Source organism: Anoplopoma fimbria, chromosome 21 (genome assembly GCF_027596085.1).
Source record: "Anoplopoma fimbria isolate UVic2021 breed Golden Eagle Sablefish chromosome 21, Afim_UVic_2022, whole genome shotgun sequence".
Taxonomy (NCBI): domain Eukaryota; kingdom Metazoa; phylum Chordata; class Actinopteri; order Perciformes; family Anoplopomatidae; genus Anoplopoma; species Anoplopoma fimbria.
The window spans coordinates 17,489,961-17,561,409 of NC_072469.1; the positions used below are offsets into that span (position 1 = coordinate 17,489,961).

The 71,449-nt window shown below is 41.7% G+C and overlaps 2 protein-coding genes across 2 annotated transcripts; one reads left to right on the plus strand and one right to left on the minus strand.

Moving 5' to 3' along the window:
• Nucleotides 1-3,060: 3,060 nt before the first annotated feature.
• bmp6 (bone morphogenetic protein 6) lies at nucleotides 3,061-44,736 on the plus strand. The gene is made up of 7 exons (XM_054622565.1): nucleotides 3,061-3,940; nucleotides 28,498-28,690; nucleotides 32,568-32,716; nucleotides 32,944-33,141; nucleotides 42,250-42,326; nucleotides 43,620-43,730; nucleotides 44,584-44,736. The coding sequence occupies exons 1-7, from the start codon at nucleotides 3,532-3,534 to the stop codon at nucleotides 44,731-44,733; spliced, it is 1,287 nt and encodes a 428-aa protein (XP_054478540.1). The 5' UTR covers nucleotides 3,061-3,531; the 3' UTR covers nucleotides 44,734-44,736.
• Nucleotides 44,737-48,245: 3,509 nt separating this feature from the next.
• On the minus strand, nucleotides 48,246-55,294 carry txndc5 (thioredoxin domain containing 5). The gene is made up of 10 exons (XM_054622566.1): nucleotides 55,061-55,294; nucleotides 53,585-53,737; nucleotides 52,978-53,083; nucleotides 52,777-52,873; nucleotides 51,807-51,922; nucleotides 50,583-50,669; nucleotides 50,136-50,294; nucleotides 49,319-49,401; nucleotides 49,056-49,185; nucleotides 48,246-48,375 (listed from the first exon to the last, which is right to left on the minus strand). The coding sequence occupies exons 1-10, from the start codon at nucleotides 55,243-55,245 to the stop codon at nucleotides 48,253-48,255; spliced, it is 1,239 nt and encodes a 412-aa protein (XP_054478541.1). The 5' UTR covers nucleotides 55,246-55,294; the 3' UTR covers nucleotides 48,246-48,252.
• Between the last annotated feature and the right edge of the window lie 16,155 nt (nucleotides 55,295-71,449).

Genomic DNA, 71,449 nt, shown 5'->3' on the forward strand with positions numbered 1-71,449 from the left:
AGCTGTTTAAAAAACTGAGTGCTGTTTTGGACCCTGATGGTTGGGAGGGAATGGAGCTCCACATCACGCAGACTGAGACTTCAACTTTAATTTTCTTGATGCGAAACACACACACAGCTATCAGTCTACACCAAAACTAGGTTTAACCCAAGCTGATTAAACCAAACTAATTTATTTTATTTGTGAATTATAAATAAACATGTTGTTTAAAGAAATGGTCTTGTACCATTATTTCGTTTCAAAGCACATCATCAAGGAGAACCACTAGATATCTTTATGTGCTGGTAGATGCAGAACTATAGGAAGGCTGCGACCACAAAACAAATCCGTCACAAAGGATTAAAAAGGCATCAAAGGCACAAAACCTGCAGCGGCTCGCCATTGTTCCTTTTGAAAAACACTTGATTACTGGGATAAGACCTATGTTCGTGTGCGTGTGACCTAGTAACTATAGCAATATGCCGTAATTGTTGCAGAAGATTCAGCACTTCTTCTCAGATCTGTGCCAGGTGTAAGCATTCCTATGGTCTTGGAGCACGCTTCCCCTTAATTTTGCGTGTCGGACAGACGTGTGTGCATTGTATGTGAGCACGCAACACGGGTACAAGATTCTCTCTGTGTTCGAGTTTGTGTGAACTCCTTCCTGAACTTTTTAACACTCTTTAATAAAAAAATGTCTCACAGGAGGACTGGAAAAGAACAAAAAACCAAGGCGTATGGAGATGTTTGTGTGTGCTAAAAGACATAGATACAGGCAGACAAAGACCTCATTAGGGCTAGGAGGTGTCCTGTCTAGACAGTGTGATGACAGGACACAGAACCTCTGTTTAATGTTTCCTCCTCCTCCCTCTACTTCCAAATCACCCAGCACACACACACACATCACCTGCTCTGTCTCCAGGGATGCACACACACACACACACACACCGACACATTTGCTTATTGTCAAGTAAAATGTTAAGGACATTTAGAAGTATTTAAGAGCCGTTTTCAATCATTTTCCAGCTTAAATTATACAGCTTGTTTATCACAGGAATGTTATGCTAGCACTGGAGAGCACCGAGGAGGAGGAGGAAGAAGAAATAGCTGCGGATGCTTTTGTGCTGGGTTTAATATGACACATCCCCAAAGTTAATGGGCCACAAAGTGTTTAAAAAACGTGGATTCCGTGCTGTTTGTCACCATGAGCTGACTCATATGACGTGGTAAAAATCTCCTATTTCCTTTCATAGTTTTACCCACAAAATGACTATTTCCCCGTCTCTGCATTCAGTGCCAGAGCCAAAAGATATCTTAAGGAAAACTCACCATTCTCTGTATCATTGCCAATGAAATACGTCTTTTTCTTTGCTCAAACTCAGCTCTACCACTAAATCTGGGTTGTAAATCAGGAATAAGCTCTCATTTAAGTAAATGGGAATTTTGAGTCCAAGAAAAACTTGAGATTCTGATAAATTGCGTCCTTGAGAGCACTATTTCTCTGTAGGAGCCCAGTAGGACGTCTTTAGCCCTGGTTCTGTTATTTTAGAGTTTGATTTCTCAGTTGCATCACTTACCCACACACACACACACACACACACACACACACACACACACACACACACACACACACACACACACACACACACACACACACACACACACACACACACAAGTACATGCACAATGCTGTCTCTAACAAGATTGAAGTCTGGCACATTTCTTTCATACTGTAGACTACTGACTTCTGCTGCTGGAAAAACATTACAATATCTAAATATCTCCTCTGTTATGTTATGTACTACAAGATTGCGAGTAATATTAAATCAATGTCTACATAAGTTTTAGTGAATGGGCTCAAACACCAGCATCGTTTGTTCACACGCTGTAGAAGGAGCTATGTTGAGTAGTAATATGAAATCAAGTTTATTAGATGTATTAAGTCTGAAAGCTATGAATGTTTATGTGTGTGTGTGTGTGTGTGTGTGTGTGTGTGTGTGTGTGTGTGTGTGTGTGTGTGTGTGTGTTTGGCTGTGGTACGTGTAGCTTTGATGCTGGTTCTCACTCTTCACATGCAGATAAGATAGAGGCTCTGGCAGCAGTAGCAGAGACACAGAGAGATATGGACACCTCTGGACCTTATCACCAGGACCATCGCAGTCTGAAGGGGCCATGAAGACATAACACAGGTTAGGGGGAAAGGAATGATGGGAGGAAGAGGAAGGAGAGAGGGGAAATAAGGATTTAAATGTATTCCTTTTCGTTTCACATGTTTTTTTGTTTTTTTATGGGTCATGTTCAGCTATTTATTCTGGTAGCACTAGATTTAATTGTAATTTTGAAATATCTTTAGACCTGTAGTATAGCAGTTTACTATTTGGTGCAGTTTGTGCACCGTTAACAAAGGCGGTGACTTGAAGGTGCGCAGCTGGTTTGGATTGTTTTAAATGCTAAGATATACAGTTAATTAAAAATCAAAGCCCGTTTATTTGTGTAGTGTCTGAAGGAGATCAGATCGCTTCTGGTCTGCTGGCTGCCGTGCGTCACTGCTTGCTGTTTCCAACTCCATCGTCAGGGGTCGTGCCTCAACTGGGCAACACTGATCCTGAATACACCTTGACTCTGGATGTGTTCACATGTAATCCACGCTTCATTACAGCAGATTTGACTGATTTCGTGAAAGTGATGATTTTTAGTAAAAAATCCCAGCTGCCCGAGCATATGAAAGTGTAACCTTTTTTTCGATCATACTCTGTTAGAAAACTATAAACTTAACAGGAACATTATGAAAAATACCAAGAGACTAACTTGGCATTTTTTTATTAGAATAGACTAGGGCTGTTATTCTGCAGCGAACAGATTATGGAAATATGATGTTGGAGTTGTCCTTGTAGCCTGAAGAGCTCCACCTCTGGCTAAGTGCGCACGGAGTGGGCGGTTTCAGCACACACACACACACACACACACACACACACACACACACACACACACACACACACACACACACACACACACACGCACGCACGCATGCATATTATGGACTGCAACCTGCTGATTCCTGTTAGACTCCCGTACTCAGCCCGGAGGAGTAGGTGAGCGTCGCCGAGACCACTTCCACTATTAAAGGGCAACGTTGGAGCATCTTATTCTTTGGAGAGCAAAACACATCCGCTTTGAGTAAAATGGCTTCTGTCACTGGACCTTTTTTTCTACTATTGCTGAATTTCGTATCAAACTGTGTCTTTTGACCGACTTTCCCCCCTGGGAGCGCTCAGAATAAAGTTTTCTCATGGTGCACTACTTTATCCTGAAGCAGCACAGCGCGCTACGGGGAATCAGAAATGAAAGCAAGACCGACACTATATTTTTGCACATTTCTCTTTAGGAAGTATGTCAAATGGCTTGATTCTCGCTTTTGATCTGCGGCTGTGACAGAAAAAACTGCGCGCTATACGACGGACTTTGGTCACCATTACGCCTGTTTTGGACATTTGGATAGGCGACTGAAGCTCCGAGCCAGACACACTTGGGACTCCGGAGAGCACCAACACCATGACCAGCTGCTGGCTTGCCTTGGTCGGATTGTGGTGGAGCGCTTGTTACTGCATGTTCCTGGTCTCGGGGAGTAATTATTCACTGGATGGAAACAACGAAGTCCAACCGGGTTTCATCCACCGGCGGCTGCGGACGCACGAGAAGAGAGAGATGCAGAAGGAGATCCTGTCCATCCTCGGGCTGCCGCACAGACCGAGACCGCATCTGTCACACGGGAAATACAACTCTGCGCCACTTTTCATGTTGGACTTATACAACACCATCTCCAGCGAGGAGAAAAGCCAAGTGGAAGGCATCCTGGACCGGTATGAGTCCATGAGGACGACCCAGAGTCCTCACATGGCCACATATCAAGAAACTGCCTTTCTAAATGACGCAGATATGGTGATGAGCTTCGTTAACCTGGGTAAGTCAGTTGGAAATTATTTGATTTTTATTATTCTTTTTGTGCGTAAATCCAATGGGAAAATCTCATTTTTTGCGAGATTGAATTTAGGGTGAACAGGTGTTTGGCATGAGCCGTGTTGAAAGTTATGAGTTTTAAAATCATGAATTAGGATCATGCTTATTTTAGAATAATATATATATATTTTTTTCACATTGGACTTTGAAGACACCTGTAGTTCATAGTTGAAGCTCATTTAAATATGAACACAGGGCCACATATTCCACAACGGAGTGCACACAGCCTGCTCCCTCATCTCACTCCCTCATCTCACTCCCTCATCTCACTCCGCCGGTCAGAAAGACCTGATGAGGTTTGTATTGTTTCGGGGTCATTTATTGGTACACTCTCTCTCTCTCTCTCTCTCTCTGGGTAGATTGGCCCTCCTCGGCTCATTTATAGGACCGAAATTCTGTGGTCGGTCCTGCTGTGCAATCTACCCCATGATTTATGTCTCCGCGGGGGAAAATAGACCTTGTATCCTCAGCAAAGCCATCAACCACCACCGCTGGTATTTGTATATCAAGGGGCTATTCCTGCCGTTGACCTCCAGCGCAGCCAGTTGCGGCTTTCTGTGCGTAAATTGCGTCGCATTGTTTGTGTTACTCAAGCAAGATTTGTCTTTAATTAGCTCCAGTGACGATAAAGAGGGACACTTTAATCACAACGAGTTTGGAACATAAAAGCCCCCAAAAAGGCCTTCCTTTCCATTAGCAGCTCCAGTGTTTACTGGGAGACTCTAAACAAAGCGCCTGAAGATAAACAGAGGAGCTGCTGGTGGACAAGCAGGCTTACATTCAGATTGATTGTCATTCTTTTCTTGGGAACTAGGGGCATTGTCATGATGCAAGCAATGAGAAGCAGTGAGAAAGTATCACTGCTGAAGAGTGTGGGCCTCATTTTTCTTTTTTCAGACTTTTAACTGAAACAGGAAGTCCTTGAAATATGTTATCCCTCACCTTTATAAGCCATTTAATAGTGACTCAGTGCCGCACTTGAAGAAGATAAATAGTTTTGGAGTTAGAAAAAAAAACAAACCCAAATGTTTCTCTACTCATTGGTCCTCTGAGTATTGGTGTTGCAACATGTGGTGATGAAAACCAGATATTCAGGAGGCCGTCGCTTTGGTCTCAAATATCGGAGCCACTCTGTTGGCTTCTGTGTGGGAGTGTGATGGTGGCGGCGTGGTGTTTGTGTGTCTGTGGTTTTGGTATTCCTATGCTGTGTCAGTACGGGTTTATACTGTGTTGTTGCACATCTGGCTCTTGACTTTGATTAATCGCGTCCTGTGCATCTTTTGACGATTCCCTCAGATTTCTGCGGTGACCGGGGGATTAGGTTGCCATCTCTTCCAGCCGTACACAGAGTCCTAACCGCCCTGGAGGAGGGACGGCTTCCTCCCTGAATGTGATTGTAATTAATGTCGGACAGGCCAAGGCTTTCCATCTGCTTTGCAAATAAGGCCTTGCACGACTACCGTGTGTCATCGCCATCCGATTAGTTTTTAATGTGTCTCTAGTTCAATTGGAGCGATTTAGGAAGTTATAGTAGAATGAGGAGCGAAACACTCCTGGGTGGTCCTTCTTTGTTTCTAAACCAGCCTAAAAATCTGGATATCATGTGTGGCCAAAGTAAAACTACAAATTAGAATCAAGATAAATGAGAAGAAGAAAAGAAGAAGACAAACAATCTGTCTGAAACGATGAAAAACATGTGGCAGGTTTAACATACCGAGCAGAAAGCAAATGTATTCTCTGAGAGGCACCTACGTCGCCTGATCTGTGTTTGTGAAGCCAAATCAAAGCAAAGAAAAATGTAGGGGCTCCGTTTACGCTGATTATCTGATTGAAAACTTGAGTTGCCTTTCTTACATTAGCAAATCCTCCCTGGGTGAAGATGTAAGAATCTCAGACTTTACACTGACCCATGGCAAATAAATCGCTGACAGTGATTTAAGCTTCGGCGTGAACTGATGTCTTTCACAGCCAGCTGCGGCAGTAGCACAGATAGAGAGCTCATTTTGTGAGGGGATTCTCTCGGGGATCTGGATAGATTTAAGAGCCCCTGTGTTACATCCAGTCTCAAGTGCTCTCTGAGAACCATATGCCCCCCCTCCCTCTGTATGATTTATGTAGACCTCTTGTTCAGTCATCCATTCTCCCTAACTTTCATCACTTGTTCAGAATGACCCATTGAGAAAAGAAGGAAAAAAAAAAAGAGCTGAGCAAGTGGTGGAAAACTTCAAATTGTGGGACGGGAAGCATATTTTCCAACTCCCCTTTTCATCTTCATTCCTAGAAAAGCACGTGCATCACTGTTTGCCTTGCGAACGTCCTGCTTTTCCACTGAGGTCCAGTGAAGTGACACTCTGTGCTGAATGACTCACACTGTGTGACACGCTGCAGCTCCTAACACGTCCTGATGCACAGCGGGGTCCTCTGGTAACGGCAGCGGACACTGTTAGAGGTTCCCTGTGGAGTTTCGGAGTAGTAGCGCTGTGGAGCTGTTTTTCTACCAATGAGTCCCTGTTTTATTTACCTCCATGCCATATGCAATACACATTCCGGTCATTGATTCATACAATAGTACTGATCTACAGGTAATTTGCCAAGATACCAGCAAAGGCAGCCAACAAGACGGCAAGCTATTAACATGGATGTAAACAACACAGGATGCAGTTCCAGAAACAACAATAATTAAAAATCAGCTCTGCAAATGTTTAATGATAGAAGGAAGTTTTGGGGAGTAACACTGAATCTAAACATAACCTTTGTTTGTTTACAAGACAACTTCACGGGACAAATTCAGACAGCCGGGTTCTCTCTCGTGGCTAAAGTGTGATGTGATTTCACCTTAAAGATACACATACCTGTACTTTAGTATAAAGTATCCGTGCAGGAAATGCTGAGAAGACTGTGCAGTTTTCAGTACAAATGCGTCACTTTCATAATAATATTTTATGAGAACTCCAGTTAAGACATATTTAGTGGAAAAAGGATGACCTACCCTTTTCAGATGCTGGTCTCTGGTCATAGACCTTCTATAAATATCCTCACAAGGTAACGTATTGTTGAACGAATGGGGAGACACTGACCAATATCTGAAAGGAGCATCTCAGTGGAAAACAAATACAAGAGGTCGATGCTCATTCAATTAACGAGTGGTGACGCATTGCTGAGCAAATATCTGCAGCCACTGTGAGTGCTATAATAGCCTTCAGGGGAAAATTAACTATTCATATCAGGTTTGGTTTTTGTGGTTGAGGTGTTACCTTGTGGTTACGGTGAGTCAAGGATGCACAGAAATTGCTTCGGTTTCACGGGTCACAGAACAGGAACTCCAAATGTTGTTCCCTTGTCATCTGCATTTAACTGTGATGAGTTTGCCTTGCCGTTGCTCCCCCGTGCCAGCCAGCCAGACAGCCAGACAGGTGCGGAGGCCTCCCTGAGCTTGGCTTGGCTCAGAGCGCAGCCAAAAGCTCCCATAGCATGTTTGCTCTCCCATCCTTTTTTCTGTTTGTCTGCTGGGACTCACCAGAGGGAATGTCCCATAATAATCCAAGAAAATCCATGCATGGTTTTAAAGTCAATCTTGTTTTACTTTTCCTACAGTTTTAAATACCCTTTCATGGTTAACAGGTGAGCTTGACCACGCCTTTCTGTTTTCTGTTCTAATGCCCCATTTACACTTTCATTTCATGTGTCTCATTGTTTGGATAAAATCCAGATGAGTTTTATTAAAACACATAAAAGTCTCTCCGTTGGCCACATTTCAACCATAGATCTGATTGAATTTCTCTCGGTTTTCCCTGGCTAAATGCTAAAATCATGGTCTGCTACTCTAATCCAGAAGATGGTTTTAATGCACCCGAAGCAGTTTGGTACCGGCTGAAAGACTCAAAAGTATATATACAATTACCAACAACTATGATTTGGCTGGATTGACTTTGAGCAAGATCCAATGTTTACTCGTCTAAACAGCCCCTCAGGTTGTTATAATTCCCGTACAGATCAATCAGTGGTTCATTTTAGTGTAATTTCAGGGTTGCTGTAGTTCTTATCATCACAGGGGACATACATTATCCCCACGGACATTATCAGATATGAATCTGTCTAGCATATTGTTTTGATATCAGACGGCTATCCAATCTGCCCAAGAGGCATAACGTGGCTATATACGTGTAAAGTTATTGCATTAAGGCCGTTAAGTCACACATGCCTCCTGTAGCTCAATTATTATACGATTGTTTTATGCTTCTGTGCACTCGTCTGTCATCATGACTGCTCTCCTTTTCTTCTTCTTCTTCTCCTCTCTGTCTCTGCACACCCCACTGCATGGCTATAGCTGAGCTGTCACTATACCTCTTACCTAAGTCAACAGCCGAGCTTTCTACCAGCCTACCTCCCGCACTTTAAAGGCAAACAAGTCAGAAAGCTTTAAGAAGTGGGTTTTCAGGAGATTAGCTGGGTCCAGACGGCCCTGGGCTTATTCTGAAATGAAATGCCCTTATTAAGCGGCTGTTTGCCTTGTCTTATGATGCCTGGCTGCATTTCTCAGTGTCTTAGCCCAGGTAAGCCACTTCCTTTTGCTGTGAAACGTGTCCCAAATCCCCAGCATGATCAAATAATTAGTTGGCTTCGATCAAAGAGTCAGTTGTTTGATGCAGAAAGGAGCTTTGGAAAATGTTCACTAAACCGTCTCGAAACACTTCCTGCAAAGTCTCAGAGACCAGAACAGAACAGAACAAGAGGACCAACCGTCACTTCACCTCAACTCCCAGCTTACCGTAAACAATATTAGCCAGAAGTTGAGCGAGGAATTCAAGATATGCTACAGCGGACTAAAGGATCTTTTCTGAGACATAAACTTGGCAGTTGAAACCTTCCTGCAATGGTGAGAAAAGTTACATTAACAAACTACAAACCTCCGTGTTTGTTTTCATCTGTTTACAGTATCAGATATTTTACTGCCGCTACAAGTTTCACTTGAACTTGCAGTGATGTTCAAGAACGGCCCAAGATATACAAATAATTCTGCTCATTGAGTTTCAGTGTTTTAAAGTGCTTCCCTTTTCTCATGTTTGGATTGTATTGGTTGTCAAGCTCTTTGGCAAAACACACAGCGGCCTCAAGAAACAAATAGGGTTGATGGAGGAAACGTCTCTGGTTAACTCGATCATGTGTTTTTCCAGTCCAGCTCCATCTCTGTCATAAAAGACGAGGTGCTACAGGACAACTCTGTTGTCCTCACAGTGTGTATAAGTGTGTGCGTGACTCTCAGTATTTTCCTCAGTAGGTGGAGGAACTGACAAAGCTCACCTTTTGCTGCGATTGTATGCATAGATGGAGATGTACACACACAGGGTTGGTCGACCTTAAGGTCAACAGATAGCCATTTATAAGAGAGCATTCCATTTACACTTGAAGTCATCTCTGTCACACATCCCGGCTCTTAACACCCAGCTACGCACACATCCCTCCTCCACCCCCCCCACCGTCCCCCCGCGCGCCCACCCACCCCGATGATATCTCTCCCTCTCACGCCATAACTCTCCCAACTCGACGAGATGGCAGCAGAGATTGGGTCTAAGTATGGGAGATTACACTTCTTGCCTTGTTTGTTCTCTCTGTCCTCATTCCTTCTCCCGTCCAGTCTCTCAGCTCCATCGGACATTCCAGTCCGGAGCGATAGTGGCGCGGGATGGAGGAGTGTGACGAGATAAGGAGGTGAAGTGCGGCACACTCGCGGCTGCTAACGATCTATCGAACGGAGCAGATAACCCTGGCGGAACATCTGATTAGGGCCCACTGCTCCCATTTATCACCTCTGGGTGCAGGCATGGAGGAATTTGCTCTGTTTGTTCTGCCTGAACTTCGCTGTCCTCTCACACATCTGTTGTTTTCTACCCGCATCTGTCTGTCTCTACATATCTCTTTCACCGCCGTCTTTGGCCAGGCGTCAAATTATTGCTGTAAACCTCAGAAGAAATCTTGACCGCATTCTGTGTAACGAGAGGCAGCTGATCATAAACAGGTTGATGTGATGGCCTTCTCCAGGACCTCATGTAAACAGAAGCTTGAGATGTTGAGATACTGGCTCTGTATGAAACAAATTGATTGTGGTATTGGTTTCACAGGAGGCTCTGATGAAACCAAATTCCAGTTTTAAAGGCTTTTCTAAACTCAAAAGAAAAAAAGAATTTTAGTTTAAAAAAAATATTTTAATCAGGCACAAAGTTTATACAAAGGGCAACATTGATACAAAAATCTGTTGAAACCAACTTCAGTTACGATAGGATATGCTATAGAATAAGATACAAAGTACCCAGAGCAATGAGAAACTTCTTCAAGAACTCTAAACAAATAAAAAATATTTTATTAGATTTTAGTGACTGTTGCTGTTTTTATGATGAATATGTATTAATTTTTTTATGTTTTAGCATTCATCCCAACCATTCGGCCCACTTATTACTTTTTGTTATCCCATTTTAACCCATAGCAAGGGAGGCTTATAAATGTAAGCATGTCTGTGAAGCCATTCACAAATTGGATATTAAAGATGTCTAATATTCATATATCAGTATATCAATATTCATATATAACAGTATATCATGGTGTTATTGTTATAGTGCTCAGAAAGACTTTTACAAGCTTGCGGTTGTAGATTTGCCTGCATGTTTAGTGATTGTTGAAACCGCTTGTATCAGTACATGTGCTTTTTAGTGTGTGGGTATGTGCTTAAACAAGGAGAGGCAAAAGAGAGAGAGAGAGAGAGAGAGAGAGAGTATGTTTACTCCTGCATGTCTCTTTCCTGCTAAAAGCGCTGTAAAGCTGTCAGCCTTTGTCTTGTGTTTAACTGTCTATGAGGAGGCCACGCAGAGGAGATCATTAACCTGGAATTAGTGTGTGTGTGTGTGTGTGTGTGTGTGTGTGTGTGTGTGTGTGTGTGTGTGTGTGTGTGTGCTTGTGTGAGGCTGTGTTTGTATACGCTGAGTTTGTATATGTGAAAGAGAGAGAGACAAGGAAGGAAACAGAGAGGCAAAAGACGCAAACAAATATGTCTCTTTGTTTTGATTCCTACATTTTCCCCAGATCTCTGCGTAACCAAAGCCACAAAACCCATTCTGTTGAAAGTCAAACACACCTGCTGGCTGTGTTTGAGTTTAGGTGCATGTGCCGAGGTTTTACTGTAAGAACAAACTATAGGAACATGTTGATGCCGTAGATGGCATTAGTGCAAATTGCATCAAAATTAGCTGTAAATCATCACACACTTCTGCTTGAAACTGAGATTCTTTTTTTAAGGACAATATTAGTGCCATTATAGCTCACAGTTTTACAGTTTTACAGCAGTTAGAAATAGCACCTGTAAGAACAAATGAGGAAAACATTTGCCTCTGTAAACACAGCTCAAGGAAATGCTGATAAGAGTGGGAGACAGTATAAACTTTGTTTTTTGATCAAATACCAAGTATCATGGTGGGTATCGCCAATACAAAATTACCAACATTTTATTTTAATAAAAACATACACAAAACATCTCACCTCAATGTACTTCTACAGACACATCTTTTCTAATCTCCTGTTGTTTTAGGAGTTTAGGAGTATTCTGCGTCTATTTTGCATTGACATCACTAAAATCATGATAGGACTCGTTCCTTGACATTGTCAAAATCTGTACATTGATACATTTGACGTTGCAGAGCTCAACAGTAGAGGACATTCGATTCTTTTTGTAAACACTAGTTGGTATGTCTTTGGAATTTCCCGTCCAATCCGGGTGTTAAAAAGGTTGTGAACCTGTGAACCGCTGAACTCCGGATCAGCGTGTCCTCGTGTGCCCAGTAAACTCCATCCATTATCATAATGACCCCGTCGTTTTGCTCTGCCGGGGAGGCTCACTCTGGTAATGAAGAGGGCCGCGGTCCGACAGGAACGACGTAAATGTCATGGTAAACATTCCTGCTGTCACATTCTTCTGTGAAGCCACTGGGAAGCCCGCAGGGATTTATCTCTAGTAAATAGAAAAGTAGAGGAAGAGAGGGAAGAAAGAAAGGAAAGAAAGGAAAGAAAGGAAAGAAAGGAAAGAAAAGAGGCACACCCAGTGGATGTTTGAGGGGTGAGAAACTCTGGGACAGATGAAAGGTGATTTAAAGCCTTTGGTGAACTTGATGGCGCAGAGGAAGAAGGGTGTGAGTGTGTGTTTCTTCTGGAAGCCACATATACACATTTATGTGTACACAAATGTCTTCGTGAAGATATTTTATAGTCAGAACGAGTAGAAATATCATCGGAATCCTTTTTTAGTAGTCATGCTAGCGGCATGTCGGTTGGTCTGTCCAACACTTTGGTCCAGACGGACATATCTCAACCACCATTGGTTGGATTGCTATGACATTTTATACAGACATTCAGTCCTAGAGGTTAAATCCCACCGACTTTGGTTTAGCATCACAATGAGGTTGATATATTCAGTTTTTTGTGAAATGCCTTGAATAACTAGCACAGCCTCGCAGATTTGCTAGCATTGCCCAGTTTGTTGGTCAATTGCTGTTAGCATCAAGACATGACTGGATGGTTATAGTTAGACGTGTAATAGTTATGTTCAGAAGAAAATGTTGCTGTGACATATAACCCATCAGCGATGATCCAAGTCTTCATGGAGGTATCTTGTGTTAAACACTTGGAATTTTCACTGTTCGGGCCCATGTGATTTTCTTTTCTGTACAGATGTGAACCAGTTGAAATAGGTCAGATGTGTTGAATTTGGTTTGGAAAAGAGGGCTGCTAAATGCAGAATGTATTTAGGCTGCACTTCATTCTTCTCTATTTTAACGGTCAGCAAATAACAAAGTCTATTGCACCTGTGCTAGACGTAAATATAAGTTACTTAAAGTGGATCAACAATAGCTGTTCATTTGACAGTGATAAGTGTGACTCAAAGGTCAGGGTCAAAGGTTATGGAATGAATGCAGTCACTCACAAAGTCCTAACAAGTACGCAAATACAGACACATGTGACTGACTATTGGAGTGTATTTGAATGTTCTTCAATGTTCAACAAGAACTCCCACCTCGTTCTACAAGAAGTCTTCCTCAAATACTGGTGTCACAGAGAGAGCTGCACCCCTCGGCCCCTCACATGTTCCCAGGCTGGTCGTCTCTCCAACGAGGACGTGCCTGAAACAACAACCGTGGGTCCACAGCGAGAAAAAAGGGCCCCATGTGAGCGCAGATGCTCCTGACCCTCCCGAGCAAGTAGCCTCCCTTTCAACCGCGCTGCCGTTGACAAATTTACGAGCCCTAGGCTGACCCGTGGGCTGACTTTCCAAACATGATACTGACAGGAAAACAGTCGGAGACGGGAGGGATGGAGGGAGTCGGGCAAGGGTGGAGGAGAGAGATGAGAAAAAGAGCACAGAGGAGGGAGAGTGGCAAGACATCTTTATGCTGTGTCAAACAGAGGCTAATAAAGAGAGTATTATTAAAATGACTTTATATCAGACTTGTTTTGATTCTTTCAACTGACAAATTTGCATGATTTCCAGTTCCCTTTTCTTATTCAGTACATCATTCTGTTAAAAAAGTGGTGGTAGGTAGAGAGGGAGTGGAGGCCTCTAACTACAGGCTGCATCAGAGAAACAAAAATAGTGTACAGAAGAAAGTACGAGGAGGAGAGAGCTTTTAGAGATAATTGAAATTGCAAAAACACAAAATAATGATAAAGGACAGCCAGGTGAGAAAGAAGTAAGATGAAGAAAGCTGGTGTAATGTGTTTCTCCCTGGAGGTTAGGGGTTTGACTCCCAGTGAGGCCACCCATAACAAAAATGTATCCACTCCCAGTGCAGTGAGGCTCTCTGGATAAAAAGGATCTTATCACTTAGGATGTGCAGGGGAAACTCTGCCCAGTCCTTCCTCCTGAACGGACACTTTCCACACCTCCTCCTACCGTATCTGACTAAAAAGTCCAGTATGAATCTCGTTTCCAAGAGGAGGTCTCACATTTTTAGCTATGTGCATCTACTGTTGCATACAGCTATTAATGTTGTAAATAAAGTTATTACTGTTGGTGCCTTTTTTATACACATGGTACAATATGGTCAGTATGTTTAGAGCAGTACACACACACACACACACACACACACACACACACACACACACACACACACACACACACACACACACACACACACACACACACACACACACACACACACACACACACACACACACACACATTGTTTATGCTGTTTGAGATGAACTGCTTTCAAAGCCCAGCTGGTATTGTGTGAACTTTGAGAAGAATGTGACTCTGACATTTATCTCATGAACTTGAACACTTAATTCTTCATTTTTAATAACTCTCTTACTGTTATATTGTAGACAGTTGTCCAGAATGTCTCAGGCCTTTGTAGTGGACGGACCGATATCTCTTGGTCCAAGAGTTGTATGATCACACCTTGGTGGTAATATAGATCTTTTGGCTTGTTTACTACAAGGCTGATCATCTTGATCATAATCAAGTTCTAACAAACCAGAACTATCCTCTAATATGATCATCAGTCTCTGTTCTACACAGATTTTGACAGATAAGGGTTTTACTGTTTTATATTAAAATATATAAAACCCCTGAATGGGATTAAATCTTTAATGACTACCCAAAATAAAAAAATAAAATATAACAATGTAGTAAAACATAATTCTGCAGATTAAGACACTTATTTCCCGATTTAATGAATGCTTTTTTTCCCATTGCAGCGATTTTTCCCTATTTTTAAAATTATTTTTACATTAGGCTTTAAAAACACACCTCATGTTGAGTTCACCCAATTGTACATTTAGAGAAAAGCATTTAGAGAGCAGGTCCCTCTGTGGCCTCCCATACTGGAATAACGCATAGTTTTAAAAGGTAGATCGGATGTGCATTTCTGGCTTTCACCGAAAAATCACATAACCTGTAGAAAGTTCTCCACACTTTCATCCCAACAATATTGTGTTGACATCCTGGACAGACGTATTATTAGAAACATTGATTATTTTTCTCCTGAAGGCCCACCTGCTTTTTGAATATCCAAGTATCTGGTTACCGTCGCTGTTTTTGGAGCTGTGCCTGTGTGTAAAACAAGCAGTAGGTCTTACATGTAAGTCAGCCCAGGGGGGAGATTGAAGCTGGCCCAGACTGATTTATCAATGGATCATATGCTCTGCCTTAAAGCCGCTGAAATGCGTTGTGGTCACCACAGACTTTCCAAAGGGAATCGCACTGTGGCCCGGCTGTCATCATGACAGAGAGAGTGTAGGGGAAAGAAAGGCAGACAGAGAGGTGAGGATTGGGAGATAGAGCAGCAGAGAGGGAAGAAAAAAAGATGTGCGTGGAAACAAACAAGGAAGAGAAAAAGAGATGTTTCATAGTTAAAGGGAGGGGAAATGGAGTATCGATAGCATCACACAGTGAGCTGGCCTTCTACCTCGTGGATGTGGAATCTAAAGCCACCAATATTTTTGACTTCTCCTTTGGAAACAGCTGCGTTTTCCTTTTTCAAAGATATTTTTTCCTTATTTATCGGATCCCTCAGGAGAGATCCATCTCCTGGCCATGACACCGGCTTCCTCCTTTAAATCTGGGACCAGACTGGCCCAGCTCAGACACACACACACACACACACACACACACACACACACACACACACACACACACACACACACACACACACACACACACACACACACACACACACACACACACACACCTACACGCACACCTGCTGCCCAAAAGCACACACTAACCACAGATCACTATAGCAGGCCTCTTAACTGCCTTCAGTGCTGAATGTTGATAGAGGCACATGGACAAATAACACACACAAAAATACGAGCCATTGGATGAATAAAGTCACACACATACAGGCAACCACTACTGATAAAGCAGTCTGAAAATAACAAATAAGCAGCCGTTACAGGATACCTACTAAGACCACTACACACAGAGACTCATGCCAGTGTGATCCGTCTTCAGAGGGCCTCCCACAAACCCTGACAGGCCAATAAAAGGGGATTCTTGACGACCATCATCCTTGTATTGACGCGGCATGAATATAATGAGGCCTAGTAAAAAAAGTTTTAAACCCACAGATATGTTTTGTTTTGCTCAAAATGGACTCCCATCAAAAGCTCTGGGAGTACATCGCTGTTTACGGAATATTCACTTAGCGCTAAATGGCAGCGATCTCTACAGCAGCCCAGGGAGCCGTTTGTGAGAGGGTCTGTGGTCAGGACCCAAGAGGAAAGCAGTCACCATCAGTATTATAAATCTCAGAGGAAATGGAGCCAAACATCAAGGACAGATAATATTGCAGGAAGAAGGAACACGATCTGAGGTTTCTATATTTCAAACGATCAGTCAGTCACACACACAGGGGGTATGCCATGGTCACTGATTTTCCCCAATAAATAATGAATTAAATGGAATCTTAGAAAACTATTATGGGTCCACCTGTTATGCTACATTTGGAGATTACATTTTGTGACATAGCAACAGTCAACAATCACTTTATTTTATAAAATCGCTGATACATTTGCAACAACTTTTATTTTATAGCAGAGAATAGTTGACCAAGACAAATCTCTACTGGCCACCCAAATGTTTATCCCCGGTATCCCATGGCAACCAAAGGACATCAAATCCTCACAATCTGACCAACTCCAAACAATGTGTCTTTTAGTGTGCAGTGTATTTCGAGATTAATGATTCCAGTGTGGGATTGTTGTTGTTAGTTACATACGTTGGACGGTGAAGTGTTTGGTGTCACTGGTTTTGTTTATGACTGTGGTGTTTGGTTGCGTTTATTTTCTTGTTAGTGTCTAAATGAAACAGCCAGTAATATTTCTGCCAAATCGACCCCCAAAGAGAACAAGATGTTGGAGAAGGAACAAAATGGACTCATGCACCAAACTCCAGCAGAAATCTTGAGCTTTAATCCAAAGAGCAGCAAGAGTGCATTCAGTTTTAAAATGTTCTAATTATAAATGCATCAACCATTCTGTGACAAAAATGGCAAGACTTAATAACTTATTACATTTACACCCCTCACAGTTATTATGTGGCTTTTCCTGAACTTGGATTTGTGCCTTGTTCTTTCCACTACTCCGGTATGAGAAGTCATCTGGCTCTTTCGTCCTGTGTGAAGACCGCTGATCTAAGTTGACGCGAAGTATAGGCCACCCTTAGTCTGACCAGAGGCTGTTGTTACAGCTGCTTTACTGTAGAATTACATCTTTATTAACATCCCAAAAAGTGGGAAAAAATGTTTGTTTTTCAGCTCATTTCTTTCCTGATTTCATGGAATTTCCTTATGAATGTGAAAAAGATGTTGCCCTATCTATTGTTGACAGCTCATTGGCTCGAATTGGTGTCCAATGAAACCAATACTTGTTTTTACTGGGGCTTTGGGGGAAATCGCAACTGGTCATTAATGTCAATGAGTGTTTCTCCGCGGCAATTTAGACTCGTAAGTCTATAAACTGACACAAATGCTGTATAAAGATTGATGATAGCCATATAAAGGTTGAATAAGAACATGCACTCACAAGGCTCCTCCCTTACACACACACACACACACACACACACACACACACACACACACACACACACACACACACACACACACACACACACACACACACACACACCTCGTCCTTATCTCCAAACTTGGGTCTCACCAAATTTTCTAAATGCAAATTGCAATGGCAACATCATATTTTTACATGTATTACTAATTAAAACACAAAACAAATGCCATAATTTGACCCAAGCATTAGTATGCAAGAGCCTTGTAGTACTTGCAAATGTATCAGCAATTTACAAGAAATAATCATAGTCTGAAGGTTTTGGCATTTAGTACTTTTTACACCATTGTATTTTTTCAAACAGGATGCTACGGTTATACAAGACGACCGTGGCTTTGCAAACAGTGCACTAACTCATGTAGCTTTTTCTTTGTGACTTACTTGCTGTGCTTATTGTGGGCGTTGACTTTTGTATGAGCTCATTTAATGTTTGTATTATTTTCCTTGTACAACTTTATGTTGTGCAGCATTGATTCTCCTAGTTACGCTACATAACCTTATCTTATGTTACCTTACCTGCCCTGATTTGCGTTACCTTGCCTTATTTTAAGTTACCATTACATTATGTTACTTTATGGTACAGTACATTATTGTAGTGGAAAAGGGGCATAACAAGAACAGAAAAAACCCAAACACTCGCATACCCTCGTTGTGTAAATGCACCCTGTAGCCCAGTTAGTGGGTCCACATCTTAATCCTAGGTAATAGTGCTTGGAGAGCAGGAATAAAATCTCCTATTGACACACAGGTATGACACATCCAGCTACCTGTAGGCCAACTGGAGACTCAACAGAGAGCTGATGACTGCTACCACTCAACTGTCAGTCTGTCGATTGAAAAAAAACTGATACTACACAGTCCAGCAGCCATACCTTGGATAGCTATCTGTTAGCAAAGCCCCAGCAGAGGAGCAATTACAGCAAATTATCCGCCTACCCTCGGGGTAAGACACACACACACAAACCCACACACATTGCGCACTAGCTAAAAACCTCACAATGACAAAAGATAGATGTGTGTCCAGACTTCATTTTATCATCTTGCATGGAATGCAGCACAGTGGTGATAGAGCTCGGGATGGTGGGAACAAAAAAACAGATTCTCTTACTCTGTGGATGTGTGTGAGTTTTTGTATTTGTGTGTGTCCTGGGAGAGCACGCCTGACATTATGTTTCATGGTTTTGGAAGGGTCTTTAGAAAAACCCAAATGGTTTTTCAAGGATTATATGGAAGACGATGACTGTAGAAAAATGTGATTATATGGTTCAAATGGGGCCTTTGTTCTTGGGGATGCCTGACCAGTGAGGTCATTATGTAGTGTAACCTGTGGGAGGTAATGGAAGAAGAGCAGGATGGATATTCACAGCCATTGATGCATTTGTTTCTGTGTGTGTGCAAGAGGAGAAAATGCAGCTTAGAGTGTCAAACTCTCAGACAGTGCTGTATTAGTTTGTGCTATTTGCCCTTAGACAATGTTTTACATAGGCGGAAACCTCCGGGTCTGAAAAGCTAAGCTATTGCGGAAATGCCTTAAGGAAGCATTCTTTTAAATAGCCATCAAGGGGTGACTCATAATACCTCTAACTTGATTTATTATCTCAGTTAACATTGGAAAGATGGTCTCAATCGCTTCTTTAAAGCCTTCTTCAATACAGCATGATGTTCATTCAGTAAATTATCGTCCCATTAAGAGTAAAATAGTTCAGTTCATGAAAAATGATTGCAGTGGTTTTGGTTGCCTTAAAATGTGTTATCCAGCGTTCGGTTGTACTGCGATCCACTTGTGTCACTTCTGGTTGCATAAAGCCAAGATGGCGACGGCCAAAATTCAAGGCTTTCAAACTGCAGTCCATGAACCAATGGGTGACGTCACGGTGGCTTAGTCTACTTCTTATATACAGTCATACAGAAAACACAGTGCTCCTCCTGCCATGATAGTCATTGATAGCTCCTGTGATCTAGCTGTCAAATTTGAATGACAAACAGTGTTAAATTGCTTCCAAGTAGGAAAATTTGGTGGATTTCATGGAATATGTTTTCATTTTACTGTTTCTTTGACAGTACCAATAATGCTTCGCAGGAAAATAAAGTGGAAAATAGGAAAATACATTTGGCGCGAATGTCTACTTCCATATCTAGAAATGGACATTTGGCAATGATGAAAAACGTAATTTGACATTCACGTGTAGGCTGTGAGGTTACGTTAACACTGCAAAAGTCACAACACAATTTTAATCTTTTTACTGTGATTTGCTTAAGTAGGTCATTGACATCATTATTCCAATTTGAAAAAAAAGTCAGTGTGAACAGATCATATAAACTCCACATCCAAAGCAGCTCAGGTGCAAGTAAACAAACTAAATCACGATTACTTTAACTAATGCCACATTTTATTTTCTGTGCTAAAGACTGACATGTTTTGCAAGCGAGCGACGATTACTCTAAATAGTAAAACCTTCTTTGTGGTGTATTTGCACTTCACTCTTAACTAATGTACCAGGCCCTTCATGTTTATTACAAACATACCTGCTTGAAACATTGAACGCATCACTTCCTGTGCACCAGAGGAATTTTCCCAGGAAAGAAACCCCAGACATGCTGATTTGAGCAGTAAACATAAAAGCTTTCATGGACCGGCTGTGGGTTGTCTCGTTGTTTATGTAGTAAAAATTACACTTCTTTATTTAAATTTGTTGCAAATTATTACTTAAACTTGAAATAGTAGCAACTTTACAAGTGCCCCACCTGTTGAGCATTAAGCACATGTCTTGGCTGTGCATGGGACACATAACAGTAATTAGCTATCACTGTTACTGCTCTGATTTCTGCAGGACATTGAGAGTAAAGCTGTCTGCTGCTGTTCTGTGTTTGCTAATGGAGCTTGACAGTCTGCAAAAGGGCCGGTCTCACTGCCTCATATCCTCGCTATGGACTGATGCTCCTGCCTGGCCTGAGTTCTCACACCACTGACCTCAGGGACTGTGTGTGTGTGTGTGTGATTGTCTTGGAATGTGACTGTAAGCCCCTCCGTCCTCTCTTTCTCATGTGTGTGTGGGATCCTTTAATGCAAGTGTTGTCTTGCATTCTTTGTTATGACATTTAAATCTGTACCTGTGCTATGTCACTGTCCATATGCGTGTAACGACCCTGCATGTATGTGTGTAAGCCCTATTATTTAATGTCTAGAGGTGTGTTTGTGGTTACGTGTACTGGACATAAACTCTGGCGCTTGCCAGTGGCCCTTGGCTGGTCCTGTGGCGCTCAGTGTGTCGGCTTTGATGGTGGGTCAGGGGAGAAGATCAGAGCACAGGATGAGTCTCCAAAGACAAAACCACACACACATACACACACACTTGCTCAAAGTTAATGATGACTCCCCGCAGACTCACAGCCCCTTGGTCTGTGAACATCGACCCAAGGAGCTGCCCTGCCAGCTGCCTGACTACAAAGGGCCAAAACTCTCAGTAGAGAGCGCAAACGGCTCCTGGTGTCAGCCAAGCATAGTGGCAACACAGGCAGCTCAAACCACTGCGGTGTTTGTGTGTGTGTGTATTGTACGCTGTCAATATTCATCTGCTTTGCAAAACTCAACAGCTGTCTCTGTGTTTTATCTTTCCACGCTGCTTCGATGTCAGAGGTCAAAGAGTTTCAAGCCAAAAATCTGGCTTGAGCCTCTTTAGAAAGACTGGCGTTTACAGCATATGATTTCCTCATGAGATGGGATTTTTCTTAATGAAAGACTTGCGATCATTGACAAGTTGTTATTGTATCAACTGCAAAAGTTCACCATGAAAGTCCAACTGACAGGCCAAACCTCAAATTAGGAACTTTGGAGGAATAAGCCATAAATGGAAGACAAGAAAATATCCGACCTATCATCAGAAACCATCAAGTCTGAGAGAAAAAACAGATAGGTTATGGGCTGTAATTACATAAACACACATGAATTCTTTTCATGCCTTTGACATCCAGAATATTTTTTTTATTGGTTTAGCCATACGCAAAGTCTTCAACAATGCTGACAGGTTCTTGGTGTGCAAAAATGTAATTGAAGGGCGTTTGTAAAAATGTCTGCTTTATTATTCTTCCCTTTCCCTCATTCACAAATGTTTTCTCCCTCTCATAGCCTTTCCTTCAGTGTGATGCATTATGGGTCAGAAGAAATAGTAAATGAAAGATTAAATTAGAATACAGAGATTTTTAGGAGGGTCTACGGGATCCAGTTTTGGCATGCTTTCTGCATAAAACCTCCACAAAGCTTGCCTATTGAGAATATACTGGGATATTTGCTGTACTGAGGAGAAAACTCTGCTTGTTTTACTACTACACTGGCTTCTTGTTCTCATGTTAGTTCAACAAGGTCAGTGGTTCCGGCGGCAATCATCCTATTTCTACCAGGAGACACTGAGTGGAAAGCCTGAAACCAAACATTGCTACAAGGACAGTAAGCCAGAGCATGGAGATGTCTTTTAAATCATACTTAAACTGTACTTGTAAATGGCAACATCAAATCTTTGCTGTTGGGAGTAGGAGGCAGAGTAAACCATGGATTGTGTGGTGCATTATGGGATAGTGATTGGAGGGACAAAGATCGATGCAAGCGTGGCTTTCAGGTTTTATTCTTGGCTTAAAAAAGTCAGTACAGTATCGTATGAATTCCATCCATATTGTACTTTATTATTTACATTTCATGTTAATCTTCACTTAAGCATGAAGTAGTATATTCTTCAGGAATAATAAGGGTGTTGAGGTTATGGTCGTGGGTGGGTGGGTCTGCCTGTCATGCAGAATATTGGAGTTCACCTCTTTTGTCTATACATCACCAGGTACATAACAGATACATTTCAAACACTCTCAGTCAGGTTAAGTAATGTTGGTGTCTCTTAAAGCAAACGACTTAGGAAAGTCTTGGGAAATAAAGGGAAGTTAAATGTACCACTATCCTGTCAAATCCCATTGTGGCTACAGTGGAAGCTTTTCCGCAAAAGTTAAATAGTCTTGCTTTTTTTTTGTTGGGCACAAAATACCATAGAACTGGTTCAGCATGTTGCTGTCTGGGTGTTTTGTGTTTGTGTTTTATATGTCTGCAACTGTAGGAGGTTAAAAAGCCCCTGTTTTAATTGGCAGTATGAACCAAATATCTTTGTCTGTCATCAAACTGGTACTGGTATTAAAATCTTACTGACAGATCTAATGAGAGCTCCCTTAAGACTCTTATTATCTGGGTCACAGGTGCTCCGTTCTCTGTAATCTGCATTGGAGCAATGGCTGCTCCAGGAAAGTCTACAACAGTAACAAGTATTTTAACAATACGATACGTCCATAAATGCAACTTTTTCTTAAGATTGTGGTCAAAACTGTGTCGAATGCCTTTTCTGGTTGTTTCTTGCATGAGCCTCAGCACCACAAAGGAAAAGTGAATTACTCATCTAGCTTCAAGGCTGAAAACTTTAAATAATTCCCTTTTAAAAAATTCATAGATATCTGACAACATTACTTTTGAGAAAACCATCCATAACCTTTCCTTTTAGTTAATTTTACAGAGGGGATTTTGAAGAAGGGCAAAAAAAGTATTTTGGTGAGAGAAGACGGCTGTTGGTTGTTTTGCTCTGAGTTTGTGGGACGAGTGAGAGAAAGCAGGAGGGATTTGTCCCTCCGAGGGATTGGCTGGACAGCAATAGGAGTGTGAGCAAACTTGCTGACCACTGACCACGGACGAGTCAGCTTGTCAACCACCCCAGGGCCTCTCCTGCACAGTTTCGCTTTTTCTGCTTCATATCGGAGAAATCTGCTATACACTTCTGCCAAACTACTTCTCTAGTTTACCTCCTGTAAAGCTCATAAATGTGTCTGTCTTCCATCCGTCCTTCCTTCGTCTACTTATAGATGTCATCCCACTTTTTGCTCTCTTCTTTTTCCGGTACTTTTCCATCATAACTACCAAATTGGGGATTGCATCCTCACAAACTTTCAATGTGTATGAAGATGTTACCGACAGTTGCTCGTCTTTATTTTTACTCCAGAGGTTGTAGTTATCAATCACTATCAGATTTATTTTTGGCTCTTTCTCTATCTTGTATTTGTCTGCTGAGCCGACTGCCTCTCCCTGCACAGACAGACAGCCTTCTGGCTCAAACTTTCACTCACTTGTCTTTCTTTCAGCACCTTTTCCCTTCCTTTGCTTCTTAAAGGGGCATGCATCTTGTTTTATAAAAACCTAACCTTCCACACCGAAGTTCCTTCAGTTCTTCCAAAGCTGGTTTGTAGAGGTATTTTTTTCTAATGATGTAGCTGGTCCGACAAAAATGCATATTCAATGGCTGTCGATTTGAAACTTTAGAAATTGTTTAGAACGTAGACTATTTAATTAGATATTCTCTTATTATATGAGAAAGTGATCACTGATGTGACATGGACTATTTGCCACTTTTAGACAGTTTTCTGCCAAATACTGACATGTTTGTAATGTTCTAAATTTAAAAATATTGATCACTGAATTTTAAGTCATATTCACCAAGCTTACAAAGGCTAAAGGACATATAAATCAATAACCAACTCAGCATGTGCTGGCTGTGAATAAATGACCATATGTGATAGCAAAATATTCTCAGGGTGTGTGTGTGCTTGTGTGTGTGTGTGTGTGATTGTGTGTGTGTGGGTTGCCATAGTACCTACAGCGGCAGGGACAGGACAGCAGCACCAGATGTTGCGCAGGTGGAAACGAGAATGAAAGTGTCCAAGTGAATCTGCCAATCGTCTGTCTCACTCTCTTTCTGCCTCAATCTTTCATCCCCTCTGTCCCTTTGGTCTCTCTCTTGCTCTCTTCATCTCTAGCACATCTGATTCTGTCTTTCTTTGTCCGGTCTTGTCAACTGATCCACTTCTCATTTTCTTCTCCTGTGTTATTTTAAATGACATCTACTTTTTTAAATTTTTAACATACAATTTTTTTTTCTGTATTTCTGTTTCCATTTAAGTTATAAATTACTACTTCCCTCTCAAAGATCCGTAATCAATTTCCCTCTCATCATTTCTCCCTCTTCTTGTATTTCAACTTGTCCTTTCACCAGAATTCGGTCAATTTGACACTCTTTCTCTGTCTTCATCATTTATGTGTTCTGTTTTTGTCTAACTACAGTTAATCACTATTGAAGCAGTCATCATTTATTCTCCTCTCCTCTCTTTTCTTTCTCCTTCTCTCTCTTGTGTCTTTCTGTTTCTACTAGCAGATGAATTCACCCATAGTGTTTAGGTGATTCATCAGAGAAATTCCCTGATATTATTCTATTTTCTGGTTAACCTCTGTTTATGTTCAAGTGACTGTGGATGAAAGAGAAACATAAACTCTGTATTATCTTTCTGTTTTTGTGCATTTTCTCATGAACTGGTGACCAGCGGTGGGAGTATGGTAATAAAATAAAGCCATAAAATACAATACACCTACAGATTAGTATTCACACACGACACATAAACACCGCACTTTCCATAGAGCCCTGTTTGCACCAAATCACCACTATAATAACTCCTTCCCCATCTTTAGAATCACTCTGAATGAATTCCTCTCTGAATCGTCCAAATCTAAATCCCTTTTCCCTTCTGTGTGTTCCTGTCTCAAAGCTCACGTCATGGTAGATTAGTACAGAGGTTACGCTCCCTGTACACGTCGTGTGAGGACTTCCCTTTGATTTTAGATGCAAAACCTCAGCGGATTTAAATCGAATTTCAAGCTGAAAAGGTGGAGAAGCAGCTGGAATGCTACTTAGCCGCTAGCGCTGTGGCTCCCAGGCCGCCTCGCAGTGGACTGCAGTGATAACGTGTGGGATAATGTGATTTGTATGACTGTTGCTTTCTTCATATGACGTAGTTTTAATTGCTCGTCTTCATCTAGATGCCGCTCAATATGACTTCCCTCTCCTATAAGAAGTTGCCAGTTGAAATCAAGGACCAGATTTGGCTGTTTACAAACTTGCTGCTTCACTGGAGCTGCTTACTGGAAGGCCAAGGCTGTACTGGATACCTTTGTTTGTGTATGTGTACTGTTTAGAAGTCAGAGGAGCTTACCAAAGCTGTGTTCACTCAAATAATAGTTATTATGAGCAGCCTAGTTAGATCAGCTTACTGGTTGTAATTCCAAGTTCAACAGAAATGGCAACAAACTTATGGCCTGGCCGTTATTTATGAATAACATAACACACAAAATTATAGGGGCTTTCAATCAATTTAGTATTTGTTCTTCCATGAAGTGAGAGGACTTGTGAGTGGCCGATTCAAATATGAATTTTCTAAATCAAAGCAAAAGAGGCAGAGATAAACTGACTATGGGTTAAGATCCAAAACATCCTCCATTTCCCATAATGCAACCAATAGCATCTTTTTGTGAGATCCCACCCTAAGAAATTCTGATGCTTAGTTTGCCAATACAGCCAGGTGCCTGATATTTTGTACATTTAACGCCGCACTGCAGCAGACGTAATAAATATTTGATACATGTGGAACTCCTCCTGACCTTCTCACCACCTACAGTCAGTTTATCAAAGAGTTGTTGTGCCAAAAAGTTAGCAGATTCTTATACAGGGAAAATAAAATTCCAAGCTGCTGGTGTTTAAGCCCAAGGCTGTTGAAGGGAGTGTTGTAAAGTAATTTAGAGTACCATGACCTCTGCTTAAAGCCTCCACACACAGACACACAAGCCTAGCAGATCTATTTACCCTTCAACACAAGACCAGACCAGTTATCACACACAGTTACTGCAACATCTGTGTGTGTGGTGTGGTGTGGGTGGGCAGCATGTGTAGTGCGATGATGGAATGGTCACTGTCACATCTGCTAGAAGTCACAGTGACGCTGATGTGAAATGCGTTTCGTTTTTTTATTTTGCTTCATTGGAAAGCGTTTGAAGTAGAGAGAGCTAGAACTGGCTCAGACGCAAACTTAGAGGCTTCAATTATTGTAATTTGTTTTTTATCAAGTCACAGCAATATATTTAAGGATTGGACTTTACAGATTTTCTCCAGAAACCCAATGAAGCTAAAAAGACACACCTCCCCTCCCTGCCTTTTCTGCTCAATTTCTTACTTAACTTTAGCATTTATGTAACTTGGAAATGTCTGGGGATGAGGGGAGCTGTGACCTTCCTGGGTGTGGGTACAAGGTGGGGCTGGCACTTATGGGAGAGTCTGATTGGTTCCAATGTTCTCACATCAACACAATTTTCTCTTTGGGGTATGACTCTGGGAACAAAATGTGTCATTGGTCCATTTTGGGCGGGTCCCCACATCATAAAATTACCAGAAAGTTTTAACAAGCCTGGCTCGGGTACAAAACCAAATTCTTCCTACCAGAGCTTTTCACTATAAAATTATCCGAATGAATCTTGAATATAAAATAAAATATCAGTTTGAATATAGTAACAGTATTGGCTTTTTTTTTTTAACTACCTCAGATATGTATGTGCTGTTGGACACACATTTATTGTGAAGGCATACGTTTGGTTATTGGAGGAAGGAGGAAGACTTCATGATGTTTCTAGTGGACAGCCTTCTGTCATTTAGTTAGTTAGGAGGTGTGTTCATATTGGCTCCACTTTTAACGTAATCACTTTGGAATATGTCCAACTATTGCTTCAACTAAACTAACTGAACTAGCTAGCTTTGTAATGTGCTGCAACTTGATGTTTTGCAGGCTAAATATGTCAAAGTTAGCCGTGTCCCCCTTGTTTATAGTATTTATGCTAAGCTAAACTAACCGACTGTAGCTTCATATTTTGCGTATTTGAGAACCTTCTCATTTAGTCTTGGCAAAAGCCAATGCATGATTTTGGACATATACTTTTAGTCCCACTACAGGTGAAAAACTGAGATGGTAGTATGGATCCAGCTCTTGGTTCCTAGTGAGTCTGCACTTACAGTCTGCAGTGGTGAAGCCTCGCTGCACTGACTGGAAACTAGAGCGGCGATAATGATGGAGAGTGTGTGTGGTAGGTATTTAAATCAGTGTGATGGAGAACGAATAGTAAAAGCGTGTTGATGTGTGTTTTGGGTACTCAAGCAATTATGTTACTAGTTTTTCTGTGTGTGTTTTGCAGAATATAGCACACATTTGAGGCGTAGCATTTACCGTATAAGTCTGCATGGGTATTTCTGTACACAACCTTCTAATTGCACTCGAAATGCCCTCTTTGTTCATTTCCCTCCTCTCACTCTGTGTGTCCGTCGACAAACTGACTCTGCCGTCGCTTTGCTGTGGGAGAAAAACCTCCAGCTGAGACAGGAACCAATTCCCCAGAGAGCACAGTATCATTATGGCGCATATTGCACTTAAAAGCATAGGAGGGAGCACATTTGTTGGTTTTTGTCGTTTCACGCCGTCAGAAGTGGTCATGGGCTTTTGCTTCGGACTGATGATAACAGGGGTTTATTTAGGGAAAATGGAAGCCACGAAACCTATTAGACCTTAAGTATAAATCACATGTGATCTTTTGAAAGGCTTCTATGGTCGACCTCAGCAAAGGATATCTGCTTATCACTCACTACTGTATATTTACACTGAAACCCTGTTTGTAAATATGCAATTTGATCCTATTTGTAGAAAATGCATGTTAACCTGAGACAAGCCACTGAAAGGACATTAAAGGTCAGAAAAGACAATGCTGTCCATAGGAAAAATATATAGGGGAAACATCATTGTCCTGCTTTAGTCCAAATGTAATCAAACCATGATTTTCATCCGAAGAGCCGGAGCAGAAAACTTGCATTCCAGTATTTAACTTCATGCAGAAGTTTTTTCCGCTTGTCTCTCTGTATTATCCTTACTGTCTATTTCTCTTTGTGCACAATGATTTAATCGTGTGTGTGTGTGTGTGTGTGTGTGCGTGTGTGTGTTTCCATCCCACAGTGGAGTACGACAGGGAGCTCTCTCCGCAGCGGCGTCACCACAAGGAGTTTAAGTTCAACCTCTCACAGATCCCAGAGGGCGAGGCCGTCACCGCAGCAGAGTTTCGCCTCTACAAGGAGTGTGTGAGCCGCGCCTTCCGCAACGACACCTTCTTACTCAAAGTCTACCAGGTGGTCAAGGAGCATCCTAACAGGTAACACACACACACACACACACACACACACACACACACACACACACACACACACACACACACACACACACACACACACACACACACACACACACACACACACACACACACATAGTGATACGCTTTTGACAATAAGATAACTGGTTTGAATCCCTCCAAATGAGAAATGCAGGGTGAAAATGTACATTGGACTCATCTTCTCTTTCTGATCCCAGTTTTAACATTGACTGTGCACAAAGATCTTCGTTTCTTACATACATAATGTACAACATAATTCTGTGCACCATATTGATACTCTTGCCTCCTAAATTTACACAGTTGTACATATTTGGCACCTTACAAAGCTTTGGCATATTGAGTGAAATCTAAAGTAAAGTTCTGTGGATTTGAACAGTGCTTGGCCATGCAATATGTGTGGGCATTAATCCACCAAGAGTTGAGTCTGGTATGTTTTTCAGAAGGGTTGCACTGCCATTGTACTGGGAATCGACAAGCCAAAAAAAATGTGTTACTGAAATCAGCAAGAATGCTTAGTTAACCTTATCTGGATACAAACAGGTGAAGCCTATGATTTAGTGGCCTCTCCATGTGTGTTTTTCTCTATCATTCTCCATGTGTGTTACACAGACTCTGGGCCCTTGCCATGTTTATATTGTAAAATCAAGCAAAACCAAGTCTCACAGAAATAGCACAGCTTTAAAATCCTCCTATCCCCCAAATGAGCGCAGCTCATACATGCCAAACATTTACATTACGTCGGCAGGGGCAGATAAACATTCAGTAAGATTTCTGAATGATATTTGTGTTTTATCAAGCCCGCCCAGCGAGAAGTCCGACATGAAGAGAATTCCTGAAATACATTTTAATATCGCAGAGTATATTTAGTTTCTAAATGAATACACATCATAGTATCTTTCTCCCTTACAGCTCGGTGCATGGAGAGCTGTTACACTTGATTAATGTGTTATTTTGGGTTTAATATTGTCAAGAAACAAAACACCTTAAGGTGGGGTCTTTAACACCAAATGTTCTCTGCCTACAGTCCTCGGCTAAAGCTGATCCACTCTTAGGCCTGCAGATTAAAAAAGTAGCTTTAGATGTTTGCAAAGTATATTTTGTCAAAAGATTTCTTTGGGTATCAAGAGCTACTTATTTGGTGCATTCCTTTATCCCTACAATGGGTGGTTTGTGCATTTCAACCCGGAGGTAAAGCCTTTTATTTTTGGAGATATTTGGAGATTAGATGGGCCCATATATCTCCAATTTCTGTATTATTGTAGGACAGGTTTCTACCTTGAAGAAAATAACAGCCCTGATGGTGTGCTATCAGCCGGAGATAAGTTTGCTCCTGATGTGTTTGTGGTTTGTTGCATGAATTCACTTTGTGGCGTGAATTCAAGGTGCAACCTGCATCCACTGACAAAACTAGTAATGTCTAAACAACATTAAAGTTGTAACTGCTCTTATTTTCCATTCCTATCTTCATTGCCTTCAGTGCTGAATGTAGAGTTTCGTCCAAGGTTTGGTGGTTTATATGCTGTTTAGTCGTTGTTGTTGTATTCACCATTTTCCGCCTTTTGCAAAACCGTTCCTATGTAACGGCCTGATCAGTGGGGAGCCTATTAACTCTCTCGTACCCCTCCTTTCCATAAAAACCTGACTCCTGTTTTGACTCTTAAGCCGTAATGATAGAGCGCTTAGTTATCCTGACACCCTTTGTACTTTTCATTTGATTGGTGCGGTTTCACTAACAGCAGGCAAGGAATGTGAGATTACTACGCCAGAAATGTGGCAAGCCTGACATCGTATTGAGAAAGGACAGGTTGCTGCAAAGGCTGTTTTTACTGACCCAAACCCATTCAGCTGCAGTTTCACAAGCTATTATAGTGTACCTAACAAGATGATTTCATTCCTGTTTTCCATTTACAAGTATTTAACCGTAATATTCCCTTAAGTCTGATCCTTAAGATGCTGCTTAGCTATACTGGCCTGTAAAACCAGAGTTATAATCTCCTTCTTGCACTGAAAAACTCTGCATCCTTTCCATCCAAATATCTAACTTGCAAATTGCTTTTACAATCCTACAAATATGCCCTTTCAGCTGTTTAAAAGATGAAAGCACATGGAATAACCAGGCCAGCTGTGTGCTATGCTCTCCCACCTTGCGTTACATTTTTAACAACATTCACTGACAAGACTTATAAAGGAGATTTATTGCAGCAAAAAAACACAACTTTCACCTTTCACCTTATTATTCCAGTTCATTTGAGCCGTCAGTCAATAAGAAGTTTTACAGTAGGCTCTCAGCAGCCATTGCCCTGCAGGCGGCTCTCTGACGGACCCCCTGCCACCCTTCACAGGCTGAACAGCGGCTGTGACGATGAGGCGGATACATTGGTACACTGGCTCATGCTGTGGCAAACGTGTGAACTTAGAAGAGGGCTGGAGTGTGTGTGTGTGTGTGTGTGTGTGTGTGTGTGTGTGTGTGTGTGTGTGTGTGTGTGTGTGTGTGTGTGTGAGTGTGAGAGAGAGGGGAATAGTGGCTAATACGGAAACTGTCAGAAACACTCTCATTAATGACCAATAAAGAGGGGCCTCTGATGCATGACTGCAGGGGCATTCTCCGAACACCTGGATGATTGTGAGGCTTTGATGTCGGCTCTGGAGGAGGGTCCGACAGACCCGACGCTGTCATTACTACTGTAATGGGATGGTGGGAGGACAGGCCCTCTTATCACTCACACTCTGTCTTCTCTTTACAACTCCTATGCTCTCTTTTCATTAATTCCTCCTCGGTTGTATTACGTGGGTCTCTTTTCTTCCCTTGCTTCACAGGTAGTTTCATTTTGCAGCCTGATTTCATTCAAATACAATATTGTAAATTATATAAACATACCTGTAGCCTGATACCAAGGATTTAATACCTTCCTTTTTTCCTGTCCCTCAGAGAGGTAGACTTATGGTCAGACCTACTGTGGAGTACAATACAGTGTATCCCAGCATTTTCAGTACAGCTATTCATCTTTCTGTCATTTTGTTATGATACCCTGATACAAACCTCCAGCTCCTGTGTCTCCCTTGGTTTCTTAAAGAGGTAGATCAGTCTGCTGGTGTTCTGAGCTACAGTATAATGTCAGTGTATCGTACCTCTGTATATAATGATGTAGATTGATTGATTAAAGCAATAAAATACAATGTACCAAAAACATTAAAGCGCATAATTATTAGAGTTGAGCACATTATACATTGTTTAAATGTTTTGTACATTTCTTTCTTGCCGGTGTTGGCTGGGTTTTCATGTCTGTTGACTCTTTATTTCTCCTTCGCTCTCTCACTGGAAGTTGTGTCACAGTCATTTTTCCTGTTTTGTGGTCTTACCAAATTAGTTTGACCCTCACTTTGTTACATGTATTCTTTTGGAGATCTTTTGATGGCTCCATCTTTTATTCTAAAATGTTGATAATATTCTTCACCAAGCTTAAGTCGGCCTTTTTTGATAGTTACCATCTCAGGTCTGAAAAACCTCAAAGACATTAAAACCTGGTCGGCAAAAAGCTGACACGCGTACTAACAAGCTTGGCTGCTCTGAACCTTAAAGGGCACCTTTATAAAATCAGATACACTAGTTAACTTAGAGTGCTTTGACTCCATCTTTTCCAGTTAGTTTTAAAGTGTGAGGCTTGATAATAGTGGCTTATTTCTTTCCTTTTTCATTATATTTTTCATAAGTTGACAGTTCGTTTCAGGATGTACCCAAAACAATTTTCCTCTGTTAATCATCTTCACCCACCCCTGACACAGTCAAGAGACTAAAACATATTTCTATTATTTTCTATGATCTATTTATTTGTGTGTGTCATCTCCTATGTTCTTCCAGAGAGGCAGACCTCTTCCTGCTGGAGTCTCGCAGGCTGTGGGGGTCTGAGGAGGGCTGGCTGGAATTTGACATCACGGCCACCAGCAACCTGTGGGTGATGAGCCCGGTACACAATCTGGGCCTGCAGGTCAGCGTGGAGACCAGCAGCGGTAAGAGATTTCATTGTGGAAATGTTTTTGTTTTATTTTTAAAGCACACGATGCACATAATAGCTGAAAGAACCTTTTAAAGTTTTCCAGTTTAAGTAAGTGACTTTCTGTGGTCGACAAAATGACCATAACTGACAACAGAGTCTACAGGCGACTTATAATAAATCACGACCATTACAGTAAATCTTGCCTTGTGAAGTTTTTAAGCGGCGTGTCTACTGAAACAGGGCAGACCATCAGCGCCAAGGAGGCGGGGCTCGTCGGACGTGACGGTGCGCTGGAGAAGCAGCCCTTCATGGTGGCGTTCTTCAAAGTCAGTGAAGTGCATATGCGCACCGCCCGATCCACCGGTGGAAAACGTCGCCAGCAGAACCGCAACCGCTCCTCGCAACCACAGGACGGGTCCAGAGGGCTAGGCCCAGCAGGTCAGTCTGACGTCCGCCACACGAACACTGAACCTCAACTGACCTCATCAAACAATACATCCATGAACACAATCAGACGCAACACTGACCTCAATCCAACCTCACTACATCCGTAACTGAAGTCTAACCTGTTGAGAAACCAAAGGATGTGTAGCATGTGTTTGAAGTGTTCCTCTTTGAGACACGTGATGAATTGGACCTGACTTCATCCGGATCTCTCTCTAATCAGCCCGCATCAAATGAAAATCCCAGCACAGGGAGATTGTCCAAAATTAGTTTTGACTGCAGTTTCTCTGTATGGATGAAGTGTATCCTAATACCTGCATATTGAGCAGGGAATATAGTGTTTTTCAAAGCTATATATATACACAATATTTTATTTATGAAGAGGTACCCTTTAAAGAAGAATTTAGCTAGAGAGTTGGATGGAGTATTAGATACAAAGGTGGTGCTAGGGAGAGTATAGAGGAGAAAGGAGTTTGATGACAAACTGAAAGAAAAAATGTAACAAGAAGAGAAGATTTCATTATGACTTTTGCGAATCTATCTTGACAGGTGACCTCATCCTCTGAACCTCCTCATTAGTCCTCCACGCTTGTCTTCTTACTCAGCCGTATGATGTAATGAGCAGGTATAAGCCTCATGTTATGAACTCTGCAAGCTTTTCAAATTAAATCAAACCCTAATCCGCCCACCTTTCACCTGCTGCGTGACTCTGGCCAAACTATACAGCGCTCACAGCTAAGCTGCTCCTGTGAGGCTTCATTGTGTGACTGGTGCAGTACATAAAGCAAGCGCTGAGGGAGCCTGCTGTTAATATCCGTCTGATCCTTGGCTAATTTGACGGATGAAGCATTATGCTAAAATTAAGCCTTCATGGCTCAAGGCTTTGACTCTGCTGTGTATGCAGCCCTATACAAATGTATCCAAGTATTGATGATATTCCTGTTAAGTGTTAATATATTAAAACATTTCTTATGCCCATGCTCAACGTTTTCTAAAAGTCTTTCTACAACATCTGTTGCAGCTACGGTATGGTTAAAATAATGGAAAGATTATTATGGAAAGATTGTGGCAAAAATAAACTACAGTTAAAGTGTGGTTAAGGTCAAGTGACTTAACACTTGGTTAGCATGCTGCTGTCTGCACGGGCACAGAACATTGGCATTGGACATTAATTGAAGTGCATGTTCGTCTGAAGGATCATAGCATTATTTAACTTATATCACTTTAATCACTGGCTGGTCTCCTGCGAAACTTGTGATAAATAACGACGAGAATCAGCAGTATACTTGAGCTGAGTCCAGAGACTTGTCCTAAATTAGCGGCTAATTTGTGCTGATTCTCAGTCCAAAACGGCTCAAGCCTGCACCTTAAAAAACCTGACTACATCTGGGCCAGAGCCGGCTCACTTTTGGTCCTCTGGTGCCAGAACACAGCTAGGTGCACTGACACAGCTGTAAAAGGCCCCACTTGGCTGGATACCTGGGAAGCGATTTACCTTTGCTTTGCTTCTCCTGCTCCCCCGTTAAATGGCTCTACCATCTGCGTGGTGTACAGACGTATTTGTGGGACAAGTTGGGTTCGTTCTCATTAATACTCTGAAAAACCTTTGCTGAGATTGTTTTTTTGACTCGATTTCCTGTTTGTTCAGTGCATCTCCTTCACTTTCTCAGTAGGTCACTGTGTGCTGCTGTTAACACAACAGGTTGTAAGTAAAGGTCCTGCAGGGCTTTTTCCCGGTAATTGCATTAGATGAAAGCTTTGGCTGACATAACAGAGAACAAAGACTCATCATTTGTTATGCTACCGGACAGTTAGAGTGTAGCCTACCACATGTTCACTTTTGGCTCCAGACGTGTACTCTCTCCTACCCAGTTGTCTTTGGCTTGAAACCTCTAAAGACTTTAAGTCGAGATGCCTTGAAGATGATACTGATACTGGTGTACACCAGTGAATCAGAAGGCTGAGAGGCACACCATGTGCTCACAATGTGGTTTAGCGTTTTCCTTAATGAATGCCATCTCAGCTCTATTTCAGTATATAAAGGTTTGTCAATTGTACATAAATTCATCATTACATTTTTTTTTTAAATGCTAATAGATTTTCTCATAAGAAAATTAGGACAAAGGTAGGTTGGTCGTAGTCTGCTTTTGTGTCCCAGATTTTATCAGGATGAGAAAACTTTCTCTGAAGTGACTCAAAAAATGTGCTCTAACAAGGACAAACTGTTAAATAGGCGTCCTGGAGGATTGGACTTTACATAACCCAAAACATCAAGACCTCTCCGCCTCGCCACTCGGGACGACGGGGAGTGTAAATATTTAGATCCTACACAGGAAGCAGGGAGGCCCCCCTCGCGACAGCCGAGTGTCCGTGGCCAGCAGAGGACTGCTGGGATTGGACGGGATGGGAGGATCCGCCAGGAATTCAGGAGGGCATATGGTTTCAATACCGCATCGCTCACTCCAGAGACAGGGAGGAGGACAGGATGGATGGGGAGAGCATCCGTCTTGTGGAGCGCTCATGGGGAGTAACAAAATGTGGACGTTGTCCCCCAGTTTCTGTTTGACACAACGCTACAGTGCATCAGTTCAGGCCACCACAACACCAACTGAAAGGAGTATTTTCCCAATAATTCACCTTGCTACTTTTTTTACCGAAAAAACATGAGATCTAAGGCCGGAAGGCAGCAATGTGTTTGTTTTTAATTGCTCTCGTGTGCACTAACTTCCACATATAGGCTTTAAAAAAAGCATGAGTTACTGCTCTGTTTGCTTTCTAAAAATAGTTTCCCTCCTCTGCCCAGATTGCAAACTCCTGACCTGTGTGGTTGACCACTGTACTGATTTTACTGAATCTTTCGTATCAGTTTGGTAACATTTTCTCCTCGTTTTAAGTATAACTGACACCCTGTGAGATAATTTTGTCAATTTTCGTTTTTATACATTTGGCTGTGCTGCTTTGCTCTGTCCAAAATTACTGAAATGCTGTCCTCAGTCTGCTAAGGATTTAAAACTATGAAACTTAATTTTCCCTACTGTGCTCCCTGTGAGGCCATGGGCTTTGTTATGTCCTCATTTGCACATTTTAAGTGAGCTGGAATTAAAATGACATGTGATATTAAATGTCTTCCAGATGACAAAATTGGACAAAATCAGCCAAATAAATTTGTGTTAAGTGTTGAGATAATGGTGTGATAAGTCATCTTTGTTTTTCACATTTCAGTCACAAAAGCAGACAATTTGCAGACCAGGCAGACTAGTGTCTTGTTTTCTTAATTATTGAGCATATTGGTCTTTTTTCTTAAGTTAGGACTTATGCATCGGATGGATGAATAGTTTTATCAGCATTATGCTTCCGCCCCCTCTGGGTGTGCCTTATGTGTGCTAAGGGGGAAAATGCTGCTGTGTACATCGCCAAAAGAACAATGCAACACCTTTAAAGGTAATTTGGGGTTTTGTGGGCGAAGAAGGCCGGGGAGGTAATGGGAGTCGGGTTGGGCTCTGGCTGTGGGGGAAGTTAACAACCATCCGGGGAAGGAATATAACATCCCGGCTGCAAAGGCGGCCTGTAATTAGGCCTAGCCAGTCATTAGCCGCACAGCTAAAAGACTGACCGTGCTAACAGTATTGCTTAAAGAATTATAATAACACGGCGCTCGGCCAGCCGTGTTTTTTCATCTGTCCCTCCTCTCCTCCCTCCACCTCCTCATTATCCTCGCTCCCTCCCCGCCCAACCTCCTTTTGTTTACCGTTGGAGTAATTAGACATGGCGGAGCTCCCTCGCAGGGTTTAATAACCTCTGTGATGAAAGACAGGAAGAAAGATAAACTTCAGTAGTAGTGGTTGGTGGGAGGGGAAAAGAGAGGAGAAACGTCAGACAGTGACATTCTCCTTTCATGTCGCTGTTCACGGCCTCTCTCCGTTCAGGGAGGAATTAGGCCATCGGGACTCTCTCCTTCCTCCTTCTGGGTTAGTGACCCAGATTCTATCTTAAACAGTGGGCCTATATAACCCACGTTTTCTGTCACCACCACCTCTATGGGACTGCGTGTAATTGATACTGTAAAAGCTGCAATATTTTCTCACTCTTGATTTGAGAAATGCTGGAGAAAACTATAGAGTTACAGTGAGATTGTGAGATTGTGGCGTGGTTGAAATGACTTTTTAACGCCATATGTCACACGCACACAAACATGCTTCCTAGACCAAACACCCTGACTATAAAGTCTGAATCGGCACCATTTAATTCTTGTATTTTTGGAACAACATGAATATAAGTTATAGCTTTTTCCTCCTAACGTAGGTCCTGGAGAAAGTGTTTTGGGGCCTTAATGAATGGCAGGTAGTGTAGTGAGAGGTTAGTATCAGCTCAGCACATTATATTGAACGTCTCAGTGTTAAAGAGCTACAGTGCTTGTGCTCAGTAAGGAGCAGTGTTTCCCCTGCTATTGAATACACTGGGTGGGGAACCGGCAGTCGCTGCCCCACCTCAATGAATTCAATATGAATTGGCTTTAGTGGAGACTTTTAGTGTCACATGGTCAAATGGATGATTGTCTACTCACAGAGAAACATTTCCAGTTTGAACACTGTTATATGCTGTTATATGGGAGTAGAGTTCTGTTCCACTGGCTCCATACACATTGCCATGTCAGTAAAAGGAAATCCTGCTTCCATTTGATATTCAAATATTTGATCCTGACGGCTATGCAAGAAGAAGGTGGAATTTAAAATTCCCGCTTATGCTTCTGCATTTGCCTGACGATGCTATAAGGAATTATTTAATGTTTCACGAAATATGCTTTTTCACTTTCTTTACGAGGGTTACATAAGATTGATACCACTAATGTCTGTCCTGTAATCATGAAGCTACAGCCGGCAGCTGGTAAGCTTAGTGTAAAAACCACAACATATTATTTTAACTCTATTTTAAACAAGATACAAGATATTGTTTGGTGCACTCTAGTGATGCTGGTAAGGTAAATGTTGTTACCTTTGGACAGAGCAGGGTATGCTGTTTCACAATTGCCTGTCTTTATGCTAAGCTATGCTAACAACCTACTAGCTGTAGCTTTATATTTAGCATACAAACACAAGAATGGTATCAAACAAGATTATTTTCCAAAATGTCAAACTAATCCTTTAATAAATACGACTCATAAAACCATCTGAATGACTACGACAACCTACTGATATACTCACAAATACACATAAGTGTGGTAAGCACATATGTTTAATACATTTTGTAGTAAGTAGTAGTATATAAATGAGTATAATGCGTATAATATGTAGAGTAGTCTTTTCTCATTCTCCCTCCCACCTCTGCTCTGTCGAGGAAGGAAAAAGAAATGAATGGAAGCCTCATGGGAGCTGGAGCTCAGCGGTAGCTGTGTGGCATAAAATTTTTACAGGCAGGAAGGGGAGATGTGGTTTATGGGCACCACAAATCTGGGCCTTTACACTCAATGAAAGCCCACAGTAAATATCAGCTTTATTCCTCTTAAAGAGCCCCACAGACTGTAAATGGAGATGGCTTTGAAGGCCAAGAGGTGCAAGGAAAATCAGTTTTGTGTGTGCGTGTGTGAGAGAGTGAGGATAAGGGAAAAAGTTTCTAAATATTATACCTTGTGCTGTACAGCATACGGAAAATCAAGATATTCTATTAATGTGTTGATATCCACATTCCGTTCAATGTGATGAGTTTAAGAGATTTTGACTATCTCAGGAATTATATCAGCTCTCCAACCATGTGCACCAACAGTTACTGTACTGTACACTGTAAAAGGTGTGGGACCCAGTTGCTGATGTTCATTTAAACTTGATTCTGACTGCACAGGGTAACATGTAACATTTCATTATTCATTATTCTAGAGATACTGCACATTTGTCATTTAAAGTAATAGCATATTTTCTCTGTCACAGCACTCAAATTGAATTCATGACAAGGAGCTGTGTGCAAATTCTAAAGACAGAAATCAAATGGGATGATCTGATTTTTGCCACCCTGCCTGCCACCATAGAAACCCCATGAAGAACTATATTAAGTGTTGTTGAAGTCAGACTAGCGTGCAGGCAGCTTCATTCACCCTCCAATTTGGGCTGGGATTTGACCCAAGTGTGTGTGTGTGTGTGTGTGTGTGTGTGTGTGTGTGTGTGTGTGTGTGTGTGTGTGTGTGTGTGTGTGTGTGTGTGTGTGTGTGTGTGTGTGTGTGTGTGTGTGTGTGTGTGTACAAGAAAAGTGTGTGCAGATTGAGCCCGTGCATTTGTCAGTATTTGTAAAAATTTCAAGCAGATTGATAGTGTAACACAATTATTTACAAAGACATGTTGACTGGCATAGAAATAGCAAGCCATAAATTCATAAAATCTGTGTGATCCAACACTGATAAATCTCTACACATTAACTGTGTGAACTGTGTAAAGCCCATCCCTACTATAATACTGTAATGTGTCAATTCCTTTTTCTATAAACGTCACCTCAGGTTCATATCAGGTCAGCCAAGTAACTTAGCCAATCGGCTTAGTTCTTTCAGTGTCCCTTTTCCTCTGTCCTTGGATGTTTCCTGTATACAAACAATATACACACTGGAAATGAGCCTTACAATGGATGAACAAAATGTGTATTTTATTATTCTAATAATTATAGGAAATATCTGTACAATCTTACAGCAGCTGGTCTAGAACCAGCCTGTTCCCTCATTTGTGAAAGTCCTCATATAGTATATCTGTTAAATACGAATGCTGTCTTCGGTTAAACACTCTGGCAGATCAGTCAGTCCACAGGGAGGCAGGACGAGCACACGTGACCCGGTATCCATGTGTATCATCTGGACGCACACAGAGCCAAACATGTGTGCCTGAATGCACAGCAAAATGCACACAAACAACACACACACACACACATATAACTGTATTTCCACATTAGCAGACACCCAGTGAACCACCCTTCCTATTGTAAAGGAAGGAACTGTAAACTGGGGAAACACCTGACTGTATTTGATGGTTACGGATGACCCTTTGACCTCACCTCGCACCCGCCCGTCATGACCAGCGTCACCTTTCCTTTCCTGTCTCTTTCAGAATTAACCCGTCTAATCAGATGACTTATTTATGTCGTCATAAGATCACCAGAACGTGTTCACTTCAGATTGTAGAAAACTGAAGCCCAAAACCGTTCAACGCTCTTCTTCTGTTTCTTTCTTATTTATTTCAAGCTTAGTTGAATGCAAGTGACAAATCCAACTTGCTCTCCCTCCCTACCCCCCTCCCTCCCTCCCTCCTCCTGTCTGTCTGTCTGTCTGCTATTCGTATTTGAGACGAGTCCAGCTAAAACACAAGTCACAAGTCTGGGCAGTGCGGTCAGTGCGTCTGTTCAAAAAATGAAAATTGATTTGATGATGAAATCTTGATGCAACTAGAGCTGATGAATTTAAATTGCAACTCTTCATTTTAATAGGTGGCTAAGTGAACTTTGGCTGTTAAACAGATAAACATCAGGTCATCTGTGTGTGCGTGTGTGTGTGTGTGTGTGTGTGTGTGTATTTATGTATGTACAGTAAGTGCCAGTGGTAATGAATGATTGAGAGATGTAAGGACCCAACATCAATGACCCTTACATAATTGAAGTGTGTTTGTATATATATGGTGTGTGTGTCGCTCTCTCCAACTCCAGCTGACTAAACAAGTCTGCTTTTGGTGAGTTAGTGAGGTGAGTGGCTGTGACTGAGTGACAAATCCACGTCTGCAGTCTGACTCACTCGCTCTCTTTTTATCTGACACACACACACACACACACACACGCACAAACACGCGCACATTTAAAATATGTATATCTATATATTATATTAATATGCAATTCTCTCTTGTAAATGCTCATCTCTGTAGACACGCAGGTCCTCTCTATTGCCTATGTGAAGCAAATAGCCATGTTTGCATGGCTTGACAGGATAAGTGGCTGCCCCCAAACAGGCTGACTATGCAATGAGCAACTCTGAAGAACTAGCAAATGACAGTGTTGAATGTGAGAGTCGGTTGCAGATAACCTCAAAGCTGTAAATTGTTTTTCTTTCTTGCAATGTGTAAAGTTATTGTAGTCTAAATATCTTCGGCACTAACTCTTCTAGGCTAAACATGCAATCAGAAACCAGTATAGTAACCCTAATGACAAGTAACACCAAAAAAAACCCTACTAAAATAGTCAACCACTAGAGGGTTTTCAGTCAAAACAGTCGGTTAACAGTTTTATAATTAACTCTGCTACGTGACAATATGCAGACCAACAACCGACTGCAATTAAAACCGCGCTCAGGCTAAAGGCTGAAGTGTTGCTGGAGGCGATGTCGGGCCACCAACAAGCCAAGCTACATTTTGCTTACAGGACTCTAATCCGTACCATAGCTTGATTTTTATTTATTTAAAGAAAAAATCACAACAATGAAATCAATGAGGCGAGACAGAAAGAGTGAGCGAGAGGACGTCAGTGGAAAGTCAGTGTCACCGTCTTGACTTCAGCGTGGTGACCGATGCCAGCAATGACCTCCTCGACTGTGAAAAGAAGCCAAACTTTACCTGGGACTGTCTGTGGCCGTCTGCCCTGCTGCTGCAGAATGGAACAGAGATAATTAGGAACAAACTGCAGGGCAGGAGAGTCTATAAACACAGTTGACACTGTGTCACCGCTCGCGCCAGCGCCAAGCAGTATTTGAATGCTCATGAATTCAATTAGGCTGGTGCTCACACTCATTAAACGGCAGATGAATGTGAAGCACGTACAGAACGGTGACCGCTGTAGTTAGCGCTTGTGCCTGTGCTGTGGTCTACGCCCTCACATGTGTCTCCACCCAGTGCATTACATGAGACGGATTGTGTTGTTCTTCTGCTCTCAGATTCTGAATGTCATGAGTCACTTGCATGAGGTTTAATTGGGAATAATTTACCCAGGGAAGGGTTTTAGCTTAACTATGGCCATTCCATCATCATGTTGGGCCACTAGAAAGATATGAACAACATAATATAGATGTTACTCATTCACAACAGGTCTAACCATCCACTGTTTTTTGGGGCAAATCTATGAAGAATGATGATTTCTGTTGTTCTGTTTCAGATTACAACAGCAGCGATCAGAAGACGGCATGCAGAAGACATGAGCTCTATGTCAGCTTCAGAGAGCTGGGCTGGCAGGTAGCCAACATTTTCTAATTCAATACAACAAGTTTGCATACACATTTGTGATGAAAAGGATGAGGTGGTTTTGATCCTTAATGCTACTTAAGTTCAAGTTTGATTTACTAATCAATGTTTACTGAAACCTAGGTAACGTACTGATGTTAAAATATTTTAAAAGGCTAATAAAATAGAAATGTACTGTATATGGAATTTTTTCCATTGACGATCCATAAACACACACATAATGTTTCAGGTACGTCTTCCGCAATGTGCAATAGTCATTAAGCTTCGGAACAAAGTTATTTTATACAGTAGAAACAATAAATGTCCATTGTATTTTTACTAGGTGACGTATAAAGTTAAAACATGTGTCTTAATAGTTGCTTACTCAAAATCTCCACTCTATGATATTTAAGGGGCCCTATTGTGAACTCACACTATAAACCTCACTGACTGTCCGGCTGATATGACACTAGTGCTGCCAAGCAAGAGTGATCAGGAGAGAAGAAGTTAGTTAAAGTAGCTTGGTGGGAGTAGACCTAAGTCTCATATGAGTGTGTGTGAGTGTGTGTGTGTGTGTGTATGTGTGTGTGTGTTTACGAGGAGACAGACTGAGGTAGAAATAGAAGGTCAGGGTTACGTACATCCTTACCAACAAGCTGTGAGCTGTTAACATGTTAAAACAGCACTGACATCTAGAGGGAGACTGCCAGCACTTTCTCTCTATCTCTGTCTCACACACACACACACACACACACACACACACACACACACACACACACACACACACACACACACACACACACACACACACACACACACACACACACACACACACACACACATGGGTGCGCGTACACATACACAGAAATGGAGTTGGACAGAATGAGAGGGACAGAAATATAAAGAAAAAGACAAGAGATATTATTAAAGGTACACTAGAGAAAAACACCAAAATGAATTAGAAAGAGGTCAAACATGCAGAGAATTTGTCAGACTAAAACATTAAGACGCAGAGAGGAAGGAAGGAAGGAAGGAGGAGAGCGATTCTACAGAGAGGAATGTTTAAACAGGGACGTCCTTAAAGACAGACCAACAGGAGTCAGGTGGGCCACTGTTGAGTTGTTGACAGTGATGCAAAGAGCAGGAACGAATTGTGGAATCAGAGCTGACCTTTTTAGTGTTTCAAAAACTTGCCTCTCTGACTAGGCATTGATATATTAAGATGTTTTATCGACTTGATTTGATTGGTGTCATCTGCTCTTGTCTGTGCTGCTTTTAACGCTTACTGTCATGTGTTTCTCTAAGGACTGGATCATTGCTCCTGAAGGCTACGCAGCCAACTACTGTGATGGAGAGTGCTCCTTCCCCCTTAACGCCCACATGAACGCCACCAACCACGCCATTGTTCAGACACTGGTAAGGCCAGCACACAGGAGTGTATCATGCTCAGTGTATTCTAAACACAGTGTACTCAGTACACCTTCCTGTACTTGGTGGACAAAGGTCAAATTCAGTGTCACAATATAAAGCACATTTTTAGCCATCACTTAAGAATTCATATCCTAAAGTCATGAAGATATTGACAGACATGGATGGAAATTGGAACTTGACTGGTTGGCGCAGAAGGCGGTTATTCTTGTTTATGAAATACTATACCATGACATTTTTTAAGGGCTTTTTTATATTACGAAATTGTTTATGGTGTTCTATTCTATGACATTTGATTCTTTAATACGATTTTTTTATGGAACACAGTACTATTTTATTGCATACTGTACTGACTTTTTATGATATACTATATTTTCATGACTTTTTTTCTCCAATATGGCATTCTTATGGCATACTATATAATAAAATGTAAAGACATTCTGACTTTTTACTGACTTTTTTCAACATACTATTCTATGACTTTTTACTGAATTTTTGACATACTGTACTCTGACTTACTGAACTACTTTTTTGACCTACTAAACTATAACTTTTTCGATACTATACTATGACTTTTTACTGACTTTTTTTGACATATTAAACTATGACTTTTTAATGACTTTTCTTGACAAACTAAACTGATTTTTTAAAACTATTTATTTCTATGTATTTTTTATGGCTTTTTTCAACATACTTAACTCTGACTGATTTCGACATACTATACTATTACTTTTTTATGACTTTTTGACATACTGTACTATGACTTTTTTTTTTTTTATGCTTTTTTTGTATGCTTTTATTGTAGTTTATAGAGGTTTAAAGAATTTATTTTGATTTCCAGGTGCACCTGATGAACCCAGAGAACGTACCAAAGCCTTGCTGTGCCCCCACCAAACTCCACGCCATCTCAGTGCTCTACTTTGATGACAACTCCAACGTCATACTGAAGAAATACAAGAACATGGTGGTACGGGCTTGCGGCTGCCACTGACACCGATATCGATGGCTAATAATGTCGGATCCGAAGTTGGTTTGGCAAAGGGCTGCAACTTCAAAAGTGACTCCTGGGTGATGTTGGCCTCAGACAGCAGCTTCCTGTCCAAATCCTCAGCCTGCAAGGAATGTCCACCCTGAAAGACCATTGACATGTTCTAGTCAAATACTCTTCGGACAGTTCAGTTATAGGCAACTTCACCCTCCAGTGTTGAGCCGCCAAGTTGTCAATCACCTTCTCCATTAGCTGTGGAGTTTTCACTTCATGGGTCTGCAACTGAACGAATGACTGTGTGTGTGTGTGGAGAGGATGGAGTGTTTCAGTTTGTATATTATGTGTTTATGGAAGTGTGTGTATGAATACCTAAGAGGCTACTGCACCTTCTCCCTAGTTGAGAGGGAGAGGGCTAAACTGAACTGTTGTGGGGCCGGTCAGAGTGCTGCTTTTCCTTCTCCTCTCCCGCAAATTAACATGGTGGATCAGTTCTCAGAGGGGCCTCGAATTATTACTAATTAACAGCTTCTCTACAGCGCATGACCTTGGGGAGGTGACTCACTGTAATCACAGCATTGAAAACCAACAATAATCAGTGACATCAGCTGGTCAAATAACTGTGTATAGATAGTTTGAGTGAGATGGAAAAATACAAACTCAGTTTCCTTTTCAGTGCAAATGTTCACTCAAACAATCAAATAGTAAAGGAATGATAAATTGGAGTCAGTAGATTCATATTTCGTTCCTGTATTTTTCTTCTTAAGCCATATTTGCCCTCCTAAAATATAATATGGACTGAACCAAAGTGGCCGCAGGCTATTTTAGTAGCGCACTGCTCCAAATATCCCCTCCGTGTCAATATTTGCCGGGCTCACGCTGAGCTGCGATTCACCAGGCTGGTTAAACACGGTGCATGTTGTGGCTAAACTGATGTTTTTCTCCCAAAAACCGAAGAATACAGCCTTATCCCTCCGACATACCGCAAGTGACCATTTCCATGTTGCTGCACTCGCAAAGTTAAATGCTTCCACCCCTGACAACCCGTCAAGAGGTTGTGGAAAAACATGTAGAATCAAAAACAGCCGGAAGAACTGAGTCTGTGCTAGCTTTCTGAAATTAGCCCTTTGCTTTTTCAACCATGAGGGTGAAATGATGTCGAGATTTGTGTCCAGTGGCAACGTCTTTCCAATTGAATATGTTACTGTGAGCTTTGAATGACATGGAGTTTATTTTTAATGAACAACTAACACCAACAAGAATCAATACCTTATGTGCCTAACCAATCATAAATTACAAAATATACCTCTGGTAAGCTGCTGTTTACATTTGTGATCATGTTTAGTCTGTTTTTGTAAATACTTGTACATTCTCAGCTTATTTATTGCACCTTTTATTAAAAAAGAAAAAACACATACCTTATTAACAGACAGATGCAAGGACGAAATGAAAATACAAACTTATTTTTGAATTTTTTTATTATGAAATCTCATGTTACAACTTGCCATTATTCACTTTCGTACAAAACCCATGGGTAGTGCACAACCCATGACTCATGAGGAAAAAAATACTTCTGTCACTGGAGTTCCTTGGACCATGTGCTATCCATAAAAAACTTTTACCTACTAAAAAAAACTGCTGCGTCCGAGTGTTTGTGTACCTGGGTTAGACAATAAAAAGGTGCTCTGCATCGTGCAGCATGCACTTTTCATATAACCTGGGTCAAAGAGCATTAACAGTGTTAATGGCATGGAGTGGGTGAAGTCAGTCACAGAAAAGTGTCCGGAAAAGATGATGCTCTTAGAAGCAGGTCTGTGACAGATGACATTTTCTTGGCCGGTGACAGTTGAGTCTTCAAACATCTGTTAACCTTCTGTACAAGTTGGATTTGTGGGTTGATGGTTATGATACAGTAAACATTTCAGTTCAGATGATGGTTCAAACAATCTCAAAGGTTATAGTCAGAGTGGGAAATTAAAACCAGCCGGGTAAAGGTTTATTTTGGTTGCAATCGATAAATTATGCAAAATAATTGTACTGGTTCGTTACACTTAAAACCAGTAGCTGGTGTAGCTGGACCTTACAACCAGATCACCCCAACTATCCATGTTGCAGAGTTAAACTATACTAATCTATTCAGACCACAGTTTTGGGTGCCTCAGAATGTTGACTTCACAGCACAGTTTGTCACAGTCAGAAGATTTTAATATCTTGGAGCATTAAAGCAAACTATATAGACTCAAGATGCAGCTGGTTGAATCACTAAGGTAAGAGTAGATCACAATCATGGTCAGAAGGGTGATACATTACAAGTGAGCCCACCTGACCCTGAGCTGCAGTGGATGTTCTTTTCAGTCCCTCACAGGTATCATTACAAAAATGTCCAACGGCAGTAGGGGTGTAAAAGCACTGATAACAAAGACTTGTGAATGACATTTCAGTGTCAACCAATGTGGAGCTCAATTTCTTGGGCAAAAGATCCTAAACGTACACTGCATGCTTTACCTACGACACCAAATGACCCAACTGTCTCATCCTGCCCCACTGACTGGTTCCCAAATCTTTTGGACATGGACCTTGCCTGATAAAATATACCACAAAAACCTTACATTCACACCGTTTGTACTACATTTGAAGATGAAATAAAAAGGGCCAGTTTCATAGAAAATAGTAGCAGCAGTAACTCTGAAGATATTCACTGATGGAGATATGGGGCAAAAATGGTCCAAGCCTGAGACCCTAAGAGGTAGGAGGAGTAGAGAGGGATGGCTGATTGAGATCACAGGAGTCAGAAAATGGTGCAATGTTCAGTTTACCAAACCTTTCTAAAAGATAAAAATACTGTCCGCGTGCCATTATCAGACCTGTGATAACAATGGAGCCTCCATCACAACTTCTTCTAGTCTGCAGGGCGTTTCCCTGAGAGTTAAGTCAGATAGGCCATTGCTGGCATGGATAGAAGGAACCCTCAGCTTAACACTCAACTTCACATTCGGGAGACATTAACTTCACAAACTTTTGACTGACAGTACCTTAAACATCAATGGCTTGTGAGTCAACGACAGATCCCATGTATAAAATTTGGCATTTAGAAAAGTCAAATGGCTACAGAAGTTCATCACAAACAGATTCTTTTTTTTTTTTAAAAAACAGGCAGAAACTGGCACACCTTTCCTTTAGCTTCATAAAATACCTTTTATATGCGAGAGAAATTCTGGTTCTGATTGATAGAGCAGTGCTTGTCCGACATATGACTTCATTTGCAGACCCAACTAATAGGATAGTAATCTCCACTTTAGAAGATTTAAGGTTGGGCAACAGCAATGAAAAATATATTCAAGTCCCAAACAAACACCCTGCTGAATAATTCCGTCATTGGCTGACTTCTTTCTGAAGAGAACCCCGAGTGGAGATAGAGATAGAGAGAGGTTTGGCTGCTGTAGGAGAGAGAGTGGTGTCCTACTGGCCAGATATGCAGTGTGGAGGAGCAGAGTGGTGGAACGTTGAGTGCTGACTTGAGTCTTTCTACAGCTCGTCTCTTGCCTGCCTCATCACAAAGCTGTGCAGGCTCTCAAGGTCCCGTCCGCCATTATGCTCGTCACCCTGCTCCCCCGCCCTGAAGATGATCAAGGTGGGGTAGCCTTGAACCTTAATAAAGAGGGAAGAACAACAACAGAAGCTTAATCCACGTGCTTTGACATTCAAATAAAATGTAACTCATATGCAGCAGGCAGTGTTAAAAAAAGTTAATAGTAAACTAAAATAAATAGTGCCTGAGTGAAGCTGAAACCAACTTTACTAGGGCGCCGTGCTCCAAAGATCCTATCAGCTCTTTCTAAGACGGTGTCACGTTTGTCCACCAAATTTTAAAGATGTGTTCGTGGAGTTAAAATCAAAAAGGGGCAAGTTGGAAGACTACTCAGCTGGGGAGATGTAAAGTTTTATATGGCAAGATATATTTCATTCAAAAAGCAACACACCAAAAAGGGTACATTTTTATCAATAAATCCTCCAACAAGTCTTAAGATAAATGAACTGTTGACCTCTGACGCAACAACTCTGCAAGCAGTACAACTTGCATTGTATACAATGATATGTTGGCTTCATGATCAAATAGCAGGTGTGACTGGTAAATCTGCATCTAATTAAAGTATGTGGCAGTTACATTGTTTTATGGCTCTGTAATAAAGCATCCTGTATAACGCACTTAATCATGAGGAGGTTAAAAGCTGACAGAACGGGTATTTGAGGGAAGAGATCAAAGTGCTGCATGTTCTGTTTGGATGGTGTCTTAAGGTATAAATGGTGGATGACGCCCACATACTTACAGAGTACTTGTTGCACAGTGTGCGCTCAACAGTGCAGTCCACATTGGCTATCTTGACGTCAGTGAGTCCAGAAAACTCTTTCTTGGAAAGATCCTCCCATGTCGGAGCAAGGTTCTTACAGTGGCCACACCTACAGTTCACAGGATCACACAGGAATGACATCACTAGAAGTGTCCGAGACGCATTTATACATTTGAAAGTTAGTGTCAGTGAGTGTTACTCCAAAAAGGATGTTGAAGATGGAGATAAATTGACGATCTTACCATGGAGCGTAGAATTTGATGAAGGTGAAGCCCTTTGCCACTGCCTCGTCAAAGTTGGTCTCTGTGAGGTCCAAAACACCGGACTGTGGAGAGGACAGAAAATCTGATATTAAACTGTGCTGGATTGTGATGATCACTATGATTACCTGACCGAGAGCCCCTACTCATATATATATATATGGTGGTTAGAATAAGTAAAAAGTCACGGCAAAGCATGACGAAAAAAGTGTTTTAAAAGTAATGTCTTTAAAAAGTCATAGTTTAGCATGTCGAAGAAAAGTCCAATATAGTATAGTATTTTGAAAAAAATAAATCATAGTATAGTCAGTATGGTATGTCAAAAAAATTCTTGAAAGTCGATGGATATAAAATGGTTGAAAAGTCATTTGAGATTATGATTTTAAAAAAGTCACAGTATTGCAAAAAACAAAAGACTATTTAATATACGTAAAGTATATTGCGTTCATAAAAAGTCACAGTATGTTAAAAAAAAAGTCCAAAAGGTCACAGTAATAGGGAAAACAATAATGAAAGTCATAGTACAGTATGTTGACAAAAAGTCATAGTATGTCAAAAAATAAGGCATACAAAATAATCTTAGTTTAGTAAATTGAAAAAAGTCTTAGTATATTATGTAAAAAAAGGAATAAAAAAAGTCGCTGTAAAGTATGTAAAAAAAAAAAAAAGTCATAGTATATACATTACAGCAACTGAAGAATTGTTGTTAACATATGTTTTGACCATTTCTGAATGCATGATCCCCTGCAGCATATACTTCTTGTGTATGGCATTTATTCCTTTTGTTGTTCGCACCCACCTTTACTTCCTCTGCGGCCGGCTCATCAGTGGGGATCTCGTTTGCCTTTTGGTCCTCACTTGGTTCCGGTTCTTGCTCCCGAGCGATGGCAGCCTTCAGTTGGTTGTCCACAAAGTCTTTGAAGGAGTCCAGGTCTCTTTTTCCTTTGTACTGATCCGTCTACAAAAACACACAAACACACACACTGAATTTAATACCTTACTTACATGTTTCAATCATTGTTTAACTTCTATGTATTAGGGTATCCCAATATGATGGAATATGATATCATGGAGGTTGTTACAATTTGAGTGAAATCTTAAAAGGCGTTGATGAGAAAGAACATGACAGACGCAGTGGCAGCAGGTCAGATGAAGGCAGGCTATGGCCAAAAAGTGTGTCAAGTGGATATGCATGCAGAGATTATTTGGAAAGGAAAGTCTGTAGCAGTCAAAAAATATTCCATACCTTCTGTCCATTGTTGAAGAAGAGCAGTGTGGGATATCCACGTACGCCGTTGTCAGAGCATGCCTCATAGTGCTGTGTACAGTCCACCTAGGTCATAAACATATGAACATTTGTTATTAAACTAGAATAAAACATCAGTGCAATTACTGACCCTGTAAATGCCAATGAGAGGTGTTTGTCTAATAACAGTGTGCAAACAGGTAGCTTCTCATGTGACCAGCATCCTGTTCTGTCAAACAGGTAACAGGATGACCAGGCCAGTAGTTAAAGGGTGCAACGGATCATAAAACTCACGTTTCGGATCCTATCACGGATCGTAAAAAAAAGAATAATATTGAAACTGCTCTGAAGTCAGTGTAAACCATCAAAAATTCTAAATGTGATCCTTTTACTTTGTTATAGTCATCTATGGTGTTTTATTTGTTTTTACATAAAAACACTCAATTTAAATTAGTAAATGGAAGATTTTATTAAATCTTGTCATTAGTAGTTTTAATGGTTTATTATAAAAGTATTGATGATATATTATGTATTATTAGAGTTAGTGTTGAAGAGGTCATAATTCCCTCTCTAATGTCTATTCTATATTACTATGAAAACATCTCCTTCCAACAACTGTAATAATTCAAGTTTCTCACCAAAACTACTTTTTAAAAAGACTACATTTGAACATATCATGATAACTACATTGTTTACCTTCGCACAAAACTCATTTTCACTGAACAGAGCCTGAATGCCTCACAATGTTACTGAATGAAACCTCTGTAAGTTAGTCGTTAGCGGTGCTGCATTCCTTACCAGCTCTCCTAACGTCAATTTCAACAACGTAACATTATCGGGGATCGGCGAATAGAAAGCATAAATGCTGATGTCCTGATAATCTGTGTACTTAATACGCGGTTCACATGCGTGCCGAACTGCGAGGGGGAACCGCACAGATCACAGATTGACAACGGTCCGGTACACCACTACAGGTAGCGTGTAGTGACTTCACGTGACAAGGACGAGAGCAAGTGGAGCACTGCAATAACAGTTTATCAAACCTGTGTCGCAAAGGCAGCTCGTAAAGTAGGATTAAGAAAATTCCAGCAAACATTTGAAAAAGAAATAGTTTGGTGTTTGTCCTGTTTCCACCCATGTCACAGTTGGCGGTGTTTTATTGTTTTATTATTCACAAGTAGTTTGATCATGAACCTGTTGACTGAAAAAACTAAAAGAACAAACCTTTCCTATCTTGACATCATCAGAGTGCTCGAAGGTGGTGGCCAGCTGCTCCCAGGTTGGAGCCATAGCTTTGCAGTGACCGCACCATGGGGCGAAGAATTTAACAAAATGGGCACCTGAAGCAAGAAGAGAACAGCCATATTAGAGAAAGAAACTGCAGATAACTGGCAAAAACAACAAGACAAACAAAGAGTCAGAAAGTAAAACGCTGTGCAGTGTATAACAACTTCTACATGGACATAATTACTCACGAGTCCACATTATGTACAAAGGTGAGGCTGAGCAAGTGTCCAGATTTTCGGTTTGATGGAGCAATGTAAAAAGTTGATTCCACAACAAACTCAACCCAGCCTGTCATAATGAAAATATACACCTCCTATACAGAGGTTATACGCAACCACCTACACACCGTTTATTTGAGCTCTGTTGCCAAGATGTGAAGGTGGGACCTATAAACACTGTTTTAAAATGCGTATGTCATATCCGGCTTTTTTCTTCTCCAAACAAGAAATCATTTATTTTTCTTCAAAACCAAAACACTCAGCTTCAGCGGAGCTTAAAATACACAATTTCAACGAGACAATTATCGTGAGCGCTGTTTATTTTAGCATTCGTTGTCTGAAAATGCAAAAACGTAAGGTGACAGGAGACAAGTGTTATATAGTTGGTTCGAGTTGACTGACGTTGTGGATTGTGACTCAGGTGCTCGTGTTTTAATGTCAGTTATGTCAATCAAGGCAATGAAGTGTTTCCATTCTCTAAGGAGGGGTCCAGAAACACTACTAAGTGTGGTTGAAAACAGAGAGCATGGTTAAAAACATGAGCTGAAACAGAAACAAGTTATCTGCTGCAGGCAGGATGCAGCTGCATAAATACACAGGATGAAGTTAACAACTCATTTGCCTAAATTAAGTTGTATAACAGAGCTTTCCTGAAGCAATAAACTGTGTAGTTTTTACTAGATCTTTACCTTTGGCTATGTGGGCCTTAAAGTTGAGAGCAGTCAGATCATACATGCCCTGTTTGGGCTCCGGGGCTTTAGGGGGCTCCTGTTCAGTCTCTGGTTCCTAGAAGACAAACAACAACAGCCATTTATAAATACCACCGTTCTTGTACCGTAAGGGTCACTGGTTTATAAACTGGAGGTGTTAAAACCATGAATACAACTCACCGAAGGCTCCTCCTGGATTGTCTTCAACATCCAGTTCTCCAGAGACTTCACATCTCTGGGCCCCTGGTACTTGACTGCCTCCTGGTCTGGCTTAAACAACTTCAGTCTACATGTAACACAAACAAATGTGTTGAATTGAATGATTTGAGACATGGCAGACATTTGGTTCAAGCCCACAGGCTTCACAAGAAAGTGTATTAAAACTCAGTGAAACAATGCAACTACTAACTAGTCTCAATATTACACGCTCAAGGACCCTGTAAAATGTTGGTTATAAAGCTGCTGTCAATTTTTAACCAGTGACTGCTGTGTTTGCAGTTGCAGTCAGCATCCTAGAGTTAACAGGATGTCATTAAGTTACTGACAGAATATTAAACTAAACGAATGCCAACGTACAATGCATCACCCCTCCGTCAATCAGTGATGAAAAGGACTCTTTACTTCTAAATGTCTTTTTTATCCTACATTCAAAAGCCACTTTTCAATTAAGACTCAATAATTTCAGTTTGTTGATCTAAACATTGTGAAATATCTGGGCCGATTCCAATGCATGCCAAAGGATAATCATAAATTGATGAATTGAAGAATTTGTGTGACGATGACTTACGTTGGGTAGCCCCTAACCCCATGGACATTGGAGCAGAACTTGGTGTCTGGGACGCAGTCTACTTTTACCACGTACACTGGGGGATCGTCCATGCTGTTGTATTTGTCTGCCAGTTCGTTCCATGTCGACTGTAACCTCTGGCAATGGCCGCACCTTGACACAACAATGGAACAAACACCGTCAGTGTACAACAAACAATATCCTTTAAAGCGTCAACACATTTTTGTCTGGTCCAAACTGAAACTGTGATCCTGGTTACTGACCACACTTTTAAAAGGAAATGTGGAATTGCATGCATTAAGGGCCCCGTGATGAAGATCTCCAGGCCATGGTCAAGCCCTACACCCCCGCCCGACCCCTTCGCTCTGCTGCCTCGGGGCGACTGGTTGCCCCGTCGCTCAGAGGTCCCTGCGGCCGATCCACCCGGTCACAGCTTTTCTCTGTCCTGGCCCCTCAGTGGTGGAATGAACTCCCCACTGACGTCAGGACAGCAGAGTCGCTGCCCATCTTTTGGCGCAGGCTGAAAACTCACCTCTTCAAGAAGTACTACCCTGAGCCTTCCTCGTAGCACTTATTGTATTCGTATTAGTTTGTAGCACTTATTGTATTCGTATTAGTTTGTTGCACTTATTGTAGTCGTATTAGTTTGTTTCTGCACTGTACTTTTGCTCTGGTTTATGCTCTTAGATGCTTGTTTAAGAAAGGAGATGCACTTATGACTTCTGGTGACTAGTAGTTCTCTTGAATACCTATGTTGAATACATTTGTTGTAAGTCGCTTTGGATAAAAGCGTCTGCTAAATGACTGTGATGTAATGTAATGAAGTTTCAGAGGGGGGTTTCTGAGCAATGCATTCTTAGACATAATGAGAGGCAGATGGTGGCCTTCTCCTGTCCTCTTGAGACCCCTTGAGGACTTCTGAAGGTCCGTGGACCCCATCTTTGGAACCGCTGACACATACCGTCCGCAGCAGTCAATCAGTGCGTGCCACGTAAGCACATCTCCCCCAAACTAAAACCGTGAGCGACTATCTCTGCAGTAACTGTTTAATAAGCAGAGCACCACAAACTGTGTGCACTTGTACAAGTTACCCGTTCAACCTTCACTAGAGAGTTTACGACAACATTTCAACGGAGAGTGAGCCTTCGTCAATAGCATTGTAAACACCTTGTGGGAAAAGTGCTCCAATTCCAATAAAGTGCAGTTTGCTAATGTTTGGCTATGCTAGTTAGCAGCTAGGCTAAGCGCACCGGCTGTCCAATAGAACGGGGCTAGGTAGCCAACTAGCATGCCTGCTAACTAGCTTGTTGGCTAACTTGCCGGTTAGCTCTAATCCCACTCTCTACAAGCCCTTTTCCCTATTTTCGCTGTAAAAAATAAATAAATAAAAAAGACAAGTTTGCACAGGTTATTAGCAATGCATCTGTTCAACGTTGCAGGGGGGGAAACTTGTTCACCGGCTAGCTGTTCACTTACCATGGAGCGTAAAACATGACAAAGTGGGGTGCAGTGGGCACCGCCTCGTTGAACATCTCCACCGTGTACGTGTGTTTGGCATGTTCATCTTCTTCTGCATCGGCGTCACAAAACACACTGGTGAACAGTAACGAACAATAAATAAAACACAGCACAAAGGGTGTGCAGTTCAGTGCTGAGGCCATGGTGAAGCTCTCTCGGTGGGTGTACAGTGTCTCTGCCGGAGTAAAAAGACCGACTCCCCGCGGACACGCCCCTCCAGCAGCCTCTTTTTAAAGGAATGTGGACTGTGGATGGGACACATGCATATGGGGGTTACTGGTACAGCATTACATTACATTACAGTCATTTAGCAGACGCTTTTATCCAAAGCGAAGTGTATTCCACATAGGTATTCAAGAGAACTACTAGTCACCAGAAGTCATAAGTGCATCTCCTTTCTTAAACAAGCATCTTAAAGCATAAACCAGAGCAAAAGTATAGTGCAGAGGCAAATTACTACGAAAACAATAATTGCAACAGACTAATACGAATATAATAAGTGCTACAAACTACTACGAATAGGATAAGTGCTACAAACTACTACGAATAGGATAAGTGCAGTAAACGAATACGAATTCAATAAGTGCTACGAGGAAGGCTCAGGGTAGTACTTCATGAAGAGGTGAGTTTAAAGATGGGCAGCGACTCTGCTGTCCTGACGTCAGTGGGGAGTTCATTCCACCACTGAGGGGCCAGGACAGAAAGAAGCTGTGACCGGGTGGATCGGCCTCAGGGACCTCTGAGTGACGGGGCAACCAGTCGCCCCGAGGCCGCAGAGAGGAGTGGTGGGGGGTGTAGGGCTTGACCATGGCCTGGAGATAGGAAGGAGCTGTTCCTTTCACTGCACCAGAGTCTTAAACTGGATGCGAGCTCTTACAGGGAGCCAGTGTAGAGAACGGAGAAGGGAAGTTGTGTGAGAGAACTTGGGGCGATTGAACACCAGACGTGCTGCAGCTTTCTGGACAAGCTCCAGAGGTCTGATGGCCGACGCCGGGGCTCCGGCAAGTAGTGAGTTGCAGTAGTCCAGGCGGGAGATGACCAGAGCCTGGATGAGCACCTGGGCCGTCTCCTCAGTGAGGAAGGGGCGAATCCTCCTGATGTTGTAGAGGAGGAGTCTGCAGCAATGTTTGCTGAGAACGACAGTTGGTCGTCCAGGGTCACACCCAGATTCCTCACAGTCCGAGTTGGCGTCACCACGGCATCATCAATGGTGATGGACAGGTGTCGGTGCGGGCAGCCCTTCCCCGGGAGGAACAGTAGCTCGGTTTTGTCCAGGTTGAGCTTCAGGTGGTGTGTCGCCATCCACTTCGAGATGTCAGCCTCCACTTGGGTGTCACCGGGAGGAAATGACAAGACCAGCTGGGTGTCATCGGCATAACAATGGTAAGAGAAGTCATGCGAGCGAATAACAGAACCCAGAGATGTTGTGTAGAGCGAGAAGAGAAGGGGGCCCAGAACAGCAGCAGGGAATGCTAACAGGATGTTGTGTAGATCTGTTTTAAAAACCCGCAAGCACTTTTCCAACTGTAAACTGACAAGCTCAAATAAATGCAATTATTTGAAGAGGTGTGGAAGCCTGGTTTGGTTAAAGCGGTTTTATTGTAGGTGAGATAACACATGCAGTACCAGTCAAAAGTTTGGACAAACCTTCTCATTCAATTCTACTTTGAAGAATCTAAAATCTAAAACATATTCTGGTTTGTTGAGCATTTGTTTGTTTATCACATAATTTCATATGTGTTATTTCATAGTTTGGATGTCTTCAATATTAATCTACAATGTAGAATTAAAAAAAAAAAAAAAAAAAAACAGTGAATGAGAAGGTGTGTCCAAACTTTTGACTGGTACTGTATATGCTATACATCAATGAAACTAAAGAAGACAAATTGCATCATTCCTTCAGTGGTATAGGCATGCATGCATTCCCCCATGGTTTTCATTGCTGCATGATATACTGAAATATTCAAAAGGTATTTATTTAATGGTCTCCATCAACAATAATGTTTATTTATCGTTGTTTTTTTTGTTTTTTTATTATAGTACAGCCAAAGATAGACACAAAAGGGGGAGAAAAGGGGACGAGATGCAGCAAAGGGCCAGTGGTCGGATTTGAACCTGGACCCATGCTAAGGACTCAGCCTACAATATTACATACATAATTATTCAATTGATCTAACAATAGAGGGTATGATGTACAAATTGTAAAGCCCGTTGAGGCAAATTGGTCATTTGATCATAGATTTGGTCATAGATCATTACATTCAAAATGTTTGGTGATTCATGTGCCATATACCTATATTATGGGCAACCATATGTAACATTTTATAGACAGGTAGACATAAGGTTAACATATAAGCATCATCATATATAAGATGAAGTTTTATTCATTAAATTAACAACTTTTCACTTTAAATGTTAAATGGGGGTACTGCGGGAATATGGGGTACCTGGTTCGTTACTACGAGCCATTCGGTCTTTGTATGACCAAAGTGAGAGCTGTGTCCGGATACTCGGCACAAAGTCGAGCTTGTTCCCAGTGCGTGTTGGCCTCCGCCAGGGCTGCTCATTGTCACCAATCCTGTTTGTGATTTTCATGGACAGGATTTCAAGGCGCAGCCGGGGGGAGGAGAGTTTCCGGTTTGGGGACCTCAGAATCGCATCCCTGCTTTTTGCAGATGATGTGGTTCTGTTGGCTTCTTCAGAACGTGACCTTCAGCACGCACTGGGGCGGTTCACAGCCGAGTGTGAAGCGGTCGGGATGAGAGTCAGTACCTCCAAGTCTGAGGCCATGGTTCTCTTCCGGAAAACGGTGGATTGCACCCTCTGGGTTGGGAGTGAGTCACTGCCCCAAGAGAGGGAGTTCAAGTATCTCGGGATCTTATTCACGAGTGAGGGTAAAATGGAGCGGGAGATGGACAGGCGGTTCGGTGCAGCGTCAGCAGTGATGCGGGCGTTGTACCGGACCGTTTTGGTGAAGAAGGAGCTGAGCCGAAAGGCAAAGCTCTCGATTTACCAGTCCATCTACGTTCCAACCCTCACCTATGGTCATGAGCTTTGGGTAGTGACCGAAAGAATGAGATCGCGAATACAAGCGGCCGAAATGAGCTTCCTTCGTAGGGTGGCTGGGCTCAGCCTTAGAGATAGGGTGAGGAGCTCAGACATCCGGAGGGAGCTCGGAGTAGAGCCGCTGCTCCTTCGCGTCGAAAGGGGCCAGCTGAGGTGGCTCGGGCATCTGATCAGGATGCCTCCTGGACGCCTCAATTTAGAGGTTTTCCAGGCACGTCCAACTGGTAAGAGGCCCCGGGGTAGACCCAGAACACGCTGGAGAGATTATATATCTCGTTTGGCCTGGGAACGCCTCAGGGTTCCCCAGGAGGAGCTGGAAAGTGTTGCTGGGGAGAAGGACGTCTGGAGGACCCTCCTTAGCTTGCTGCCCCCGCGACCCGGCCCCGGATAAGCGGAAGGAGATGGATGGATGGATGGATGTTAAAGGAAGGCCATTGAAGTCACACAGGAAGCTCAGTGAGAAAAATGTCTTTAGGTTATAAGTGAAGAGACATTTGAGAGTGTGTGTACCTCTGGTACAATAAGGAAAAGCCAAATTGGTTGATTATGGATGGTTCACTAAGTTCTGGTTGACTGCACCGCTTTGGCAGGCAGTCTAAGTTTCCTTCACACCTAAGGCCGTCTCTCGAGAACAAACTGGCCACTCTTTGAATACCGAATGGTATGACTCTATTAAAACATCCATGAAAGATGAAATATTAAGAAAATAGACCCAGGATTAAGAGAACAAGTTAGCGTTTTGCTTTAACTATAAAAACATGGGCAATACAGCTCAGGTGTCACATCACCGCTGGTTCAGATGACAGATGGACTCTTGGTTTTCTACACCGACGGTCAGATATGAGTCAGAGTTGCCTCCTCAACGATGGAAACGATGCTTGAAAGTGAGAACATTTTAAGGCAAATATAATTAATCCAATTTATTTCACTGGATAAATAGTGCCTCTCGAGGGGGCTGTAGTCTCGCGTAATGGCGATACATACATCATGCATCTATTCCCACGACGAGTGTGTTTGTGTGTGTGTCTGTTCCCAGAGCAGCGGGTACCTGCTGGCTTCACAGATTGACGGTTCTTTGGCAAGTCCTCCCTTCTCCTCTCCATTTCACTTTTAACACAGTCATGATTTCATGAAACCAAATGGAGACAACCTTCATACGTACAGTATTTCCCTTTAATCATCCCCCTTTTTTCCTTTCATCCGGACAACAGGAAGAGTGGGATGAGGAGAGGAGGAGGTTACAGCATGGAAACAGACGGAGGTGTCGCCCAGAGCTCACTATGGTATATAGCACTAATCCAGACGGTTGCATCTCTTTCATGAAACCAGGTCTTCTTGAATGTTTATATGCTAGAAGTGGGTGAAAATGATTCTACCATGCACGGTGAGTTTCTGAAGTTAGAAATAAATGTGTTACAGGCTGAGGTGTTTATGAAGTTCTCTGTGTGTATTTGTGTGTGTTTCAGTACTTTTCATGCCCCTTGCCTCAGGATATTGTCTTGCTGTCCCTTTGACAAACATTGAACTCCCACTGTTAAATATGCAGATGCATATCCTGGAAAAGTTTAAACTTACTTGTAGAACTTAAATTGTCTTACCTTTCTGGCCGTGACCCCACATGCCAGGAGCAAACTAGGAAAAAACAACGGATAAATCTAAAGGGTCAGCAGCCTGCAGAAACCTTAATGCTTTTTGAATTGCGTGATGGGACCAAAACTTGTTTTTTTGGCCTCCTCATTACAGCTGTTCACATAAGAAACACATCAATTTGTTTCTGTGTGTGGGCCTGAATACTTATTTTCTGATAGCCAAAGGATTAAAGGAATAGTTTGACATTTTGGGATATTTTATTTTCAATTAAATAGTTAGATAACGATATTGTTAACAGTCTTAGGCCTGAATGCAAAATTTGAAGCTAGCCTGCAACTGGTTACAATAGCTTAGCATAATGACTAGAAAGGAGGACAATCACTAAATAACACTTTTATCTTGTTTATTTAATAAGTTCAAAATATTTCCCAGATATACGCAAAATGTCTATTCTTTTTCAAAAAAGTTCTACACTCGTATGTGACGCTGAGTGAAAGAACACACTGAGTGCTGCCTTCTTGAACCTTCCTTTTCACATCAAAGGTATTTCTGTATGAACTGTTATGACTGCTATGATCATATTCCTGCTTTGATTTAGTCCACTCTGCTGACATGAAGGTGTCAGCAGTACGAGAACTCCCACCCACTAAAGTTTATTTGAGCTATTATATCAAAAAATGGCCTTGACATCCACTTGTGACCCGCGGTTCTCACAACACTCAAACATTCCAGCCTCTGCTCAATCTGTCCAATGCAAATGCCTACATGGTTAATTGGAGGTGAAAAATGATATATGAGATTATTTTTTCTAGACTCTTGTACATGATAATTAACATCTACACACAGGCCCAACCCTCCCAAAGGGGCTCTATTGTTACCATGGCAAGCCAATAACCACACATTACTATTTAATCTCAACATGTCATATAGCTGTGGTAAATATGACCAAATTGCTGCTGACACATTTTACATTTTGTCTGGTGAAGTAGGGGCTGCATAGTTGTGGGTGTCTACTGGTTACCCATTGTTGATGACCAGGCACCGTGCCAGGCCAGTTATAGTGGGTGTAATAGGAAAAAGAAAGATTAATGGACCCTGGGGACCCGGGGATATTCTGTTTATTTTCTTAATTGCCTGAAGTTAGTGGCTAAGAGTGCAAGAGTCGGCAGGTGGCAAACGGGGTGTCAGTGAAAAGTGAGAGACAGAGAATAACAGAGAAGAGCAGTGTGTGTGAATGTAAAAACAGTCCATGCTATAGTTAGATATTGTTCTAGGCCACTAACTTCAGAGAATGAGCAAAAACTCTAATCAGGGTGGTCAGACCTTTTTCAGGAGGTGTCTCTGACTCTGCAGACTACATATCTCTATACAGTATAAGCACATTTTCGGAATGCAAAACTGCCTCCTATCAGAGCAAAATACACTGTATACAATTACAGGCTTGTCAGGTACAGGATATTTTATTGTCTATATCAGGGGTCAGCAACCCTTTTTCATATGAAGTGGCATTTTTAAAGTTTCTTGTTAATCAGTGTCCCCGATCAACATTAAGGTTAACATTAAGTTTATTTGTGACACCACATCCAAATTTAAATCACCAACGGATTTGAAATTGTGATCCATCCATATAGAAAAAGTGTGTTTTTTTCTCCCATAATCAGGTCATTGTAACTATATGAGAGCACGATACAAACAGGCCGCCATCTTTATAAAGTGATCCACATCTGAGTTGAAATCATAAAGCCTACCTACTTCCATAAATTTTGTTCATCAGCAAGGAACTTCTGTGAGGCAGGCAACACCTACTAGCCAATCAGAGGCAGAGTCAAATTGAGGTCCCAATGGTGGCAGGTGTGTCTAAGGTTGCCTGTCCCTTGTCTAGATTCTTATGGGCTTTGTTTAATCCATAAAAAAAGAAGTGTAAAAACAACACGTTATGGTGTTTCAGAAGGACTTGCAGAAATTATCTTTTAAATCGGCAGACATCATATGTGTAATTAATGGTCATTTCAAACAGGATCAAAAGGATTTCTGTCTCGTCGATATATACCATTCATATTTTTTTTGATATTCTTTGCATGTCTATAAAGAGTTAATTAGAGAGCTTTAGAGGTGCTGATTGGCAGATTCAAAATACTTGGCAGAGCAAGGGAGGTTGTTTTAAGTCACAGATATGAGAGTGGTATTGATATTCAAACATAACCCTTGGCCCGAAGACAAATAAGTATATTTCCGAAAATGTTGGACTATTGCTTTCAATTTTGCCCTGACAGATTTATATACTCTCACGCTACTGCCAAAGGTGAACTTCAAAAATTGTAGTAAATTGAACTCAATCATCATAAAAATGTAAATGAATCCCATAAACCCTCCTCTTTAACAGCTGCAGACTGCCTCTCACAAACAGTATCTATTCCAGCTTTTCGGCAATGCCAAGGAACACACTGAGAAAACCTTATAAGAGAATACTTTCTGGAACATTTCAGAGGCTATTTCTGACCAAATCTAATTCTGTCATGTAAACATATGGGAATTACCTTGTTGGACCCTCTTTCTGTAGAACTGCTTTCAGCACAGTCTTCCCACAACTGGACAGACGTGTTTCCATTAGTAACACTGAGACTCATGGCAGTATCATATCCGGGACACAGGATGTGACCAACGGAGGGGAACCAATGTCATTTGCAGACAGCTTACTAGAGCCACTGCAGCAGGCACCTGTGCTGGGAAAAGACAGTGAGGAAAGGGTTCTCCCACATGATTGGAACAATCCCAGAAACTCTAAAAGTCGCTTGTCTTTTCATCTGGGTGGCTAATAGAGAGTGAGAAGAAAATGAGAAATAAGGAGACTGATGGAAATGGAAAGTGAAAGAAAGAAAGTAAATGCTAAATAATAATAGTAATATCAGGGGTGGGATAGAGAGAGAAATCGGATATATGAAGGAAGGGAAGACATTATTATGGTGGTTGCGGATTACCATGACAACCCCTGCTGTATCCCAAGTGTTTTTATGTTCTACTGCTCTCTGCCGGATCCAGGCGGGTGACTAAAGCCGTTCCAAGTCTCCTGAGGTATCAACAGTATTGGAATGACCATCATTTTCCACAAGGCCTGTGCACTTACAGGGTCAGCGGCTTCCCCACTGCTGGAAACTCCACTGCAGTAAACAGGTCGGATATTGACAGGTGCTACTGGAAATCCAACGTTTGAGAAAAAAACATGCTCCTGCAAAAATGACCTTTGGCTTCAATCGTCATGAAATGGAATCAACAACATAATGGCCACAAAATGTATTAAAAAGTGAAAGTTTGGTCAAAGTTTGAAACATTTCTACAGAAAACTTGTTACAACTTTTACTTCCTCTAGATGGTCAACTTTGATCGTCTGATCCAATATAAATCCTGCTAATGGTGCCGATTACTGCTGCTCATAAAGTTGTAAGCAGCCCTGTCATGAGACTCACGCTATCACTTCTTATTTCTTGTCTTGACTTCGTCGACAAGTGTCTGAAAAATAAAAGAATCTGAAAAGCACTGAAATTTGTTGAACATTGAGGTGAGACCCAACAGTTGGTGACAGGCACCTCAACTTGGACTCTGCCTCTCACAGAAGCTTCTTGGTTGGGAGCCTTTACTGTAAAAGCCTTACTTCCTGCTGGTAAAGCCATCAGCGTAAACTGGCCTGATTGTGAGGGGGTTGAGGTGGGGCAGAGAGAGGGAGAAGAAGGTGGAGAACAAAGAGTATGAGAGAAGAGGAGAAAAGAGGACATCTTGGTGTTTCCAGAATGCACGCCAGCCACTAGTCCATCAAAATGATCATTGGTGCCTCGGTGGGAAAGGTTTTAGCTCTGCTAAATATTTTAATAGAGTTTGCAAATGAGTCACCAAATCACGACTAATTTGGGGTCTTTGGAACTCAACATATTTTTGATATTATAATTGCTCTAATTAACCGTCATTAAAAGGATTTATACATGGGTGGATGTTTAGCGTGTTCAAGATTTTTTAGTGTCCTTAAAATCCAGTTTTAAAAAGGGTTTATTAATCTATCCCCTTTAGCCTAAAATTCAATGTCAAGCATCCAAATATCACTCACAAGTGTTGGCCATGTCGATTATAGCTACAAGGAAAGTAGGGTTCTAAAGTGATGTTTAAGCAGACAGTATTTCATATGGGGCGACCTGTAAATGTCATCAACAACCAATGAGGCTTCACTTTTCCTGAGCAGAAGACGTACGTGCAGACTGTCCGTGGTTTTTATTCTTTTTGGAAACACGATGCAACCTGCCTTCATTGCGTCAAGGTTTGTTTTTATTTTTCCCTGCTTTCTTAAAAAAAAAAATTACAGATGCTGTCACCCACTTACTGGTTCTCCCGTTTGCTCTCATGGAAAATGTAAAAGGGGCCCAGCCTCGTTGAGGTCAGGCTGACATTGCCAGTGAGAGGTGGCCAAGTCACAAAACAGATGTTTACTGTTTTTCTAGGGATGATTTGTTCTCAGCTCCATATTGACTCAGGTCCAACCACAACCTGGGTACCTCTAGCAGCGCTGCATTAGAGCGGAATGACAAGTGCACGAAGCTTGAATCAGGTGTTTATGATTTATTGTAAATGTCTCTTATTGTATGTACGTGGGTTCTTTAAGTGAGTTCATGATTCTGACAGGTGTCTGGATTTCTCCACTCTCAAGCAGATGTGCAATAAACTGATCGGATGGATCGCACATAGAAAGTTGTGTGTGCTCTCCTGGATGTGTCACACTGTGTAGGCTGTGAGTAGGACCGAGTTTAAGGAAGCCTTTTAGTGTTTCTGTGTGTCATAGCTGCCTGCACCTCGGAGCGTCTGCAGAGTCAGTCATGGGCCCGGTAAAGGTCCCTCCACAGAAGCCATTATCCAGTTTGTCTGCTGGAATAATGTGTTTGACTTGGCTGCAGAGCAGCAGCAGGTGCTGGGAGGATTGGCCTGGAGCTGCTGCTCTCCGCCTGCTTTGATCTCCAGGCCAGGGACCAGTCTTCCCATTTGTGTCTTTCCATCCCATCCCATCTTTTACTTCCTTCTTCCTTGTCTTTGTTTCTCTCTTTCTCCCTCTCATCTCTCAACTTTTCTTACCGGTGTCATTTCTTCCATTGGATTGGTCTGACTCCCTTTTTAAGGAATATTCTGCTTTATCTTTCTTGATTTTCTTTTTTTCCCAGCATTTTTTTGAATTTCTATCTTCAAATGTCTTTTTTCTTCTACTCTACTATTGTGTTATTATCCCACCTCACTAAATGAATGCATTCAAGGGATCATTGAAAGAGAACATAGCAAAGTCACAAACAACGGAAATGGATATTATAGGTTTTAAAATAAATAGTTCAACATTTTGGGAAATGTGTTTATTGGCTTACTTGCTGAGAGTTAGATGAGAAGATCAATACCACTCTCATGTTTGTGTGTTTAATATGAAGCTAAAGCCAGCAGCCCTTTAACTTAGCTTAGCATAGAGACTGGAAGCAAATGGGAAACAGCTAGCATGGCTCCCTCTGTAAGCAACAAACAAAACCTTCCATTTTTCTCATCTGACTCAAAAATAAGCAGATTTCCTTTAAGATAATGTCTGTTCTCAAAAAGGGACACACTTGTTCAAAATAACTTTCCATTACCCATAAGTTTCTCCTGGCTTCTCCACATGCATTTCCTTCTTTTTCACTTTTTTTCTCCACTTTTTCTAAGCTAGTGCAAAATCCAGTCTGTTTTAACATACCTGTTTGGGATTCTGCATTTTCTGCTGAATGACTGTCAAAATCATGTTGAGCTCTAACAAGATGTCATGACACCCAGACCTTTACATAGGCATACAGTAGGTGAGTCATAATTTAAGCTCTGGACTCCCTTCCTCTGTGTCTTTCTCCCGCAGCCTCAAGGTAAAGCCATTACGCTTGAAACGAAGCAGCAGCAGTAGCAAAAGCAGCAGCCCACTTGGGTTCAGAGAGACAGGGGAGGGAAATGATGAAAAGCAAAGCCCAGGGCCGTCCCGGGGCCCTGAAAGAGAGTTGCCTTTTATTGAAGGAGCCCACTCCCATGCATTCCTCTGCCAAGAGCCAGGGCCTCCCTGGAGAAGGCCAGGATCAGGGGCTGACTCACATGCAGACAGGAGGGTTCATGGGCTGGAACCGCTACAAACACACAAAGACGCAGAAATCACATCCACACAGAGGCAAAACAAGTATGCATCTCGTTCCCCCGGTCTCCCGCCTGCCTCATTGTTCTGTCACTCAGGATGGTTTGAAGCTGCGAACCACAGCAGGGATTCTCTATTTCCTGAATGGGTAACACACACAAGCAGGCTTGTAAAGCACAACTGATTGATTTATTGGGTTTCAGGGGCTGAGGTTGGTGGGATATTAGATGCTCCTTGGAGATCTCATCATGAGATCATTCACTGAGAGCAAAGGGCTTGCTCTGACAACAACAGGGGAGAAATTCCCCCAAAGTTTTTTTTTAAGGACCGTTATGCTTAGTTAGCGTTGTGAAATGTTGGCTACTTTGGGAACTTATCTTTATATTATTTAGTTTAGCCTCCTAAAATGTGTGGAGATGATCCGTTTTTTAAGATGCCTATCATTTATAATGAGGTACAGGGGCATCCAAAAAGCTTTTGTCTATACTGGATGTCACTGTTATTTACAGCCAATTCACACTTTCCAAGTGTAATTTTATATGAATAACAATTATTTTGAGTAATTGAAGTGTCTTGATGGTCAAAAGAAATTATTTTGATTATTTCTTGGCATTGACTTTTTGATTTATTTCTATACGGTAAAGATAAGTAAGACATCAGTAAGAAATTGTGTGTGCAAACATCTTTGCACACACATGCAAACATCATTAGGAAACCACCTGTTCACCGAGAACGGTGTCTGATTTTATTGACTTTTTAAACAGCTATATCAGTTTTATTTTATTTGGAAAAGCCCTGTGGGTATGTCGGAAGTTCTCACAAAGTGACTTTCAGGAACATACACTGAACTCATTAACAACATACTTGTTTCTTTTTTTAAAGTTTCATTTTCAATTATCAAATATTGCCCCTTTATATACTGTATATTTCAACATCTCTGTTACTTCGATCACCATGGCCTTGAATCATCCATTGTATTGCCTTCAGTTCTCCTCTCTGTTCCTTGACTTATCTCCATAAATCAATATCCAGAAAATGAGTAATAAATAATTGATCAGAAAGTCTCGGAGCAAATGGTTTTCTCATGCCCAGTGGATTGAAATCATACCCCTTATTTTATAACAGTAACATTTAAATGGAGGAAGATGTAGATCTAGAGTGCAATGAGCTGGCAGGAAGTTCAGTAATAGAGTCACTGTTATGACGAGACTGGTGGACCTGAATGCAGCACAGAGAGATGGGGAGGCAGAGAGTAGGGGTAAGGGGTTTATTGTTCTTAGCAGGGCATGCGTTGCAGGTAGGACGAGGGGATCAGGTGGGGCGAAGCCAGGGAGCCAGGACAGGAGCTGGAGACGAGCAGGGAAACAGGGCTGGAGACAAAGGCAGGTTCAGGCAGGGGAAAGCTGAGGGAACAGGAAAACAGGAATTAAGCAACAGGGTAACCGATAATATGCCAAATAGACTGGAGCGCTGGAGCGCCACTAACTGAGTAACAGAGTCTACTATCTGGCGGTGTGGAGGAGTCCGGACCGGGCTTTTAAGGGCAGGCTGATTGAGATGGAGGACAGCTGGTGGCCTGGCTCCTGTACACCTGTCTCCACTCCTGCAATCAAACAAACACCAACACACACAGGGAAAGGGGGAGTGGCTGCAGGCTAAGCAGAGGTAGAGGTAGAGGCCATGCCAGTCAAGGGTATTGACTAGAGAACTTGTTCGAACTGAATATGCAGTGAGCTGATTATTTAGAGCAGCTATAACAAATATTTGTATATTTACAATGGATGACTACTTGTATGTGTAAAAGATTACTTGTCTTGACAAACTCAAAGAATTACTGCCTGTCATTGCAGTTTCCTTCAGTACTACAAAGCTTTTTAGCGTCTTGCAGCTATTTGTTTTGTTTTCTGGCCAAATAATTCCCTCAGGAGTAGGTTAAGACCAAAAACAGAGCTTAATACAAATGATAAAAACAGAGCTTAATATTGAACAACTCCAAATGAATACTAACGTTTCATATCTGGCGGATGAGTAAATAGGAAACTGTGTTTCATTGACTGAAAAAGGTGATAATATGTCAGTGTTGGGCTTACATTGTTTCTGCTGCCCCCAAGTGGCCAGAAATCAATTCTTGCACGTTTTACAACCTTTCTGTTGATTTTATCACAATTTTCTAACTGCTTTTTGAATGCTGTATATAATTCTGTTTCAGTAGTTTTAGGGTTTAGAATCATTGAAACCGCAACTGTCAACAGGAGATAACATCTGAAAAATACCTGCCTGGTACAGAAAACAGAGAAAATGAAAGTCATTGAGAAGGTATGTTGTTGGCAGTGAAGCCAGACATTCCTCTACAGTTCAGGAATCTAGACGACAACTGTTTTTTTTCCTGCTGGTGGCCATCGGCCGATGACATGCAGTTCACTGCGTCCTCTCTGGCTATTGTTTGCCCTGTGATTGACTGAAGAAGGTGTTTGTTGTTGCTGGACTCTTATCTGTGTTTCTTGGACCTGGCAGGAACACTAAGCTGTTGTATTAGCAAGGCTGTCTGATGAAACTGAACAGACGCAAAACATCGCGCTCAGTTCAGCCAATTAGGCTCTTAATTGGACACAAGACAGCAATGGAATGTGTGTCTTTCAAAAGAGATAAACTGTTCAATGAATCTAGTTAATAAACTGACTGTGTTCACTGTACAGAATACAAACTTGACATGTTACCGTGTCAGCCATCACCAGGGACCATATCAGTGCTTGTTAATAAGGGCATGCTGGCATTTAAAGTGAAACGTGGGACTTTTAATTTCCATCACTTTTCTTTCCAGTGATTGCTTTTATATGCCACCCAGTGCTCATTTTCTCAGCTGCCAGATTCAGAGACTATCCAGCATGCCTCGCAACTTTCCCTCAGAGAAATATCAATTTCTTAATTTGTTTTACTGCAGCTTTGAGAGCTCTTCTACTCTTATTTAGCAATCCACTGGGTGAATGTTTGCTATTGCCAAAGAATTCATATTGCCACCTGCATTACCATCCGCCCCCAGACCCATCACCGACTCCCAGGGGTGGTTTCATGCCGGCTTATTAACTTGGAAGCGTGGTGCTTTTGTTCATTGGCATTTTCATTTTGGACCCCTTAGTAATTGAGTAACAGGGGCCCATCATGTAGCACAAAAGAACAAGAGAGAGCATGCAGAGGCAGAAAAGTTCTCATAAGCTCTCAGGAAAGCGGGGGTGAACGAATACCTACTCGCTTTCTATTGTTCCAACACAAAAAAAGTGAAATTGTGTTGCTGTTAGAGCTGCTTTTTCTCATCAGTCGACTGAAATGAAAGGTGATCCCGACAAAAAGAAACTGTTTAGTAACGCCAATTTGCTGTCAGCTCTGAAAAACTGTAGCAGTCCTTTTAGGTCATGTGTAATTTATTTGTTATTTCAAGGAAATTCAACCTCCGCTGGTATTTGATTCATTTTCAAACAGCACAGCACTAAAGGAGAGCGAATAGACATTTAAATATCAAGCCAACACAAGTGTGCTCAAACACTGTGTTTGACCTGTTCTGCTCTCACAAAGCTTAGGGGATGGAAACATGGATGGAATTGGGTTTGTATAAAAATAGTGGAGATATTATCATGAACACAGTACAGTATCCTACAATGACAATTACCTGCATGTTTATGCAGGTTAAAGCTTATAATATCCAGTTTTCCCTGTCAGAATAAATGCGGATTGAACATGGTAAATCTTGAGGCCGACGATTGTGGTACAGTGTTCCTAAGTTGAAATGGAACATAATAATAATATATCATCATTTGAGTGCTTTCTTGACCTGTATGATTCACATGGATTGCATTTATGGTATATTAGTAAATCAAATAAATAAATAAATATTTATTTTGGTGGGTTGCCAGAAATAAGGAAAGCACACCTTACATAGTTCATATGCATGCGATTAGTGTCAAATATAGTTTCATTGACATGTTGAGATTTGGTCACTGTTACAAGCAGATGTTGGGAGGCTTTAAGAATGTGCTGACTAGCGTTGTGGGTTGATGAAGCTTGAACTGTCATTCAAGCTAAGTTCCAAGAGTTCTCTGTAGGCTCTCAATCCAGCATTGAATGACTAGAATCGGATCCTGTTTTTCAGTAAATGTCGTCATATGTAACCTGCACGTCATCCCAGTGATACATTTCATCTTTTCCAGCGGATGTGGAAAGCTCCATTTCATACAGGGCATCAGATTGCATTAACAAACACACCCCTTATCTCTGTATGCGTTGCCCAATGGAGCTCCAGCTGGGTACTGCTGTTTCCTTAACCATTTGTGTTGGCACAGAGAACGGCAGCTCGGTGGCCCGAGAGCACGGCTCTCTCTTCAAAACAGGAAGAGCGCACTGCTCTCTGATGAACACTGGAGACAAAAAACAAACCAGGAAAGGTCCACAGACTTGAGGCAGCAGGCTGAGGAGGATGATAAGAGGAGAGTTCAGCTAGTGCCCAACTCTTTTCTGCACATGGAGTCCTCTTACTGGTCAGTGTAGAGGGAACGTTTCTGTGTAAGCAGCCTGAGTACATGGGATGCCTGACAGTTTCCTCTTATGTTTGACGGATATCTATCAAGATGAACCAGATTCTCTCTAAAAATCTAAGACAGTATGTAACATTTCTGTTCCATACGACATAAATAGGGCATAGATTGATGTTGTTGATCAGTACAAGTAGCTCAACAATTACTTGACCAGGTGCAAAGATTTCTGGCTTTAGAAACTTTTGAGCCTGCTCTTTAACTTAGAACCAAAATTCCTTTAATGTTGAAACCTGTTCTTGTTGCGATCCCTCGGTCACAAACAGACGTTGATCTGAATCCCAGATTGCTTAATGTCATTTCAGTTTGGCAAAGCGCTTGTTATTTTTGACAGCAATGGTCTTGTAGTGCATTTGAAGATGGTGGAAGGTTACTCTGACCTGCCTCACACTGCCTGGTTTTATCGATTTGACCAGCAAAGAGCCGTTCTGGCATTAAACAGAGAAATGGTAAAACTTGTGTTTTGACCAACATTTACATCTATTATTATACATATACATACTTTTTTGTGTTGCCAAGACTTATTTACAAGTCAGTGCACAAAGTTTTTGACTCTGTCCTAAATCTGGCTTAACACAGCAATATCAAAACTCAGTCTGGAAGATATAAATTCTGTACTTATGAGGCCCAACAAGTACTCACTTTAAGCTTACGACTCTACTCATGAATAGCTAACACTCATATGACTTTAACCGTGACCTTTCGTGTACTCTGAGTGTTTTTCTTTCTTTCCAACGAAACCAAAAAAGCAAACACGGGCAGATGAAAAGGTGCCTCGCTGGCGCAGGTTGTCCTCGTTTCCGTATTGTTGCTCCTCGTTAGCTGATGATGGCCTGTCTCCGAGCTTGGACAGCTGCAGTCACCGAGGCGGAGGAAAGGCATGCACGCAAACACACACACACACACACAACACACACACACACACACACACACACACACACACAC

Excerpts from the sequence above, each read along its gene's own strand:
- bmp6 (XM_054622565.1), top strand. The coding sequence starts at position 3,532 with ATGACCAGCTGCTGGCTTGCCTTGGTCGGATTGTGGTGGAGCGCTTGT. Across the intron at positions 28,691-32,567 it reads GTCAAGGAGCATCCTAACAG|AGAGGCAGACCTCTTCCTGC; the intron begins GTAACACACACA and ends ATGTTCTTCCAG. Across the intron at positions 42,327-43,619 it reads TCAGAGAGCTGGGCTGGCAG|GACTGGATCATTGCTCCTGA; the intron begins GTAGCCAACATT and ends TGTTTCTCTAAG.
- txndc5 (XM_054622566.1), bottom strand. The coding sequence starts at position 55,245 with ATGGCCTCAGCACTGAACTGCACACCCTTTGTGCTGTGTTTTATTTAT. Across the intron at positions 49,402-50,135 it reads CGGCCGCAGAGGAAGTAAAG|TCCGGTGTTTTGGACCTCAC; the intron begins GTGGGTGCGAAC and ends TCCTCTCCACAG. Across the intron at positions 49,186-49,318 it reads ATCAAATTCTACGCTCCATG|GTGTGGCCACTGTAAGAACC; the intron begins GTAAGATCGTCA and ends TGTGAACTGTAG.